The following is a 71,779-nucleotide window of genomic DNA, read 5'->3' as shown; positions in this document are numbered from 1 at the left end:
AAAACTTATAAAATTAATAAATTACCTCAATTTGAAGAAGATTATGGAGCAAAAGTTGAGAAATCCTTGTGATAGGATTAGCAGAAGAAGAAGAAGAAAAGAATCAAGAACGGAAGAAGAGAAAGAATGGAGGTAGAGGAAGAACGGAAAATGGAGTAGGAAGAATGGAGAATGGAGGTAGTCCGATTATTTATAAATTGGATGAATGCAATTGTAAGAAAATGTTAGCTCTTTCAACTGTCAAGACCAAGGAATCCGTGTAAAAAAATTGGGATTTGACTTGCCCATGCTAAAAAAATTGTCCCTGCATTTCGCAAAGTATGCAACGAAATATAAAAGATATATAACAGTGTACAATAAACCTACTAAATAGCTTCCTTTTTAGCTTCTTCTGAAGGATGCAATAATGCTTGGACATAATTCTTAAAGTGTACAATAAACCTACTAAATAGCTTCCTTTTTAGCTTCTTCTGAAGGATGCAATAATGCTTGGAGATCATTCTTAAAGTGTTCAATAAACCTACTAAATAGCTTCCTTTTTAGCTTCTTCTGAAAGGATGCAATAATGCTTGGAGATAATTCTTAAAGTGTACAATAAACCTACTAAATAGCTTCCTTTTTAGCTTCTTCTGAAGGATGCAATAGTGCTTGGAGAAAATTGTTAAAGTGTATAATGCTTCTGCCAAGATTCTTAAAATGAATTGAAACCTACTAAATAGCTTCCTTTTTAGCTTCTTCTGAACGGATGCAATAATGCTTGAAGAAAATTATATATAACAACAATGTGTTATGTTTTTTAGTTTTCAATTATAATGTAATTTTATGTTCATTCAATAAAGTGTTGTGTAAGTTCTATCCAACAATAACTGTTAAATTAAAGACAAAATTAAACTCTACAATACGAACCGTTTATATTTTAAAGTAAGGACGACAACATATTATTGAAGGACGACAACATATTATTGAAGATTACATAAGATAACAAAGATTACATAAAATAACAATAACATAGAACTCATGAAAAAACTTAACAGTAAACAAGCAACAACAACTACTGAGTACGATTGGGGCAACGATTTTTGTTATGACCGGTTTGCCTGCAAGTTCCACACCTCCTAGCCATGCGAGCAGGAGCAATATCCATTTCATTCCTCCTTCTAGTTATTCTCTGGGCTCCAGAAGTTCGCTCGTATGCAATGTTTGCAATTAAACAGAAGGGACTTGCAGGCCAATATGCCTCATCACCCAAGGGAGAAAACTTTCCACTGTATGTTTGCTTGTAATACCTACAACTGTAGTACTTGCTAACATAGTCCTTAGGCTGAATTTTACGGATCCGACAGAATTTAATTGCATGGGAACATGGCATGTGGTAGTTTTTCCATTTCCCACACGAACATTTTTTTCCATTGCCAGAGACTTTATGAACATTTCCACCCTTACCTTCGTGTGCAAATGTCAGAATCTCGAAGACCCCAGTCACAATGTTATAGTTCATCATATTAGTGTGCATAGCGGCCCTATCCCAATATTCATGGAACTTTTTATCAACACCGGGCGGCCAAGTCTTCTTATTTACCATTAGCAGAGCAGCAAGGGCCCTTCTTTTAACAAAATGATCAACAAGATTTTTAAAGGTCAAGCGAACCATGGCAGTAACAGGCAATCCACGGGCTTTCTTCAATAAACCGTTGTAAGACTCAGACACATTTGTCGTCATAGCCCCCCACCTATAACCACCGTCCTTATACAATGTCCATTTTTCCTTCGGAAGCTCGCTTAACCACATATGCGCTGCAGGTGACAAAGTTTTGATTTGTTGCATCCTCATTTGGTATTTCTTCTTCTGGTGCTCTGTAGCAGCCAACCACATTAGCTTCTCAAGATCAGAGTTAAGAAACTTTTTGTTAAAGTTGCTTTTTAAATGTCGAACACAAAATCTATGATGTGTGGTGGGTGGCTGTAACCATTCATGTGTCATTACACATTGCAAGATCCCTTGGTGACGGTCAGAAATTAGTCCAATGCCTTTTCTGTGACAAACAACATGTCTCCATAATAAACTGAGAAACCAAGTCCATGACTCATAGCTCTCACGTGCTACTATAGCATATGCAAGTGGAAAAATATTTTCGTTCGCATCAATGCCAACAGCAATCAACAATTTCATCTCATACTTACCATAGACATGGGTGCCATCTATTGAGATGACCGGCCTGCAACTTTTGAATCCATCGATACTTGGTTTAAAGGCCCAAAAAAGATACTTGAAGATGTGTTCACCTTGCATTGTAGTTGACTCGTGTGTCCACTCAACAATAGTGCCCGGATTGAAATGTTCTAGGGCAGCCATGTATCGAGGCAATGCCCTAAAAGAACCTTCGAAATCACCTGGTTTATCCGCCATCGTTATCACAAATTGAATATCCTGTTAATGTGCCAGCCCTAGCCCGTCTTGCTCTTCCACGGCCTTTCATTCCCTTGTTTCGTCGTGCGGTGCTGAGTGGTGTCCTCCCCTCCCTAATACCTAAACAGAGTTCCATCTATGGAGCCTAAAGCTTAAACCATGGCAGTAGGAATTCCTCAGGGCGTATTACGGTTTTTCACCGAGAGGGTGGATCTCAAAAGCTTTCTTACGCCTTTTTTGCGCTTTTCTATAACTAGGAGTATAGTGATGGATGCCTTTTATAGTTTCCTGAACAAACTTAATACTGATTTGTGCATTGATCATAACATATGGTATCAACGAAGTAGCAATCATGTTGCTATTCAAATTGAAATGATCCTCTGTATAATCATCTGTATCACAATTATGTGGCTCAATCATTTTTCCTGCTTTTCACATACCACTTCCGATCAACGAAAAACGGATCATCCAACTACAACCTTCCTCATGCCGCTTGCAAATAACCTTCCAAAATGTACCTTTGGCTTGATCTGTTTTATATTCTTTTTTGTGAGCTATATTATAGAGCCTCACTGCACCTTTCATTTGCTTCTTGCTGTGAAATAACATACCTATTTGCATGTCCAAGAAAAAATATCAACTCCTAATTACACCAATTAAAATCACAAAATTCAAAAATAATATATTATTACAAAAATTAGTCGCACGAAACTAACCTGATTTGATAACTTTAGGATTACTAGAATTCCAAAGTGCAGCCCGAACAGAACCGTTATCTCTCATGTATGCAAAATCTTCCGTTTCTACTTATTCTGTATTATCCAAATATGGGATCACATTTGAATGATAATTATCACTAACATTACTGGGGGCCGCAACATCTTCATCAGAATCGTCACCGTCAGCAGACGATTGATCATCATCCGTCCCGTCATGATCTAATGGACTATCGCTATCCGACTCATTTATTATATCATTAGCTAAATCGTTATTGCTCACAATTTGTGTGAGTTGAGTCAACGTGGGGTTATCTTCAAAATCGTTATGCCTATAAATAAGAAAAAATCATAGAATTTACGAGTCAAATACAATTATACAATCCATGAATAAAGTGAATAAAATATGATTATATTTTCCTATCACTGTCCAATTCACTTGGACCAGGATGTGAAGGGTGTCGTACATTACAATTCAAATTATGCAACTGCGTAGTAGCATTATTTGGTCCACCCGTCTCACGATTCTGTCCACTCCAATCAAAGTTATGATCATGCGTTGAAGCCATACCATCATACTGTGTACCATAATTAGTTGTATCATTTGACTGACTACCAAATCCTACAATTGTTTGTTGTTGAACTACACCCCTTGAAAAACCAATATTCAAACTTGGGAGATAGGTAGTACCTCCAAAATCAAACTCATTGTCGGTCAGTACTTCGACCTGGGTAGAGCGTTGAACTGTAGCATACATGTCAAGCGCCGCTATGCATATGTGATTTTTAAAAATCTCAGGACAACGAAGAAATGATGATAAAGATTCATCGTCCGTAATTGGCATCTCACCATAAATTGGTGAACCATCGGCTGTAAATGAACTTGGACATCGTCCGGTTATAACCACCGATAGTTCAGGATCATTTACGAACATTTTACTCCTTAAGACGCGTTGCAGACGATCATATTTTAGGGAAATTGGAAACCTTTGCCCTATTTCAGGACCACGGTTGTATCTAACCGAGCCAGCTTCATACACAACTTCACCACCCCAAAATAAATACACTTTAACATGAGTTTCCGTCATCTTTTATGAAATATATGAGAGAAAAAATAAAAGTTGAAGGATATGAAACAGATAAGAGAAAACAATAGATGAAAGATATGAGATGGATAAAAGAAAATTGAAAGACTAAGGATATACCATAAGTAAAGATAGGACAATATTTATAAATGAAGAAAAGTAAAAAAAATTTAAGTCACGAATGTAAAAGATATTATTTTGACAAGTATTCAATGCTCGTCTGAAACTGATTGAACCAACAGAAAATGAACAAAAAAATAAAATTAAAACCATAGAGATATGGAGAGCAGAAAAACGGTAAAAAAAGGGGGGGGGGGGGGGAGGTTTCGTTATATACCTGCGAAATGGAACAAAACATTTCGTTGGTATATAAACGAAAAAAAAAATTATTTTCCTATTTCGTTTTTATATAAATGAAATACAAATATATATATATATATATATATATATATTCATCTTATTTCATTGGTATATGAATGAAATAAATAAAAAAAATATATATATATATAATTTCCTATTTCGTTTTTTAATTCACGAAATACAAAAAAAAAACAATTTCTTTCATTAGATTACGAAATGCAAAAAAAAAAAAAAAAAAAAATCAGTTTCCTTCATTAATACATGAAATACAAAAAAATAATTAAAAAAATAAACCTATTTCGTTCATTAATACACGAAATGCAAAATATATATATATTTTCTAATTTCCTTTTTATATGAACGAAATAAAAAAAATTATCCTATTTCGTTTTTTAATACACGAAATGCAAAAAAAAAATTATAATTTCCTATTTCTTTTTTTATTCAAGAAATACAAAAACAAAAAAAAACACCCATTTCGTTGACTATTTCACGAAATGCTAAAAAATAAAAAAAATAAAAACAGGTAAGTTAATTAATATTCACGAAATTAAAAAAAAAGGCTATTTCGTGAATTGTGTCACGAAATGCAAAAAAAAAAAAAGGCAATTTCGTGAATTGGGCAACGAAATGAAAAAAAAAACAGTTTCTTTCTTTAATTTCAAGAATTGCAAAAAAAAAAAAAACCTATTTCGTGATTTGTGTCACGAAATGCAAAAAAAATAAAAATACAAATCACTTTTTTTTTATTCAGGAAATAAAAAAAAAAGGTATTCCGTGAATTTATTCACGAAATACAAAAAAAAAAAAAAACACTTTCTTTCGTTAGATTACGAAATGCAAAAAAAAAAAAAAAACAGTTTCCTTCATTAATACACGAAATACAAAAAACAAAAAAAATTAAAAAAAAAAAACCTATTTCGTTCATTAATACACGAAATGCAAAAAAAAAAAAAAAATATATATATATTTTCATGAAATAAAAAAAAATTATCCTATTTCGTTTTTTAATATACGAAATGCAAAAAAAAAATTATAATTTCCTATTTTTTTTAATTCAAGAAATACAAAAAATAAAAAAACACCCATTTCGTTGACTATTTCACGAAATGCTAAAAAATAAAAAATAAAAACCAGTTAAGTTAATTAATATTCACGAAATTAAAAACAAAAAAAAGGCTATTTCGTGAATTGGGCAACAAAATGCAAAAAAAATAAATAACAGTTTTGTTTCTTTAATTCAAGAATTGCAAAAAAAAAAAAAAAAAAGAAGGCTATTTCGTGAATCATGCAACGAAATGCCAAAAAAAAAATGTTTCTTCCATTTATTTCACGAATTGCAAAAAAAAAAAAAAAAAAAAAAACAGAAAAACCTATTTCGTGATTTGTGTCACGAAATGCAAAAAATAAATAAATACAAATCACTTTCTTTTTTATTCAGGAAATAAAAAATAAGAAAGAAGAAGGTATTTCGTGAATTGATTCACGAAATGCAAGAAAAAAAATAATAAATTAATTTCTTCATTTAATTCATGAAATAAAAATAAAAAAAACCTATTTCGTTGCATTGATCACGAACTGCCCACTTTGATCTATAAAAAAAAAAGCATAGCAATTTTGTACAATGTATGCAAAAAAAAACCCATTTTGACTCCGGGCTCCTGTTTTCTCAAACACTAATGAGTATTTGTTCTATTTGATGTGTCTTAATTGATTGGGGACAGATATCAACAAAGAATTGAAACTCATCATAAAAATTGATTGACAATTTATAGAACTTTAGCTTTAACTCCAAATATAATGACAAATGAAAGATTGAACTTGTGATGTAGTAGTTGCAACTACACTCTACTCCTAAATGATACAAGTTCCAACGTTTTACCATCTCCTCTTCTATTCTTGTTAGAATGATAAATGAAGCTTTTCCCCTTAAAGGTGAATATTACAATGACTAGTTCTAAAAAAACAATTCCTTTTCTTAATTCAGAAGCAATTTAACTTATATTTTTTATTTGATTATTAATGACAAGTTTTTATACTTAGATAAATGTTATAACATATTTAAAACTACAAGTGTTAAATATCTTACAATCATACATATATTCACATTTAAGACCACAAGTTTCAAAAGTATACTTTTCTTTGACTTTGTGTCTAGTCTAATTAACATAAAAGAGTTTTTTTTTTTTACATAAAGTATTCTCTCCGTCCCACTTTGTTTGACAATATTTTCTTATTAGTCCGTTTAAAAAAAAATGAAACGTTTTTTATACTTCTTTAATGAATAGTTTTATATAGCACAAATGCTATGACATATTTAAGACAGTTTCATAAGTCTTATAACTACACAATTGCTAGACATATTAGAATCATATAAATTTCAAGAATCTTCTTTTCCATCTAAGTCAAATTATATCAAACATATTGGAATAGAACAAGTACTTAAAAGACACATTCCAATTCGTCATTTCATATTTCAACTTAGAAAAAGTAGACTAACAGAACCTATGCATATTAGTGATTGATTGATTAACTAACCACATAAACATAGGGATCTTTTTGACCTCCTGCCCCTGTTCTTCACTTCTTCTAGCCTTAACAATCTGAAATATAACCAGACATACAAAAAAATCACAAAGTCAGAGTATCACAAACATCATGCAGTTGTATCCTGCGCATTCATGATTGTACACACTATATCTATGCTCTGTGTGTGTGAGAGAGATACATTCTCAAAGCTTTGCCGAAATATACCCAGAGATGCAACGAAATTCACAAAACTAGAATATCACAAGCATCATGCAGTTGTACACTTCGCACTCATCATTGTACACTATATATGAGTTGTATGTGTGTGTGTGTGTGAGAGAGAGAGAGAGAGAGAGATTGACAATCTCAAAAACTGAAATATAACCAAAGACAAAAAAGTCACAAAATTAGAATATCACAAACATCATGCAGTTGTACACTGGGCGTTCATGATTCTACACACTATTTATATGCTCTGTTCACTTCAAGCCTCAAACAATTTCAACTCGAAATAAACCAGAGGCACAAAAAAATTCACAGAATTAGAGTATCACAAACATCATGCAGTTGTACACTGCGCAGTCATGATTGTACACTATGGGGTCGGTTGGTTGGTGGGATAAGGATAATAATCTTGGGATATCCCATGAAATTATTTTATCCTGCGTTTGGTAATGAATATTATTTAGTCCTAAAATTATTTTATCCCACCAACCCATGGGATATTCTTATCTATCCCATCCCACCAACCAAACGAACCCTATGTATGAGCTCTATATGTGTGTGTGTGTGAGAGAGAGAGAGAGTCACACTGACATTCTCAAATAGGAGTATGAAATATAACCAGAGAGAACACTTCAAAAATTAGAATATCACAAACAGCAGGCAGTTGTACCGTGAGCATTCATGATTTTAGCACCCTATATATGTTCTGTGCTGTGTGTGTGTGTGATTGAGAGATAGAGATTAACATTCTCAAGGCCTTGCTGGTATCAGGGCTATCACCAAGCAACTGTCGAATCCTCACTTCAGAAGCACAACCATGACTCGATAACACCTTCAATATAGCTTCTGCTCGTCGCCTCATATGAGGTGAGCAAATCACCTTCATCTTCCTCGGTACACTCGGGAATACCTACAATAATACCTGTATTTAATCAGATACAATTTGAAGGATTTTGTAGCTTCATTGATCAAGATTAGATCGGTTTTCTGGCATTTTATTTTCCAAAAATGGAAAAAACCAACCTCATAAGGTCGGTAATCTGCAGAAAAAAAAAATACATAAGAACATTGCGACCTCATGAGGTCGGTTTTACTTTAGTAAATATTCATTGCAATGTGCGATCTCATGAGCTTGGTTTTAGCATTACTATTTTCTAGAAATTGAGAAAACCGACGTCATGAGGTCGGTAAATCTGCAAAATTTAAAAATTAATAACCACATTGCAACCTTTCATGAGGTCACTTTTATACTATAAATATAAAATTTTAAAAATTATATTCATATCATGGAAGAACTTAGCAAATCACCTTCATCTTCCTCGTAACACACTCTGCTCTCTCCTTTACTACTCCTTTACTAGCAGCCTCACGACTTGAGATGTTGCTGAGGGTAGAATAGTCAATTGACACGCACGATGAAGCCGACGTGCTAGATGTAGTCAGAGAAGTGGCGTTTTTCGCCTTGCCTGAGTTCATTTTCCGGCAATTGCTCTTAGATCGTTTCCTTTGCACCGCCTACAAATTTTGTGTGTTGAAAATAAATCAAAACAGTTAAATTGAAGAATATTGAATCAATTATCCAAATTTTCAAATCTGAACACTATAACAGAGTAGCGGAATTTTGGAGATTCAAAGGAACGAAATTCAAAAACTCAAGTGCTAGAAACAGTTCAAAAAACATCTACATTTTTGCGCATGTTCAGAAAATGATCAATCAGAAACAGTTAAAAACAGAGAATGTTTAATCGATTATCAAGTGTAAAATTTCAAATTGAATCACTGAGGATACAGAGTAACGGAATGTTGGAGATTTAAACGAAATTCAAAAGTTCAAGTGCCTGAAACAGTATAATGAGCCACAATTTTGTGGATATTAGGAAATTCAATTAAAAAAAAAAAACAGAGGATATTCAATCAATTAGTAGATATCAAGCGACAAATTTCAATTTGAATTACTGAGAAAACAGAGTAGCGAAAATTCAAAAAATTATAAGTGTTCGAAACTGTGTAATAAGCCACAACACGAAGCACTGAAGTCAGAGGCGGATCTACTTGGGGGTCAGGGTGTTCACCCGAACACCCTCGGCAAAAAATTACATTATATATAGGGTAAATTTTCTGTATGTATGTGACTATATTAACTTTTGCCTCGGTAAAAAATTACAGCGTATATTTAACTATTTTTTTTCCGAGCATCCTGAATGAAAATCCTGAATTCGCCACACTGAAGTGGCTGAATAGACTGATCATTGATCACTGGATATTGCAATTAAAACTCATCGAATTACAAAAATGAACTAACAAGTAAAAGCTCATGATCGCGTTTATCTTCGCGCAATTCAAGTTGAAATGTTCACAAATAAGAAAAATAGAGAGATCGAACAATAAGAAGCTGCAAAGATGTATTTTATTGAATTACAGCATCTGAATTTGAAAAGACTGATTCGTTTTAAATTATCAATTTCGGCAACTCATAACACTTAAAAAACAGAGCAGTGTAACTATGAATATTCAGAGGAACGATAATTCAAAAAACTCAAATGCTCAAAGCAATTACAATACCAACTGAAGCAGCTTTATAACAGATCACAGATTCAAATAGACTGATATTGCAATAAAATCAAACTAGAATAACAAATCAAAAACTCTTAGATCACGTTCATCTTCACACATTACTTCAAATTTTCAAGCTTAGCTTTTACAATTCAACCGTAAAACTAACAGAATACACTGATTATTCACTCGAAATTGCAGTAAAACTCATCGAATTACAAATTAAACATAAAAATACCCGTGATCACGTTTATCTTAACCGACTTCACGCAATACACGTTCAATTTTTCACGCAGAGAGATCGAACAATAAGAAGTTGCAAATATGCATTTTATTGAATTGAAAAAACTCAATCAATAATAGAAAATCATCAAAAAAAAATTTTCAATTCATAACACGGAAAACAGAGCAGTGTAACTATGAAAATTCAAACAAACTCAGAGCCCGTTTGGATTGGCTTATAAGTTGCTTATAAGCTGTTTTCAGCTTTTTTTGAGTGTTTGACTGATCAGCTTAAAGTCATTTTGTGCTTAAAATAAGCTCAAAAAAATAATTGAGCTCATTTGACTTAGCTTATCTAAAACAGCTTATAAGCTGAAGATAGCTTATAAGTCAAAAAAATAAGTTAGATTATCCCAACTTATTTTTTTTTAGCTTATAAGCTGTTTGTAAGCATAAGCCCATCCAAACAGGCTCTCAATCAAAAGTAGAAAAAAAAAAGCGATTCGTTCTAAAACATCAATCATAACACTGAGAAAACAGAGCAATTTAACTATGAAGATTCAGAGGAATTGAAAAAAAAAAACAAAAAACTCAATACGAAACACTGAAGAAGCAGTTTTGTAACAAATCACAGAGTAGAATCTACAAATAATTCAATAAAATCAAACTATAATAACGCAATAGTTCAAATTTTGACGGTGAGCTTGTATAATTCAACTTTAATACTACTATTAAAAACTGATCGCCTTTAGTTTATTGATAATACGAATCATTCTAATCATTTTCTTCCTTCGAGCATGTGATTTAGCCTCATCAAATGTTACAGTTGACGAATCACGCGATTTCGATTTCGAGCATGAAACTGGAGTTGTATAACTCAATTCATCTATCAGTGAAATTTCAGATATGCTCTTCATTCTGCCAAAAAACACACACATACAAAAAAAAAAAAAAACTCATAAAAGCAACAAAGTAAAGAAAATTTGAGAGAAATTTGGAATTTCGTTATACATAGAAGATGAAGAATTAGTTGATTTGAACTTCGAATCTGAAATCAGCATTGTATAACTCAATGAATCTATCTGTGAAATCTCAGATATGCTCTTTATTATTCTGCAAAACAAGCACAAATACACACACAAAACAAAAACTCATAATAGCAACAATTTTGAGTAACACAAGTTTGAGAGAAACTTCAAATTTCGTTAATACTTTGGAGATGGAGAATATGAAATCTCACATATGCTCTTCATTCTGCAAAACAAGTACAAAAAAAAACACACAAAAAATATCATAATAGCAACAATTTCAGTAATTCGAATATATTTTCGTTAAAGTTTGGAGATGGAGAATGTACTGCAAAAAAAAAAAAAAAAACTCATAATAGCAACAATTTCATTAACGCAAATTCCAGAGAAATTCGAATTTCGTAAAAACACAAAAAAGGCTCATAATAGCAACAATTTTAGTAACGCAAATTTGAGAGAAATGACAATTTCATTAAAATGTACTGCAAAAAATAAACACACACAAAAAAAAAACAAAAAAAAAAACTCATAATAGCAGCAATTTCAATAACGCAAATTCGAGAGAAATTCGAATTATGAAGTGCAAAAAGGAACACAAAAAAACTCATAATAAACTCAATGCAACTATCTGTGAAATCTCAGATATGCTCTTAATTCTGCACAAAAAAAAAAAAAATGATAATAACAACAATTTCATTAACGCAATTTGGAATTTGAGTTATACTTAGGAGATGGATTTATTGAGAGAAGGAGAAGAGCAGAAGCAACGTGAAGTTCATCTTCATTTGGAAATGTTTCTTCTTCCATTGTTAATTAACTTCTTCAACCTTGTTTTTCTTTCTCTATGGTATTTGAAAATGGCGCGTTAAAGTTAAAATCTTTGGGTTATTTGAATTATGTTACTAATTACTTGCTGATTACTGACTCTGTAATGGGCTCACAATTGTTCTTCAAAGGCACTGGTCTTTAATTTTTGGTCTTCGCCTAGTACTCCGAGGTTCTGGATTCAAATTCCGGCTCAATAAAATAAAATAAAAAATCGTCAAGGCAGAGTTTCATAGCAAAATTAGGCCTATTCGGGCAAAAGTTAGACTTTAAGGCAGAGTTTTGTAAAATTTCAACTGAATAAAAAAAATTATCTTAAAGCAAACCTCTACTTAAGGGAGATTTTTCCCTTGAGGTATAAGGCAACTCTACCTTAAGGCAAAGTTTTGTCATGCCTCGTGGCAAGACTTTGCCTTAAGGTAGCAAAACTCTGCCTGATCAGGTAGAGTTTGAGGCAAAACTCTACCTTGCGAATTCAAACTCTATCTTGCAATTTTTTTAAAAAAATTTCACTAAGTGGGAGTTTGAATCCGAAACTAAGAAATTTTTAGCGAAAAACAAACATCAATTTGAGGGCGAAAAATTAAAGACCAACGCCTTTGAAGAATATTCCGCACAAAAAAAAAAAATGAATCCAGTATACTTCCGTGGTTCGGCCCAAGGTTCTAAGATTGACATGGGACCCATTGAACATGAACTAGTCAAAATTGGGGGTTGTCAGCCCATTGGACCTATAATAGTATCCAAATTTGACCCTGATTTTGGGGCGAAGTGGACAAATATGCCGATCCCTATTTAAAGAATAGCCAGAAGTTAAATTATTTTTAAGTTTAGCTACCTCGTAATCCAATTCAGACCTGCAAAACTAAAGTTGATCAAATTCACAGGTCTGAAGTTGAAATTGCCTAAGCCTAACTTCATGCCTCAGTATGAATGCCAATTTTTTTTTGGGCAATTTGCACCATTGTTTTTATTCGGGGGTGGTCTTTCATTTTTGGCCCTCCAATTGCTGGTCTTTAATTGCTGTCTTTCACCTAAAATACATCAAGGTTCTAGGTTCGAACTCCAGCTCAGTAAAAAAAAAATCGCAAAGCAGAATTTCGTAGCAAAATTAGGCCTATCCGGGGCCTAACTTTTGTAGAATTCCAGCTGAGTAAAAAAAAAAAAATTGCCTTGCTACTTTATAAGATAGAATTTTCCCGAAGCCTTAACTTGCAATTTTTTTTTTTACTGAGCGAGGGTTCGAATCAGAATCTCAGGGTATTTTCGACCAATTTTTTAAGTGAAGGACAAAAATTAAAAACCAGCAATTTGAGGGCCAAAAATTAAAGACCAGTGCCTTTGAAGGACAATCCCTGCAAAAAAAAAAAAAATGATTTTACTTTAGATATTTGGGTATGAGATTGGCATATAGTTGATTACTCAAATTGTAGAGTACTTCAGTCGAGCTTGAACCTGCACAACCTGAAACAAGACGGAACCAAATGAAAGCTCTCTAATAGCACTATGCGCCATTGTCCAGTCTACTTTTTTCTCTACTAATTCGGCTGATATACACCTTAATCGAACACTGTCCACATCCTACGCAAAACAGTCAGTTCGTAGGGAATAGCACTCGGGATATTAATTAATGAGTGAATTTTTCTCATAAATCGTTACAAGAGCAGTTATTTAGTATATTACGTTTGTTGAGTTCACTAAAGAAGAAGTTACAATAACGAGCGGTCTGAAGTTGTTTAAAGTTGGCTAAACTCTAAATAGTGCTTGATAACTTGATATATTTTAAATCGGGGTTCTCAAAGCGGATATCTAGTGCAATTCTTATTTGATTTTGGGGGTTGAAGTGCACAGATGGCTCCTTTTGAGGTTGTTGTTTATATTTTGTCCATATATTATTAAAAGTCCTGCTACATAACCGAAAGAATGAGACCAACTCTAGAACAATTGATCTAAAGTTTGATCATAATTTTTTTCGCCAGTAGTTCAGTTTGTTCTTTCAACTTAGGTCATCAGGTATAAAATTTCTCGTGAACTTGTGAGTGAAATTCTCCAGACAACTTCTTTTTGAGTTCCAAATTTATTATTTTACCTTGTTGAACCACTCAATAACATGAGAATATAGATAATTCTTTACTTCCCAACCAATTTTTAACCTTATTTTTCATGGTTCATAACTTCAACAAATAACTTACACCTAAAGTTTTGTTCTCGTTTGCCTTTCTTTTTCTCAAACTTTTATGACTTCATCCAATTGAGTTGTTTTCTTCTTTCTTTTCAAAAATCTTGAGTTAGTTGATTTGTCCTATTCTTGGGTTATTGGCCACCCAATCTCCAGATCATCAACATAAATAAACTAACAAACAAAAACTCAAAAAAAAAACAAAAAAAATAAAATAAAGAAAACAAAAATGGTAGAGTCTAACAAGTGAACATCTCACCAAACTGCCCCAACTGATGTTAGCCTTCAAGATAAAGCAACCCCACCCCCCCAAACAACCCAACCCCACACCACCCCACCCCACGCCCCCTTCATACCCTGTCGGCAAACACAAAAAACACAGACTTAAAGATTCAATTTTTTCTCCCAAGTCAATATTACTTACTAGACTTCAAGAACTCAAAATAAAGAACACATTTTTATCTTTCTTTGTGAAAATTAAGGTTGTGGGGTTTCAATGTTAATCCAAGATCGTGATGATGGTAGTCCTAAATCATCAAAAGGATCAAAACCCATTAAGGAAAGATCACAAATTCCATTATCAATATCATCAAGAACCAAGAATCTTGATTTTTCCACATGGTTTTCTGATAATCTTTACAAAATTATCACTTTTTCCCTCTTAATTTCAACCATAGCCATTTTTTTCTACCTTAAAAGTGTTACTAATGATACCACTACTCTTCTTTGTTTACAAACAACTCAAACTCACTCAATTAAACCTGAGTTTCCAAAGATTAAATGGAATAATATACCAAGTATACAAGATAAGTATACACCTTATGCAAATTTTCGATCTGAGAAATGGGTTGTTGTTTCTGTATCAGATTATCCATCAGATTCACTTAAAAAGCTTGTGAGGACTAAAGGGTGGCAAGTTCTTGCAATTGGGAATTCAAAAACACCTAAAGATTGGAACTTGAAAGGTACAATTTACTTGTCTTTGGAAATGCAAGCTAAGTTAGGATTTAGAGTTGTTGATTACTTGCCTTATGATTCTTATGTTAGAAAAACTGTTGGTTATTTGTTTGCTATACAACATGGTGCTAAAAAGATATTAGATGTCGATGATCGTGGCGATGTGATTGATGGCGATATTGGTAAGCATTTTGATGTTGAATTGATTGGTGAGAGTGCTAGGCAAGAAGTGATTTTACAGTATAGTCATGATAATCCTAATAGGACTGTGGTTAACCCGTATGTGCATTTCGGGCAACGGTCTGTTTGGCCTAGAGGTTTGCCATTGGAAAATGTAGGTGAGATTGGACATGAGGAGTTTTACACTGAGACTTTTGGTGGAAGACAGTTTATTCAGCAAGGGATCTCGAATGGTTTACCGGATGTGGATTCAGTGTTTTATTTTACTAGGAAGTCGGGGCTTGAAGCATTTGATATTAGATTTGATGAGCGTGCCCCTAAGGTGGCATTGCCCCAGGGTATGATGGTGCCGGTTAATTCTTTTAATACGCTTTTTCATACGTCTGCATTTTGGGGTTTGATGCTTCCGGTTTCTGTTAGTACAATGGCTTCTGATGTTTTAAGAGGATATTGGGCACAGAGGATATTATGGGAGATTGGTGGATATGTTGTGGTGTATCCTCCTACTATTCATCGATATGATAGAATAGAGGGATACCCTTTTTCAGAAGAGAAAGATCTACATGTGAATGTCGGCCGTTTAACCAAGTTTTTGGTAGCGTGGAGATCGGGTAAACACAGGTTGTTTGAAAAGATTTTGGAGTTAAGCTATGCGATGGCTGAAGAAGGCTTTTGGACAGAGCAAGATGTCAAGTTTACTGCTGCATGGCTTCAAGATTTGCTTGCTGTTGGGTACATGCAGCCTCGAGTAATGTCTTTAGACTTGGATCGGCCAAGGGCAAGTATAGGCCATGGCGACAGGAAGGAATTTGTACCTCAGAAGTTGCCATCTGTTCATCTTGGGGTAGAAGAGATTGGTACTGTGAATTATGAAATCGCCAATTTGATTAAGTGGAGGAAGAATTTTGGCAACGTTGTGCTCATAATCTTTTGTAGCGGGCCTGTTGAACGTACTGCCTTGGAGTGGAGATTGCTTTATGGCAGGATATTTAAGACAGTTATCATATTGTCAGACAAGAAGGACGTAGATCTTGCCGTTGAAAAAGGAAATGTGGATTATATATACAGGTTAGTCATCAACATCATTTTTCTTCACTTTTTAGTTGTTGATAATAAGTTTACAGTTTCTGTTATCTTGGGTGGCAAAGTGTAAATGTGAAGTGCTGAGTTTTACTTGAAGATTTGCTGCAAATGATGTTGAAGAGTGACCTGAAACTATTAAATTTTAATTGCTTGAAAGCCATCAATTACTTTTCCTTAATATAAAAGTACATGACTCTTATAAAAGTGAAATGGGTCAGTAAAACTTAGTACGCCATACATGGAATATGTAGTAACATCTAACATATTAGTGTGTCCCCATTCTACGTACTTGTGAGCAGAAATATTTGTGTTCCGAGACTGTGGCACTATGTGTTGGTTTAGGAGGTTGTCTTTTTTTTTTTTTTTTTCCTTTTTTCTGGGTCACGTGAGTCATTATGAAATAGTTCGGGACGAAGAGGAGTAGTTGAGGAGAATAGGGAAAAAGAGGTGTCTCAGGCGAAGTTTCGAAATAATGTTCGTAGTTCGTACATAAGTGATCTAGATTTTTAGGCCTGGCCGTAAATCTGGTGATACTTATGCTAAACAGGACCTGCTGCTTTAATGATGCTTGCCGGAGAATTTACTTTTAACTTATAACTCCACTCTTTGATTGTTGATAAGCTCATAAAATGAAAGGGTGGAGACTTTTTCTTAAACATCTAATCGCTTTGCTTCATATTCTAGTTCATTTTCGGATAGAACTTTGGTATAGCGCTTGTTGCAATCTGCGACTCTTGTTATACCAACCAGTAAATCAGTGCGAGCAGTAATGGAAGATACGCCTACCATGAATGGTACCATATGCAAAAATAACATTAATGGAGTGTGTGACCATTTCGTCTAAAAGTTTAAGCTGCTAGAAAGAGCACACTTCTATTTACTTAATTATATCTTCAAGATGTCCTTCACATGCGGGCTTGATTATTTTTGATGGGTCAAGCACGTGCATATTCTTTTTGATAATGGGTGGTAGTGTAGGGGTGCTTAGTGCACCAGGTTGTCCTTTTTAATGGGTGGCAGTGAGACTCGAATTGAGGACCGCTGCCTGCTCGCTTATCAGATTAAAGTGCGTGACCATCTCATCTAAAAGCTTAAGCTACTAGAGAGTTTATTTACTTATTCTTTTACATTCAACAACCATGAAAAGAATTGCGTCAGTACAATAAAATTAATTACTTCAAGAAAATCGAAAAAAGAGATTATATGCCTGTGTGAGTGTTTTCCATGAAAGGTCCTCCATTTGAAAGACCAGCGGTCAATAAGAAATACCTCGTGGAGCCAATTTTAACTGGATAACGATTTAATTTATTTTGAAATATCATGACTTTCTAGTTATTCTTTATTTGAAAACTGTTTCAATCATGTTAGTCTAATTTTTCGGCCTTGCTACATTCCGATGTTCTTAATTAAATACAATGTTGGAAAATTCTTTTTCAGGTATGCGCCAAAAATATTTGATAGATACACTAGTGCAGAAGGCTTTCTATTTCTTCAAGACGATACTATCCTTAATTACTGGAACTTACTTCAAGCAGACAAGTCTAAACTCTGGATAGCAAACAAGGTAAGTGCATATATGAAGTCCCTTTTTTTGCGTATCAATTTCTTGTTAGTGGGAGGTTTCTACTATTTGTTACTCCTTTTGTTTCAATTTGTTTGTCTTATTTTCCTTTTTAGTCTGTTTATAAAAGACTAAGGCTGTGCACAATAGGCCCTTGTGGTCCGGCCCTTCCCCGTTGATACGCTCAAATTGCACCTTTTAATAGCGTAAAGCGGACGATGTCAAATATAGTAACCCAACAAGGTTGGGGTCGAATCCCACAGAGAATATGGTGTGAAAAGTTTACTAAATAAGTATTATACTAATCTTGCGGTCCTGGTGTATTCCAGAAAAAGGGGTTTTATAGTTGTTTTGGTTTGTGGACTAATTTAGATTGACTAGTAATTTAAAGTTGTAAAGTTATGGGTAAAAAAGAACCAAGGTTGTGTCCCCGTCGGATAAAGTGTATGATCATGGGTATCGATCTTGATATACTTCTAATAGATCGTTGTATGAATGCACTTAACCTCTATGTGAATCTAGACTATTTCTCAATAAGAGAAGATTATTTCTTTCTATGCTTTTCTCAAAGATAAGAAAGTATGCATGAAGAACGGTTAATTATGCCAAGTAAATTCCTCTTATTCCTAAGTGAATTTATTAAACAAGGTTTAAAGCCTTGAGTTCTTGTTATTTGTTCTTACCAAGCCCTAGTTATTTTCCCAAATAAATCAAAGTTTATGGCGTTAGCTAATGTTTGCAACCACTAACTATATGATGAAAACGAAGAATAAATAAACCCTAACAATTCATTATGCGTATATCATTCACAATCCCCAATCACACAACACTCATCCTTGGGTTCACAACCTTAGTAAAGGTGTTTAGCTACTCAGGGCAACAAGAAAACAATAAAAGATTGAAGATTGCATAATTGAATTTGTATTGAGACTTACGAATAAAATTGAAAGTAAACGAATGTAATTGTCTGGAAAATCTTCAAAAGTAATAAGAACCCAAAAGTAATTACTACAAGTCTAAAACTCCAGATGTTTGAAAAATAAAACCTAAACAGGTATTTATACAAGTTAAACTCGGAATAAGTAATCCCAATCCAGTTCTAGGTCGGCTTGCAACTCGACGGGTCGTCTTTGTGCTTTGACAGTCATCGACATGTTAACGGTGCATGACGACGATCTGATGACAGAATTTGATGTATGTTGACGAGGCAACTCGACGGACTGTCGAACATGTTGACGGCCGTCAATCTTCCAGCTCTGCATATCGTCGATCTTCCTTAGCTGCAGGAACTCTCCATGCATTTATAACACCAAAACGACGGACTGTCGTCATGTCGACGGTCCGTACTTAGTGCACGCTAGTACAGAACACCTAGATTTCTTGTTTTCACTTGCCGAGCATTCCAACTTCGAAATACCTGCACAACACACAAAACACATCAAACTAACACAAACTTACTCGAAAACAAGTAAAACTTAGTTAAAAAGCATTAGATGTGCCATAATTTCATGGCACATCATCCGTCCGTGCATAGCGGCAGCATAGTAGACCGGGCTGCCCTTTTTTTAAGTCTGTGTAAAAAGGAATGTCACTTTCTATATTTAGTAACTTTTTACACCAAACATCTTACATGGCATATTTAAGATTCAAAGGGCTTTTTGGTACACTACACACATCTTTAGTTTAAGACCACAAGATCAAAAGTCTTCTTTATTTTTTTAAACTCTGTTTCAAGTCAAACTAAGACAAACAAATGAAAAGGAGGGAGCAATTCCTACTTTTTATGGTTTAATTGAAGGAATTTACTGTTCTCTGGTTTCTTCTGTTACTTGTACTACTTGTTACTCAAAGGGAATTAAGAAGGAAATACACATATCTGTATGTAGAACAATCTATGTAATGCTCTTTATTTCGTTGTTCATCTCGGAGAGGAGATATTTATCTAGACATAAGACATCTAAGTCAATCATCGTGAGGGAAGAAATTTCATCCTATGATGTCTTTGGACATTGGCCATTGTGATACATACTTTATGGATCTGTAGCTTGAGGTTTTTACTTGTGGCTAAAGCTCATTTGCTTGATCATCCAACTGCTTCCAGTAGAGAGGGGGAAGAGGGAAACTTTTTGAGTTCGTCGTTTGGTTGTTGGTTAGAGTTATGCAGGTATAGGTATTAGTAATGCAGGGATTAGTTATGCAGGGTTTTAGAATTTTAGTTATTCATGTATTAGTTATGTGGGATTGTAAACTAGTAACTAAACGCCGTACTTGGTGTGCTGAATTTAATACATAACAACTGAAACGCTACCACACCTGCTGCTAGTTATGTTGGTTTTAATACATGAATAACTCACTTCCTATCCAGCAACCAAATGACCCCTTACTTCTTAATTTATAGTCGCAAGTGATTAGTGTTCAAACCTTGCCTACCCAAATACACAAGTAATAGTCGTCTGATTATTTCTTATGCATATAGGTATCCAAGTCATGGCACGAGGTTCCAGTAGCTGGCAAATCAGACTGGTTCGTGAAGCAAGCAGACGTTGTTAAGAAAGTGGTAGCAACAATGCCGGTACATTTGCAAGTCAACTACAAAGAGTCAATGAAAAGCGACGACACCTTAACGATATGCAGTTCGGAGATATTCTACGTCCCTCGGCGTTTTGTATCCGACTTTGTTGACCTCGTGAATCTAGTTGGGAATCTAGACATGCATCATAAGGTTGCAGTGCCGATGTTTTTTACGGCTATGGATTCTCCACAGAATTTCGATTCAGTGTTGAATTCAATGATTTACAAGAAGAAGCCTTCCGGTAATCTAACGACAATTTATTCAGCCGAGGCACCTGCAATTCACCCGTGGAAAGTGTCGAGCGAGCAAGAGTTCATAAAACTGATCAGAGTTATGGCAGCGGGCGACCCCCTGTTAATGGAGTTGGTATAGTGTAATGATAGGTTCACTCACAGGGAAAATGTAAAACATGTAAAGTTTTATGTGCAGCTGAATTCTGCTATTCTTTTGTACCATTCATTAGTAGGAGGGATGGGGTGAAAGAAAGGTTTTGTGCTTTTGTAGATTTATGTTGTACTACTGTTTTTAACTCTCAAAAAAGTTTTGTGCCAAGAGAAATTGAAGGAGAAAACAGTGCTAGCTTTCCTCTGATTTTCATTTTGCTTCTGAATATGATACTCCCTTCATCCCAATTTATGTGAAGTTACTGGCCACAAAGTTTAAGAATAAAAGGAAAACTTTTGAAACTTTGTGGTTTAAAATAAGCCATAAGTATTTGTGTGATTATATATCATTTCATTAAGAGTAAAATGGGAAGTTTATAGTTATATTATTACTAGATAAGTTTCTATAAGCATGCTTTGTACATCTTTAGTCTTTTACATGTATACAGATGAGAAATCAAGATTGCTTTTCATCTTGATGCGTCCAACAATTGACTACATGTCCTAAAGCTGTGGTTATCACGCTGATCACGCTGTTGTGAAGCGAGTGACCATCTCATTTAAAAGTTTAAACTGATAACGAGAACACACTTTTATTTACTTAATCAGTCTTCTACGCACGCATGATTAGACCATCCTCAGAGCATTATTGAAATATATCCGTGTAGACGAGCGAGTCTCCTTTGTAAAAAACCATATCTTTTTGTAAGTTTCTTATTTTTTGGTATAACATGGTCGTTTGCTTTGGCCAAAAAATAATTTAATACTTCAAAAGAGAATCCATTCTGTAAAGCAATGGATGGATTCCTGCTGCAGAGAAAATATATTGAGTTCTAAGAAAAACTTGAAGAATAAGAATGAAGGCAATTGCAACTTTCAAGTTCAAATTTGAATATATGGAAGCAGTATTTTCTCATACAAGTAGAAAGACATCCCCAAAAAATGAACAAAAATTACACTGGGGACTATCAAAGGAATTCACATCAGAAATTGTTAGGAAGCAGATTATCCTGAAACAGAATCAGGCAGTAATCAGAGATAATTTATTTTGCTATACATTTATCGGTCTATTCCTTCAATCTTGTCTTCAACTTCTGAGTACAATTGCTTGAGTTTCTCAATGTTCTCTTCAGAAGTCTCCCAGTATCCACGTCCATTAGCCTCCAAGAATGTCTGAAGCAACTTCCTGAAAGAATTCGGGTTTGTGTTCATGAGCCTGTTCAACATCTCCTCATCTTTGATGAAGGTTGTGTTTGCTTCTTCATACACCCAATTGTCAACTTGGCCTGAAGTTGCACTCCACCCCACTGTGTTAGTTAATCGTTTCTCAATCTCACGAACTCCCTCGTAGCCAGTGGATAGCATGCCTTCATACCACTTGGGGTTCAACAACTTTGTCCTTGCATCAAGTCTCACAGTCTCAGACAACGTACGTACCTGAATCATCACAGAGAGAGGCATTAGACATAAAGTAAAACGACTTCTGTCAACTTAATGAGTTACATCTTTCAAGTTATCTATCAAGTGATAACACTCACCTGCGCATTAGCAGTAGTGGTGTCAGCAATGTATGCACTAGGCTTCTTTCCGTCCTTCCTGAGGTTTTGCACAAGGTTGGTTGGATCTGAATCGAAGTAGTGACTAACATCTGTGAGCGAAATTTCGGATGAGTCGAGGTTCTGGAACGTGGCATCAGCCGTGCTAAGAGCCATCTCGAAAACTTGTCTCTTCTCCATCATGCCAGCACCAGGAGCATCAGAGTCGAATGCAAATGACTTTCGGCTCAAGTACATGTCTTGAAGTTGCTTCTCGTCGTTCCATGATGAGTTCTCAACAGCAAGGTTGATGTTGGAGGAGTAAGATCCTGAAGCATTTGAGAAGACCCTAGTAGCTGCTTCACGAACATCAACTCCGAGTGTTTTTGCCTGTTCTAGTGCATGTTTCCTGACAAAGTTCTGGTCTTCTGGCTCGTCAAGCTCAGCAACCATCTTGACTGCCCGGTCAAGGAGATTCATCTGTGTACAAAACAAAACAAAAAATAAGTAAATACAACAGCTTGACATTGCACTAATGCAACAACCCAGTGTAGAATCATTAGAAACGGAAGATAGACCAGTACCTGATTGATGAAGAGATCTCTGAATACCCCAGAGCAGTTGACAACAACATCAACTCTAGGCCTTCCAAGCTCTTCAAGACTAACTGGTTCCACCTTGTTAACCCGTCCAAGTCCGTCTGCAACTGGCCTTACACCAATCATCCACATAACCTGTGCCAATGACTCTCCATAAGTCTTGATGTTATCGGTTCCCCAAAGCACCAGAGCAACAGTCTCTGGGTACTTGCCGCCGTTGTCAGCCTTTTGCCTCTCCAACAATCTTTCAACCACTATTTTAGCACTCTGAAGTGCTGCTACTGTAGGAATAGCTTGTGGGTCCAAAGCATGGATGTTTTTCCCAGTGGGCAAAACTTTTGGGTTTCTGATTGGATCCCCTCCAGGACCTGGTTCAACATATTTCCCTTCTAGAGCCTGTTTCAAGCTTCCCACCTCGTTATTAGCCACAATTAGCTTCAAACACTCTCCCAAGAACCCGAATAGAACTCTGAGTTTTTCCCTGTCAGCTCTGTAGAATTGAGTGTTTGACAAATATTGGATCCATGGTTCATTAAGACCAAAACCAAGAAGCGAGGTCAGCTTATCAGAAGTGTCCACGACTTGACCCTTGTTATTAGTTGAACGGTCAACAAATGCTGATATTGCTCCACGTGATGCCTCAGTAATTTGACGAAGGAGCTCCACATCTTTTAAGATTCCCTTGTCATTTCCTCTGTAGATATCCTCGATGTTTCTTCCGACTGTGGCAGCCAATATAGATGGAAGGGCAGAAATATCATCTTCAGGACGGTCCAATGCAGCAATGTTGACAAGAGTAGCAACTGCCTCCATGGCGGTTGGAGGTTCACCGATGATGTGAAGTCCACATGGCAAAAGACGAGACTCAATCTCCATAATCTTTGAGTATACTTTGCCTACTACATTATCACGCTCTTTGGCATCGATTTCTTGTCCTTCTTCTGGAAGATCAACGTCCTTGTCAAGATTGCACTGTCTAGCTGTACTGATGATAGAGTTCACAATCTGTTGGCCACGGCCTGAGTCTTTCAGAGATTGGTACGAGGCAATGAGCTCGCTGAGCTGCTTGAGTCCCTTGTAAAGTCCAGCATTCTCAGCCGGGGGAGTCAAGTAGCTAATGGTATTAGCATAACTCCTTCGTTTGGCAATGGTTGCTTCGGATGGATTGTTTGCTGCATAGTAATAGACATTTGGAATGTTTCCAATGAGACTATCAGGGAAACAAGCGTCGCTCATTCCCACTTGTTTCCCGGGCATGAACTCAAGAGAACCATGAGTACCAAAGTGGAGAACTGCATCAGCTTTGAAAATTTTCTCCACAAAAGAATAGTATGCAGCAAAACCGTGGTGCGGGCTAGCTGATTTGGAGAAGAGAAGTCTCATTGGGTCACCTACACCATTTAGAATAGAGCTTTAAACATCCATTTGAAAAAGGCTTGAAGTCTTTAAAGCTGCAAACACTAAATAGGCGTTTGGACATGCAATTTGGAGCTCAAATTAGACGTTTTGATTTGAAATGTTTGTTTATAACATTTGAACAAACTTCAACTTCAAGTTGAATCGGGAAAGTTTTGATAGTTTTCACAAATTGTGCCGTTTTCATGTTTATGAGAAAACGTTTAACTTTTGAGATCCAAATTGCATGTCCAAACAAATTTCAACTTCAAATCAGCCTGATTTTAATCATGATTTGAAATCATGGCCAAACAGGACCTAAGAGAATTGAAATAGATTCTAACCTTCGTATCCAAATGTGGGCTGGACACCGATAAAGACATTTCCGTACTGTTTTCCATATACCAAGAGGTTTTCTCCATCAGAGTTCAGATTACCAGGTGCTTTTCCCCAGTTTTCTTCAAGAGCAGTTGCATAGGGAGTTAGCTTCATGTATTCTCGGACGTTCATCTTGTAAGCTACATTAAGATTTGGACTGCTGAACTGAGCTTCTTTATCATGAATTACTTCTTCAATCAGTTCTGCAGAAGTCTCGGGCAGCCCCTCGACGTTGTAGCCATCTTTCTTGAGATCTTTGAGCACAGAGTATATGGAGGCAAAGACATTCAAGTATGCAGCAGTTCCGACATTGCCTTTGTCTGGAGGAAAGCTGAAAACAGTGATTGCCAACTTCTTCTCAGCCTGCACAATGTTTAGTTACACATTGAGCATCAGTAGCAGAAAACAATTTGACAATTGTTATAATGCAACATAATTAGATTAATTAATCCACTAAACAATTCTTACTAAGCTGATCATAATATACATTTAGGGAGCTTTACTGAAAATGGAACCACAGGTTTCCAAGTTTCAATATTGTTGTCCCTTTGGTCTATGACTATCGTATGCAGAAATTGTCTAGGTTGCTCGGACTATTCAAGAATGCTTCCAGGTGCGTGTCGTATCCTCCATAAATAGTGCATTTTTGGAGGATCCCAACAAGGGTGCGACAACATTTTTGGAGAATTTGAGCAACACAAGAAACTGTAAAACTCTGAACCCTAAACAGGAAATGGGAAAGTTCTGGTTTCGTACGAATATTTCATCCTAATTTGCAACTTGTGATCATGATAAATACAACTAAACATTCATTTCAGAGTTCATGGCACTTGTTGAAGTCCTAATGAAAGTGGTCAAAGTTTAAATATAGATGAAGGGAACTCCTAAACTTGTCAACTTAGTATTTTCAAGTAACAGATAAGAGAGTTTTACTAATGGTCAAAAACTAATTCCAGTTACTCAAAGAAATTTGGTCCATGTTAATCAGTATTTGCAGGTAATTGACCATGTTAATTACACTTTCTCAGATCAAATCAATTGTCATAGGAATAAATAAGTTAGATAATATCATTGGTCTAAGTACTTTTGTGAAATATTTCTAATTAGCCAGAACATTACCTTAAAGCCACTAAATAAATCATATCTTTTAATCTAAACCAATATGAAAAGAACCAAATATTTCAGCACACATACCTTTGTTTTTCTCTTTAATTCTCCCCATTTGATTGCCCTGGTGCAGAGTTGCTCCACTCTTTTGTGAAGAGCATGTGATTTCCCTGCATATTTCAAGTAATGTAAGGCAAAAATCAGTAAAAGTTTAGAAATGTTGAGCAAAATCTAATCAAACTAAACATAGTATTTACATTTCATGTACAGTCAGACCTTTCTATAATAGTCGTCCTCTATAACAACATTTCATTATAACATCCACAATTTATGTGGAACGGATCTTTCATATTATGTTATATTATATGTTCTCTATCACAACATTTCACTATAGCAGCCAAATATACTGGAACAAACGAAGTTGTTATAGAGGGGTTTGACTGTACAATAAAAACTGACATCAAAATGACTAAGGGAAATAACAATGAAGCAAAAAACCACTTGCCTGTTCTTGGATCGCGGCCGGCGAATACGATTGGCTCCATGCCTCCATCCAGCTCAGGTAGAGCAACTTGTAGAGCCACCTGAATTGGGTGCAACCCCAAAGTGCTGTTCAACCATTCCTCTGTTGTTTGGAAAACCAAAGGCAATGCCACAATATAAGGCACATCAAGCTTCATCAAAGCCTCAATAGCCCTTGGATGGTCTTGCCTTGCTGGCCCTCCAACAAGAGCAAAACCAGTAAGTGATATTACTGAATTCACAAAAGGCTTTTTGGTAATAGGATCAATGAAATATCTCTCAACCGGACCCGAAAAATCTAACCCCCCGGCGAAAATTGGGATAACTTTAGCCCCTCTTGCTTCCAATTCCATGATCACAGCCACATAGTGACTCTCATCACCAGTAACAATATGACTCCTTTGCAAAACTAGCCCAATAACAGGAGCATTATTACTCTTAAGTTTCTCATTAGCATCCCTCCTTGTTGCATACCAATTCAAATACTCCTTCACATCATCATACATACAAGGAGCTAAAGGATGCCAAATTCCACTATCCAAGTACAAAACAGGGTCCGAATACTCGATTTTCGCTCCTTTTAAAGCAGGAACATAAGAACCAGATATCATTTTCAAGAAATTCACCAAGTTATCAGGTGAACCTCCAAGCCAAAACTGCAAACTCAATATGTACAACCTAGCATCTTGAGCTTTATCACTTGGCAAGTACTTCAAAACCTTAGGTAAAGTCCTAACAAGCTTCAACATTTGATCAGAAAAACCAGCATTAGATGATTTCTTCTTCTTGAAAAGTTGAAAAAATGGACTTTTAGATTGTCCCAATTGAGACATACTAAAAGATCCTAACTTATTCAACCTCATAACTTCAGGCATAGATGGAAACACCAAAACTGCATCAAGCCTATCCCTTTCTTTTTCAACAGCAGACTTAACTTTCAAAGCTAATTCTTCCACAAAGATCAATGACCCAATAAATACATTTGCATCCTCAAGATCTTTACAAAAAGTTTTATAAGTTTCAACATCTCTAAGTTCCTCAACTAAGTACCCCACAACCTCAAAAGAAGCAAAGTTTCCATTTTTGTTTAGTGTTTGAACAGCAGCAGTAAGAGCTGATTGATACTGAGCTTCTAACACAACATAAACAATCTTAACAGTAGCAAGATTTTCAAGATTTTCAGGTTTAATTCTCCTTACTTCTTGAGTTGTTTGTGTAAACAAACCATTACCAATAGCATTACATTGGAACTTTTTTGGTGATTTTAAGAATGTGGGGTTGTTTTTTTTGGGAAGAAATGAGTGAAGAAAGTAATGTTTTTGTGATATAGATGAAAGATGTTCTACTTTTGAGTTTGGTAATGTAAATGGTGAAGAAACCAAAGAAGCCATAGTTCAAAAACTACAAAAAGTTTCAAACTTTAACTCTTTGGTTTCTTGATTATACACAAAATATACACAAAAACAATATAAAAACACAAAACCAAGAAGAAGAGAAAAAACAAAATCTTGGGTGTTGAAGTTATAAAGATTGAATTTTTAAGTGAAAAATTCTTGCTTTTCTTGAGCTTATGGAAGTGAAGGAGGATGATAGTGGCTGTTATGGAAGTTGGAAATGTTTTGAGTGTAAAATATAGATGTTTTCTGAATTCTTTTTAGTGGTGAAATAATGGGACACGTGGCAAGAAGGTTGTGTGTTAGCAAGAAAATGAGTTGTTTGTACTTTTTTTTGTTGTATTTTCTATCTTGCTTGGGGTCATCTATGATGATGATTCTTGTGTTCCTATTGGTCAGTTTAGATTTCATAATATAAAGGTATGGGTAAAGAGAGCAGTGAGTGTGGAGTTTGGATAGGCAAGATTTTTTATTTTTTTATTTTTAATTTTGTTGTGAGTTCATTTAGTGCCTGTTTTTTGTTGCAAAGATTCTGATTTTTTTGAGTTTGTGACTCTCAGTGAAAAGGAACTGATATTTTATGTGTGTTGCTTAATGGGTCCAGGTATCTTACTTTTCTGCCAGGTAAACTACCAAACAAGTTTAAAAAAAAAAAAAAAAAGGAAAGCTAAATGGAGTTGGAACTTGTATGAAAATTAAAAGTTTTAAATTGCATTTGTACAATTTCCCATTTGGAATTATGTATTGAGACAAGTATTCCACTGGTTCACATTTTTTTCCTCCTTTTTGAGAGCAGGGTGGAAGTAGTTTTTATTTTTTATTTTTTATTATAAGTTCAAGTTATTATAAAGTGATTAGGAGGAAATTTTTAATAGGCATTATTTGACAACTTTGTAAGATTGATGTTGTAAAATATATTAATACGATTGGGTCACTTTCTTATAAGATAATTATAGATAAATCTTAAATCTCTATAATAAACATTAATTGACAACCTGTTAAAATGCTACTAATTATTAACATGTTAAAATACAATAATAATATAACATGATCTTTATAATATCAGCATATAAAACATAAATCCCTGGTAAAAGTAGTAACTATCCAATATGATTAAGTATACTTATAGCGTCACAGATCATTTACACTCATATATAACTCAAATTCTTGTACATAGAAATTTTTAGATGACTTATACTCTTTAATATCTAGAAAATGACATGTTTTTCTCCCATCACAGTACAATCAATAAGATTAATTAAAGTGCAATAGATTCTGCAGTAGTGCAATAAATAGGTACTATAAACTTAGAAAGCATTTTTTTAAATGAATAGTTACTTGTCTTCATACTTTACTAAGGGCCTGTTTGGAAAGCCACCTGGTAATTGAAATTGGTGTAATTACTAGGGTAGTAATTACACAGCCTAGTAATTACACAGTAGTGTAATTACAACGACCTGTTTGTTTGTCATAACGTAATTACAGTGTAATTACAAGTGTGCTGTTTGGTTGCACAAGTGTAATTACACAGTCAGTTTAATTTAAAAATAAAATTTAATTATAAAAAATTTAAAATTAATATTTAAAAAATATTGCCTTTATAAATAATATTAAATTAGTTATTTAATAACACATTGTTTCTTGAAAATATATTAATTAATAATCATATATTTGTAACTAATATTGTAACAAAAATAATTGATATATATTTTTCAAATTAATATTTAATTATAAAACTTAAAAGAAGACTTTTTTTGTGAGAACGTCATGGATTGGATGTTTGACAAAAAAATAATATTAATAAATATAATGTCATAACATCATTCAGATGTTTGACACAAAAAATCCATCAAATGTAAGTGAAAAATAAACAACATGCAATGTGAAAGCAAATAACTTAAAATTGAAAATATAACCTAAATTCAAAATCCAAAAGAAAAAGTTCAACATAATACTCTTATGTCAAATTCCAACATTACATAAGTAAGTTCCAATGTAGCTTAAGTAAATAATTCAAAAGAAAGGAAAAATATAAGTCTATAACCCCATTCACAATGAAATTATACTTTAATAACGTCACCTGTTATATGTCAAGTTTGTTAATAACTCATTCTTTCCAATATTAAGAGGTGTAGTTTCAAATATTAGAATAATAACACGGTTATGCTAAATGAATAAAATAAAATAAAAAATACGAGCAATTACATGGAATCACAAGAAGTAAAGGTTGGAAATGAAAAGAAAGAAAATGAAAAATAAATAATATAAAAAGAAAAATACATTTTAAAAAATAAAAATAATAAAAAAGTAAAAATAAAAAAGAAATTAAAATAATAGAAATAAAAAAATATTTAAAATCAAAAAAATTAAAATAATAGAAATAAAATAAATTAAAAATAAAAATGAATTAAAGTAAAAAAATAAACAGACTAAAAAGTAACCCTGTAATTACAGGGTGTAATTACACCCAATTCTCAGCCCCCCTTGAGAATTGGAGAGTGTAATTACACCCTGTCAATTACACCCAATTCCCACCTAACTGTGTAATTACCTGGTCAAACAAACAGGCCAAACTGTGTAATTACACCCAATTACACCCAATTCCAATTACCTGGGTGGCTTTCCAAACAGGCCCTAAGAATACAATTAATAAAAAAATAGTCTCCATAATTACATAAAATAAATTATTAGTTCAAGTGCCCAACACATGATGAAAAAGAAACAAAATACAGCATTGATAGATGGGAGGTTCATTGAGTGATAGTGGCACTTAGGTGCAATAGAGACCTTTGAATCAATTATTACCGCTTATCTCACAATGAATTTCCCACAATTCATAGGAGCCATTAGTTTGGCCCATAGTTTTTTTGGGCTGTATTTATATCTGCTTTTAGCCTCGATTAATTCCGGTTTGCGCTGAAAAGTTTCACTTTAAGAAGTAAACCACTTCCTAATAATATCGACTCCATTCTCAAGCTCGAATCCGAGATGTCAGAATAAAGATGGATGAATACTTACCACCTTACCACAAGATCTAGTGCTAATAATTTGGCTACAAAATTCAAGAAAATTAACCACTTATGGCCGGTGGAAACAATAGTACTGATTATGAACTCCACTAGCTAAGAAATTGTGGAAACATTGAAGACCGGCGTTCAATCGTAGAGATAAAAATTCCTAGATGATTTCTTCTCATTGATAGAGTTACACAATACCCTGTACTACTTGGAGATATCAAGTATCCAGTGGAATAATCGAGATGCTGGCCCAACACTACCGTTATAAAACTCTAAAAAAAAAAAAATATATATATATATATATATATATATAGCTAAGAAACTGCTACTTTTTGTTTTGATGAAATGAGAGTACCTCAGAAACTGCTAATTTTCTTTTGATGAAGAGTATTTTGAAGAAATCACCGTACTGTATAATGTGCCCTCCTTCAACCATGTTCACCAACACAAGAAAATGTCTGTACAACTTCTACAAAATAAAATCACTCCAAAAAACTTGACAAAACAAGAATTCTTCCACACCACCCCTCTATTTGCAACACTCTCACAAATCACTTTCTTTTTTACTTGTAAAAATCCAAGACCATGATTTCAACTTTCAGCTAGTACATTTTTCAACTCTCATCAGGAAATCAAAGAGAAAAATCCCAACAAATCATTTTCACCAACTATGACGCCAAGCTTTTCGGAGAAAACAACATTGATGGTATCTGCTTCCACATTTTTCACTACATCGTCTGGAGAGACTGTAATGTACTCGTTCAGGTTGTGTACGGCTCCATCTGTACAAGCAAAAGGCAGAATGAAATAGTAATTATAACTCAAACAAACAAGAGGTCACCTGTTTTCTCACTAAATGCACCAGATGACCCTATATAGGTACCTATCAGAAATCTTTAGGTAATGTAAGCGTGTTCTTCCCTGTGTTAATGATGAATCCGAAGCTCACATGATACTGGCCCTTGTATGTTCTATTCCATAAGTTAACTATGAAAAGTGATACTATTTAAGATGGGATTAAATATAAATTACAATAATACACGTCTTTCCCATCCAATTTAACATCTCATTAACTTGGTTTGTCCGGTCGATTTTTGCCGTGTTTTTTTGTAGTCACCGCTAGTTTTTAAGCCCATTCTATTAGTTGGACCAAAGGTGCTCCACTTTAGCAAACTTAAGGCACTAAAGATGCTCAACGTTATATTTGAAGGATCAAAATAGACCTACTCCAATAGATAAGGGACAATTTTGGCCAAAAACTTGTAAATCTACCATGGTTGTGGTTGACTTTTTATACCTTACTGAGACAAAACATGCAGGCTATAAAACTATAATAAGTCCCTACTTAAGAACAACAATAATTAATGTCCTTCCATGCACTAAACTGAAGTTACCTGCTTGCAACATGTACCAAGTACCAATAAGTGCAAAAAAGGCATAATTTTGCGAACTTTTATTTCCGGCATTTACCTTCAGCAACAATAGCTTCATGCGATGGCGGTTCAGCAATCCAGTTTCCAGCAGAATCCTTCATATGTCTTCTATCTGACGCAAAGTGTCGGAGAAATATAGGGCCATGCACAACTCGAAAAAACCTGAAATGGCCAAAAGTTGGTTCTTCATGAGATTGAAGTTAGTGTATCACTCCATTCACGATGTCGGCACCTTTGCTTAGCACCAGAAGAAAAACATACTCTAGTTTCTTCTTCAGAGGAAGGTCAGTGAAAAAACATTTCTTTAATGAGACCACCACCTATAGGGTGGACTAGTAAAATTAATTTTTTAAAATAAACACAAAATGCACCCAAGGGTGTGGCCTAGTGGTTAATCAAGTGGATTAAGAACCATGAGGTCTCAGGTTCAAATTGCACCGGAGACAAAAACAATAGGTGATCTCTTCCCATCTATCCTAGCTTTAGTGGACATATCACCCCGTAACTGTTGCTGGTGAGAGGTGACACGTATCCCGTGTAATTAGTCGAGGTGCGTGCAAATTGGCCCAGACACCATGGTTATAAAAAATAAAAGATAAAAGAAGGATAAACAGAAAATGAGATTCACTTAGTAGAGCGTATATTTTCAACATGCAGCGTGACGAAAAGTTAGAAACATTTTAAGGTTGGGTTGACTTCATGTTGGAATGGAGAAAAGCACCAAATAGAAAGGCGATAGAACCACTTTTGCATCACTAGTTTAAGAATCTTAATTTGAGCTAATATGAAATATCTGTCCCCTACAAAAGAGAATGAAATGACATTCCTTCTTCCTCTGTTAAGAACAGTTATTACCTTTTGAATTCTGAAAATATCTGAATTGATGGACGAATGCTTTCAGAGACATAGGTGCCAAGAGGTGATGGAAACGGAAGGCTTGAATCTAAATCCCACACTAAGGATAAAGAGTTTTCATTACTCTTTTTCTGCAGGCATTGCAAACAGATTTTCTTAAGGACATGAAATCCCAAATAGCTATACCGGAGAAAAATAAAATCCATATGTTTAACCCTTTCAGTTTATACTAGAATAAAGTACATTAATCTAACCTGTACACAGATGACGTGATAGTCCCACAGAATAACTCCCTCGGCTCGCTGACTAGCCTTCTGATGCCACAGAGGAATCTGAATGCATATCATTAAATTACTTAATATCCCCAAAAACAGCCTGCTAGGTACAACTTAACTGTCATTTATTCCATGTCTCTCCTTTATAGAACAACTAAGTCGGACCGCAACAATATACTAGACAACAAACTCATAGACTCATAGGATGATATGGAGGACAACATTTTCCAGAAAATATTTTATAATTTTCCATAACGGTTGGCTAAAAATTTTGGAAAACATTTTCTCTAGAAAAATAAGTTGTTAAAAAATGAGGAAAATGACTTCCCTGATGGAAGTAGAGAAAACAAGTTCCAGTGGCACTCCACATTGATTGGCTCCTCCGCACCCACCAACACACGCCACCCCATAGCCCCCATCCCCACTACACCCACACCCCCTACGGGGCCTCATCCCCTATAGTGTCTGTCTAAGACGATATACAAATTCCTTTGTAGACAATATTTTCTACTTACCAACCACAAGAAGATAAGTAAGAAAATCACTTATTTCCAAGAAAACATTTTCATTCATACCAAACACACCCAATAGTATTGTGTTGATTTGGTTTTGAAGAAAGTTTTAGTCATATTTATCTTTAACTCATTTGAATGACCAGGAATATTGTGAGATCCATTTATACATGAAATCTCCTTCATCCATTTATTTTATTGAAAATTATGGACATTTCTCCCTCTGTCTCAATTTATGTGAAGGTGTTTGACTGCGCACAGGTTTAAGAATGAAACGAAGACTTTTGAAACTTGTGGTACAAAATAAGTTATAAAAGGTTTGCAGTCAACATCGTTTTGTTACCCAATAAAAAATTTCCTAGTTCCACGGAATAAATTACCATTACTATTAGCAAAACAGATCTTATACGACTAACATTTTCACTGAGATGAAGTATCAATGAAGCGCATGAATTTCTTAAGACAGTAATGAGTAACCAAAGGAAGAGTAAAGAGTAGTTGCCTGCTTCTTCTCATTGGAAATGAATATAATAAACAGATCAGAACCATCAGCATTTGCCAGCCCATCATCACATAGCTTTTTGCATAGCAGGTAGATGTTTTCCTCACTGTAGTAAAACATAAACACAAAAAGCAGGCAAAAAAATACTTCTTGTTAGTGCTAGATAATCTTAACTAATCAATCAACTATGCCTCAATTCCAAATTAGCTTCCGGTCAATTTTATGAACCCTCTATATCCTTGGTCAGTAAGCTTAATGTGAGTGCAAATAAGAAATGGACATGTCAAATCTGAGAAGAAAAATACTTAGGTTGAATAAATCTAAATAAAGAGATTCTAAGGAATCTCAAAAGTTCCCTTCTTGTTATGAACGTATATTTTTTAGGAAGAGAGAAGAATTTCTTAATAAAGCACTTCCTTTTTTTTCTTATCGAGACACAAGGTAAATTAATTCAGCCAACTCAAAGTGTACAAAAGTCCATACTCAAGCAAACTAAGGCTAAATCCTTTAGATTAATTCACATTACCAAGAAAATTTCAGCTCTTTCTTTATTCAACTACAAATTCCACAAACCACTTCTGTATAACAATGGTGTCCGTACCAGCTTTCATGCACCTAAATCCCTATATAATTTTGTACCACATAATAAAAGGGTAAAAAGAAAAGGGGAGGTTCTTAAACTGGTCAGCTGTAGAATTCACATAAATTAGATATTTAAGCGAAAAGGGTATCATCAATTATACATCAGATTTCATAAACAAACATCAATCATCAACTATATATGTATTTCAAGAATGTTTAGATACACATACACATACCCCCCACCCCCACCCCCCACCCCCCCAAAAAAAAAAAGAAAGAAAAAAAGAGAGTACCAATTCACTTAATTTGGTCTTCAAATGAAAAGGGTATTGTCAATTATGCATCAGATTTCATAAACAAACAGTAATAACTACCTATGTATGTATTTCAAGAATGCATATATATATATATATATATATATATATATATATATATATATATATATTTATATAACACCCCCACCCCAACAACCAAAAACAATGGAAGGGCATAGTCATTTATGTATCAGATTTCATAAACAAACAAGCAATCATCAGCTATATCTGTATTTCAAGAATGCCTACACACACATACCCCCCCCCCCCCCCCCACCCCAACCAACACCCAAAAAAAGAAGAAACACACAGAGAATACTCACTTAATTAGGTCTTCAAACGAAAAGGGTATCCTCAAATATGCATTAGATTTCATAAACAAACAGTAATCACCTAATTAGGTCTGTATTTCAAGAATGCATATACACACATAACCCCCACCCCCAAACAAAAACAAAAAAAACAGAAAGTGAGAGAATGTGTATGTACCAATAATAAGGGGTATGATGAAAGTTTGGAACTTGCAAAGGAGCTGTAGATGATGATGATTTCACTTCCAAATTTGAACTTGTCATTTCTCTTTAAGTTTATTTGCAGTTCTTGATTACTGCCTTTTAGTATTAGTAAAAGAGAGGTCATTAGAGAAATCTTATAACTACCTTACGACGTCGTGCCATCCACTTCTTTATTTTTATTTTTTTCCAAAAAGGTCCATATTAACCCCTTGTACTATACAACATTGCTCAATTTTTGCCATTCGTTATACTTTTGGTTTATTCATACTCTTATAGTTAGTAGATTTAGGGGTGGGCATAAATATCGAAAATCGAAAAATCGAACCGAACCGAATGAATTCGGTTTTTCGATTTTCGGTGTTTCGGTTCGGTTCCGGTTTTTTTAAATAGAAAATTCGGTGTTCGGTTCGGTGTTCGGTTTCGAATTTCCGGTTTTTTAATTTTTCGGTTTTATCGAAAATTTAATATATTATTTTTTTATACCAATATATAATATATATCAATATCATAATTAATTTAGTCCAGATTTCCCTACTACCCTATGTATGTTAGTGTATCAGTTGTTCTGAGCTAGCAATAACTTTGTCATTATTGAAAACTATAATGAACGAATCTTATAGCTTCGATCTGTTATTCCTTCTTTTTGCATCATGATGGTAATGAAAGACAGAAAGAGGAGGGGCTGCTATTGTTGCTTGGAGTAATACACCACTCATTGATTGAAGGACAAAGACATCAATGACATTTGCGTCATGCTTATGCTATATAGGTAATGTGTTTCTGTTGAGAAATTGGGGTGGCAGACTGGCAGAGGTTCAGCTTAATGCTTATGTGTTCATTGCTTTGAAAAACTGTTGTGGAAAACATGGAGCTATCAGCATAAGTTAAAAAGGTCGTGGACATGTCATTTTCTCTGCTAATAGCTGGCTGCAGTTGCGGGCAGCTGCTGCTGCTGGTGGCTGCTGCGGCTGTGGCTGCTGGCTGCTGCTGCTGCTGCGGCTGCGGCTGTTGATACTTGATCATGAATCATTTAGTAACGGGTGACTATTGCATAACCAATGCCAAAAAACCGAATTAGAAAATCGAAACCGAACCGAACCGAACTTCAAAACACCGTACCGAACCGAACTAATTCGGTGCGGTGTTCGGTTTCCACTTTAAAAAAACCGAAACCGAAACACCGAACCGAACTTTGAAAAAACCGAACCGAACAACCGAACGCCCACCTCTAAGTAGATTGTCTCATGTTGGCTTTATCATTTACGATGCTCTTACCTGAAATGGGTAGACTCCTCATTTTTAAATTCTTCGAGAGAATTTTTTTACTATGGTTAAAAGTACTCTCATGTTGGAGATTCGTTAGGGGTTGAGAGAAAAAAAATCTCATTTTTTTTTTGGAAGATATGATCAATATTAGATTAAGCGGTCGTTTGGTTGGAGGATTAAGTGACTCTTGTATAAAATTTAGGATGAAATATGTTATGTGTTTGATTGATGATATTACGTAAAATTTAAATCTGTTATGTGTTTGGTTGATGATATTACGTAAAATCGAAATAATGTTTTTACCGCAATCATAAAATTATCTATTCTGTATAAATTGTGGGACAGATAATCCCCAAAATAACCTGATTTTGAACACCAAACGACCTCTAAAAGTTTAATGAAGAGTAAAGTTACTAAATTTCAAACAATATAAGAGCAAATTTGACAACCCTTTTCCCTTCTTTTTTTCTTCCCCGCAATTCAAGTTCAAAAGGAAGTTTAATGAAGGGCAAAGCACAGATATGCATTATTATATAATATAATACAACACAATGCAGAATATAGCACTTTAGCATACTTGGTACTTTGTACATAGTGGGCTTGAGCAGCCACTATATGTTGTGAGAAGTCATTTTAGTTGTACTAGTTGGCATATTAATTGTGTACGCCGGCAAAACGATTTCCTAGTTTGCGAGTAGTTGATTCATTAATATCAGTTGCCACATTTTGTATGGCGCCAAAATGATTCTCTAGTTTGCGAGTAGTTGATTCATTTGTACCAGTTGGCACATTGTGTATGCCGGCAAAATGGTTCCCTAATATGCGAGTAGTTGATTCATTTGTATCAGTTGGCACATTGTGTACGCCGGCAAAACGATTCCCTAGTATGCGAGTTGATTCATTTGTATTAGTTGACACATTGTATATGCCGCCAAAACGATTCCCTAGTCTGCGAATAGCTGATTCATTTTTATCAATTGGCACATTGTATACTGTGTCAAAACGATTCCCTATTTTGCGAGTAGTTGATTTATTTGTATCAATTGACAGGCTTGTAATGGCGGCCATTCGAATTAGTCTGCGAGTAGTTGATTCATTTGTATCAGTTGGCACATTATAGACGGAGCCAAAACGATTCCCTAGACTATGAGTAGTTGATTCATTTGTCTCAGCTAATAAGCTTGCAACGGCACCATAACGATTCCCTGGTTTGTGAGTAGTTGATTTATTTGTATCAATTGACAAGCTTGTAATGGCACCCATTTGACTTAGTGTGCGAGTAGTTGATTCATTTGTATCAGTTGGCACATTGTAGACGGAGCCAAAACGATTCCCTAGACTATGAGTAGTTGATTCATTTGTCTCAGCTGACAAGTTGTTGATTCATTTGTCTCAGCTGACAAGCTTGTAACGGCACCATAACGATTCCCTAGTTTGCGAGTAGTTGATTTATTTGTATCAATTGACAAGCTTGTAATACCGCCAATTCGACTTAGTGTGCGAGTAGTTGATGCTTTTGTAACAGTCGACAAGCTTGTAACGGCGCCATAACAATTCCCTAGTTTGCAAGGAGTTCTTGCATTTGCTTGAGTTGGGGAGTTAGAATTAACAGGGGAATAACGTTGCACTGATTCACCAGAAGTTGCTTCATTTGTATTTGGAAAGGTTGTGATTGTGTTATGACGTGCCCTTAATTTGCGAGGAGTTACTGCATTTGTGTGAGTTGGCGAGCTTAAAAGCGTAAATATGCTAACAAGTGCAACGACAGAAAGTAGGACGATTTTAGCCATTGCTTAATTCAAGCTTGATGAACAATTGAGAAATGACTAAATCTTGATATGGCAATGCCTTATAAAGGTGTTATATAGGGAAAGTGTAATTTAATAAAAGATTATCCCCAATATAATCACTCTATGTAAATAATTTGAAAGTGACAAATTCTCTCAAATATGTATAATGAATTAGATGCCCATTTCGGCAAATTAAGGTTTGGTGCTTTTTATATACAATTAATTTCTGATCCTTGATTAAATTTATGACTACATTTCATCATCTAAGTTTATATATATCTTTTGTCATTGTTTTTCGACCATCTTGATAGATTTATTTTGTTTGCTTGTGAGCAGTAATTGGAATTTATTGTTCTATGCAATATTCCTTTTTCAGATGCAGTTTTATACTTTAATAAAAACGAATATAGCAATTGTTACTAAACGATAAAGTTGACATTGAATGTAGAAATTGACGAATTAATATAGCTATTTGCGATCAGAGGCGGATATAAAATTTGAACTTTATGGTTCGGATATGGAATTCTATCATAGCTCGTCTAATTTACTGGATTCAAAATCTATTAATTATACTTGCTTAGCATATTTTTTAATACACATACAAAATCTACGCCAAAAATTTTGAATTCAAATAAAGCCGTAACCCCCTCACTAGATCTGCCCCGGACTACAATATGGTTTTCCAGATCACGTGCTATGGTTTTATAAGTGTAACAATTTTCAAATGGAAGTATAAGAAAAAAAAGTTTGATTCACACAAGTAAAAAAGAGAGGTAATATTATGAGCCTAGACTTTTGGTATAAATTTGAATGTAATGACAACAACTACTATTGCTCGTCAATCATACTATCATAGCTAAGGTAATTGGGGTCACTCAACTCTCCACTCCCCAATTCGCTCTATTCGAGACCATTTCATTCCAATTTTAATTAATTTAAGTTTTTTGACACCATAGCTTTTTCTATATTTTCTATTGACATGCAAATCTTTTAACTCTATTTAAGAGACTTCTAGCAAACAATTAATGAGTAATGTAAGTTTATCAACATAACTAAGCCTCAATACCAAGTCCTTAATTGATATCGCCTGTATATATGGATTTTTTTTATTGTGTTCTATTCTTTGTTAAAGTTTCATGGACTTCAATAATGGTAGTTTGGTAGAGTCGGGATTTTCAATAAGCGGATTCAAAATATAAAGAAGCGAACACACGAAAAATTCAAGGAAATTCAACATCTACTATATATACGTAAAAATAATTTTTAACATCGTATACAGTTAAACCCCCTTCACCCCGTGGTTCCGCCCCTAGATTCCAAGAGCCTGTAGGTCTGCAGAGCCCACTAACTTTCTATTCAAACTTTATGTATATATTCACTACAAAAAAAAAATGTAAATTAGCGGTGGTTTTTTTTTGCTGCGGTTCTAACAAGCTACTCCCTCCGTCTCAATTTATGTGTCATCTTTCGGATTTCGAGAGTCAAATGAGTTTTTTTTTTACCCCAACTTTCTCATATTCTATGTCCAAGTTCATTGTCAAAATTAAGAAATTTGACGCTCGAAATCTGAACTGTGCCACATAAACTAGGACAGAGGGAGTAAAATATAATATCGTGGCGGTTCCTTCGGCAGTTGAACTAGTTGCCACTAATGAAATAAATTTAGCGGTGGGGTTGGAGTGGTTTTGTGACTGAATTTAGCGGCAGTACTAATATATACGTAGAGATGGAAAGTAATAGTAGTAAAGATGAAAAAGAAAAGCAATCTACTGGAATCAAAATATAGTAATAGTAGAATGGAAGATGATAGCAAAAACACACAGTATATTATTAGATAGTATTAGATAACATACAACAATTACTTCAAACTGTACTGGTTGGGGGAAATTAAGTGATTCCCTAGTCTTCGAGTAGTGTTTCAATTGTATCAGTTGATAATTGAATAACTGTGTCCCGGTTGATCTGGTTCGCGAGGAAATGCAAAATTCGTTTGAGTTGGCGACCTTGAAATGGGGAAAGAATGGTACCCTGATTCACGAGAACTAATTGCTTCGTTTGTATTTGGTGAGCTTGTAACTATGATTGGGTTATGGCGTGTCCTGATTTTGCGAGCAATTGCTTCATTTGTGAATATAACTAGGTCCTGAGGACCAGTTATTGCATTTGCGTGAGCTGACGAGCTTGAAATGGAAGAATACTGGTATTCTAATCCACCATTAGTTTCTTCGTTTGTATTTGACAAACTTGTAACTGCCTTATGTTGAGCCCTTAGTATCCTAGGAGTTCTTGTATGTGCATGAGCTGGCGAGCTTGAAATAGACGAATATTGGTGTTTTGATCCACCATAAGTTGCTTCATTTGTATTTCGTAAGCTTGTAACTGCGTTATGGCGAGCCCCTAGTATGTGAGGAGTGACTGCATTTGTATGAGAAGGTGGCCCTACTTTGCGAGAAGTTGTTGTATGTGTGTGAGCGGACGAGCTTGAAATGGGAGAATACAGGTGTCTTGATTCACCTGAAGTTGCACAATTTGTATTTGGCAAGCTTGCAATTCCAAATTGGCCTCCCCCTAGTTTGCAAGGAGTTATTGTATGTGTGTGAGCTGACGAGCTTGAAGTAGGAGAAGACTGGCGTCTTGATCCACCATAAGTTGCTAATTCATTTGCTTTTGGCAAGCTTGTAATTCCGAATTGGCGTGCCCCTAGTTTGCGAGGAGTCACTGCATTTGACTGATCTGTCGACCTTGAACCACTGAAATGTCCTTCATTTTTTATTCGCAAGCTTGTAACCGCATTATAACGTGCCGCTAGTTTGCGGGGAATTGCTTCATTCATACCAGCTGCTACGGTTGATGCATATATCATGATGAGAAGTGCAACTACATGAAATAGGGCGATTTTAGCCATAGCTTAAATTGAATTTGATGTATATTTGAGAAATGACCAAATCTTGATATGACAATGCCTCATAGATGTGTTATTTATTTAGGGAAATCTTAGTAATAGCCTCCATATCAATCAATAGAAAATTCATAAAACTTTACGCCGCTTAATTTAACAAAAGGTTATCACTATTTTTGCGTCTCTTCTTTGAAAATAATTTGAAAGTGACCTGCACAATATATAGTATTAAGGTAGTTTTTTCAAATGTGTAGAGTTTATAGATGCCCTTTCGGCAAATTAAGCACTCGTACTTTCTATATACAGTCATATTTCATTAGCTAAGTCCATATTTTCCTTGTTGTTTTGAACATTTTGATAGATTTGTTCTGTTTGCTTGTGAGCAGTTGCAATATACTTTATACTAACAAAAAAAAACGAATATGGCAATAGTTACTAATCGATAAAGTTGACATCGAAAGTAGAAATTGACCGATATATTAATTTATCCGGTACCAATATAACTATATACTTTGACGTTCATATAATATGAAGTAATAAAGAAAGGTAATATTATGAGCCTAGATTCCCTTTTTTTTTTTTTTTTTTTTATTTTATAAAATTTGAATACAGCGATAAGAAGGACCAAATGTAAACTTACAAACATGACTAAGCATTAATGCACTTATTTGGTATATCGCCTATATGTATTTTTTTCCCCTTTCATTGTATCCTAATCTTTTTTGTGAAGTTAACAAGGATTCCAAAATATTGTAGGTCTTCATGACAATTTATTTTCATGTGATATCAGGTTTATTTTGTATTATACTTTCAATTCTTCACGGCTACATACTTACTGACCAGTAAGGTTGAGACATGAACAAACCATTTCCAGTGATCTTCTCCCATTTTGTATATCCTCGATTGTGTGTATTTCAGTAATAGAAACAGAGATTTTTCTCACCAACATTCAGTGAAAAATTTGTGTTATAAAATGCATGATTTTCCCACCTCATTCCCACCGAACCAGCTCATTGGTAAAACGCATGGTGGAAACAGGCTGCCATTGAAATGCTGGAAAACTTCCTAATTTTTCCATGGGAAAACACTACTATTTAAGTTGTTCCCACCAACGTTGAGTGGGAAAATAGTACTCCATTTTTTAGTAGTGAATTTGTACTTTTTGTCAAATGTGATCTTTTTGAATTCTGTCTGTACATCTATTTTAGCATTTGCGTCTTTTACGACACTCATTTTTTTATATGTTGGACCTTAGAGGTAGAAATACAATATATACATGTATCACTACAGTGGAAAATTGTGAAGAAGAAACATTTGTTCCAATAGCTCTGCATTTTCCAGTGTTATGTTTTTATATTGCTGGCAATACAAAAGCAAATAGAAAATCTCATTGTTGTTGCCTCAAAACAGATTTAGGCGAAACATAACGGCTTAGCCAGAGATCTCGGGTTGAGCTGGAGAAACCTTTGGTAGGGAACGTTGCCCCCTTTAAAGGATCTTGCACGGCGTGAATCTACTGGGAAGAAATACAGTAGTAATATGAAAAAGAAAAGCAATCTACTGGAATCAAAATATAGCAGTACTAGAATTGGAGATAACAGAAAACACAGTGCGTTATTCGATAGTATTACAACACAGTAAATAAGACATATATAAGATAACCATGATCTCTCAGGGAGCATCTACTTAGTACATACTGGGCTGAACGTTGCAGCCATTAGTTATTAGAAATTACTTCAAAATGTGCTTGGAAGGCACACTTATGATGAGAGGAAAACGATTCCCTAGTCTTCGAGCAGTCGTTTCATTTGTATCAGTTGATAATTGATGAAACGTGTCCTATCTCATCTGAGTCGCGAGGAAATTCTCTATTTGTTTGAGTTGCCGAGCTTGAGATGGGGAAAGAATGGAACCCTGATTCACGAGAATTAGTTTCTCCATTTGTACTTGATAAGCTTGTAATTATAATTGGGTTCTGTTGTGCCCCAAACTCGCGAGCATTTCCTTCATTTGCATTTGGCAAGCTTGTAATTGCGTTATGACGTGCCCCCAGTACGCGAGGAGTTGTTGCATGTGTATGAGCTGACGAGCTTGAAATAGACAAATGATGCATCATATGGAGTCCTGATCCACGTGCAATTGCTTTACTTGTATTTGGAAAGCTTGTAACCGCGTTATGGCGTGCACCTAGTTTGCGAGGAGTTACCTCAAACTGTACCGGTTTCCACATTTGTGATGAGGAAAAACGATTCTTTATTTTGCGAGTAGTTGTTTCATCTTTATCAGCTGGCAATTGATGGAAATGAGTTGCTACATCTTTTTGAGTTGACGAACTTGAAATGGGGAAAGAATGAATACTTGATTGACGAGAACTAATTGCTTCATTTGTATTTGGTAAGCTTGTAATTATAATTGGATTCTGACGTTTCCCAAGCTTCGAAGAAGTTGCTTCATTTGTAACTACTACATTTACGTGAGCTAATGAGCTTGGAATGTGAGAATCCTCGTGCTTTGATCCACCAAAAATTGCTTCATTAGGCAAGTTTGTAATTGCATTATGACGTGTCGCTAGTTTGCGAGGAGTTGTTGCATTTCCATGGTTCCAAAAGAGTGAAAATATAATGAGAAGTGCATAAACAAGAAAAAGGGTTATTTTTGCCATGACTTAAACTTGAATGTATATTATTTGAGAAATGACCAAATATTGATATGGCAATACCTCATAAAAGAGTTATATATATAGGGAAATAATCCTAGTAATAACCTCCATGTTATATAATAAAACATTATCACCAACATAATCACTCTATGTGAATAAGTTTAAAACCTGTTTTCTCAAGTGTAATATATATATTATATATATAGATGCCCATTTCGGCAAATTAAGTTTATGATTGCATTTCATCAACTAAGCTTATAGTATACATCTTTTTTCCTTGTTATTATTTCGAATATTTTGATGGAAAGTTTATCGTTTTCATGCAATTTTTCCTCTCTTTGTAGATGCTGTTTCAAAGTCAATATTTTGAACATCATTCTAGATATATACAACAACATACCCAATATAATTTCACAGGTGGAGTTTAGGAAGGGTAGGATAAATGCAGACTTTACCCCTACCTTTGTGGTGTAGAGAGAGGTTGTTTCCAATAGACCCTCGGCTCAAAAGAAAATTTCTCGAAGCAGGGTTGCAAGAAAATATATAACAGCAAAATAGCAATGAACAAAGCAAATAAAGCAACAAATAGTAATACATATCGAAACTTCACCCATAATAAAATGTCTTAGACATTTTAAAAAAAAAAACATTCAGCCCAAATTCACAAAAAAAAAAAAAAGTGATAGACATAACGGTGTCTAGACGTCGTCGTATAATTGCCTAAACACCATCATTGATACAAGGGTAATATACAGTCAAACCTCTCTGTAATGGCAGCGCTTGTCCGAAAATTTGATGATTGCTATAGTGAGGTGCTGTTATGTGTGTATACTGACATTTGAAGTTTAAATCTCATTTAGCTGTTATAAACAAAAGTGCAGAAACAATTATTTTTCTGTACTTTTTATGTTACATATAAACTAAAACAATATACTTGTTAATTTTAAAATCTCAATTGTTTTCATATCTCATTTATTAAAAATTGAAAAGACTAATAAATTAATAAATCCACAACTAGTTGTACTATACCGATAAAGGAAATCTAACGAACGTATGCATTTAAAATTAATTGAGAATTTAAATATTTCAAGTCTGATGTAAGAATTTTACAATTGTAGGTTGTTTTGTAAATACTAGTCTCTTAGTGATAATATAACACTTGAATTGATGAAGAATTTTGTCTAAACTTTCAGCAAAACGGAATTCAATATATTTCTCTTGAAGGCTGTCTAAAAGCTTAACAATTGACTCTTCGATCTCATCCCAAGTAATAGTTGACTCTTAACGGTAGTTTTTTATTTTTATAAATAGTATATTTCTTACAAAATATTATTACACAATATTAGAGTATGACTGTTATAGAGAGGTAATTTTATACATAGTGTACCGCTATAATGAATGTCACTGTTGTTATAGAGAAATAAAATATAACATGAAAAATTAGTTCCGGAGAAAATCAGACCATTATAATGAAATGATGTTATGGCGAACGACAATTATACAGAGGTTTGACTGTATATCAATTAAGTAGATTATCATCGCATATAGTCAGTAATAGTACATCGGACTAAAGGCATCAAATTAGAGATCAATTTGTGTGCGGCTATCATTTCAAATAAGACACAGTGAAAGAGTTATAGGGTTGTCAACAGTTGGCCTCGGACGATTATCTTAAAAAATTAGGATCATACTAATTTTCTTGGTTTATCTATAACTTATAACCAAAACAATCATTTTTCTAACTATCCTATAATTGTCTGATTTTCGTTCGATATCGGTTCGATTCGATTAATTTCTGATAAGACAACAAAATTGCAAGTATATATCAATGATTTTGGTATGCCTTAAATATTTGTTGTAGTATATACAAATCTTCACTAAATAAAGCAAGTAAGAAGCGATATTAATGTAAATGGATAATTTCAGAGACCTCCCTTGAGGTTTCTCTTTGTCACATTAATCTCCCTTATGGTTTACGATATTACATTTACCTTTCTTATCTTGAAATTTCTGTAACAATTCTTTTATTTTATATATCATACAGTAAAACGTTAAAACTTGACTTCGATATACCCTTACTAGTATAAATCATTTTTTGTTTAACAAATTTATAATCATCAATTTTTTTTATTCTGTCAATACTCAAATTAAAAAAAAAAAAAAAGTGTAGGCTTGTTCAAGAAATCTTTTACTTCATCTACTTCACTTACAATCACCCACAATCCCCCTAACTTTGTCTCCTTCTTCCTTACACATACATACTCTCTTTGTAATCGTCACCAAATTCAACTTTCAAAGGCCTTCCTTTCTTTCATTGTGATTTGTTCTTTACTAAACCTACTTAATTAGTTTGGAATAGCTTGTAGGATTTTCTGAACAGGATGCAACTTAATTAGTTATATTCTCTTTTAAACAAACTAAATAGGAAAGTAAAACATGTAAATTAAAATAAAGGAAGCAGTAGAATGAAGATAACAAAACACAAAATGCATAGATAGTATTAATACAACACAGTGCATTTATAGCATCTACTTATTGAGCAGTTAGCCATTAGTTATTAGAAATTGTACTATAGTCGGCACAGTACTTGTGATGGGGAAAAAGGATTCACTAGTCTTTGAGCAGTTGTTTTATTTGTATCAGTTGACAATTTATGAATCGTGACCTGTCCCTGGTTCGCGAGGAAGAACTACATTTGCTTGAATTGGCGAGCTTGTAATTATAATAGGATTCTGGCATGTCCCATGCTTGCGATCAGTTGCTTCATTTGGATTTATAAGTGGACCTTTAGGAATTACATTTGTGTGAGCTAATGAACTTGAAACGGATAAATCCTGGTGTCCTGATCCACTAAAAGTTGCTTCATTTGCATTTGACATGCTTGTGACTGCATTTTGACGTGATCCTAATATGTGAGGAGTTGTTGCATCTGCTTGAGCTAACGATTCACTAAAAGTCGCTTCGTTTGCATTTGATGAGCTTGTAACTGCATTATGACGTGACCCTAATTTGCGAGGAGTTGTTGCATTAATTCCATGGTTCCAAAAGAGTGGAAATATCATGAAAAGTGCACATATAAGAACACGAGTGATTTTGGCCATGGCTTAAACTTTGCTATGTATTTAAGAAATGACCAAATCTTGATATGGCAATGCCTCATGAAGGTGTTATATATAGAGAGAGAATTAATCTTAGTATATAATAAAAGATTATCACAAATAGTCTAATTTATAGATGCCTATTTCGGCAAATTCAGCTAAGTTTATAGTATATATTTTTTTTTCCTTGTCATTGTTTCGAACATTTAGATAAATTTGTTAGTATGTTTGCTTAGCACTTGGTAAGTAATTAGTTTATCGTTTTCATGCAATTTTTTTCTCTTTATTTAGATACTGCAGTTACAATTTTAAATCATTTATCATTCCAATATTTTAATTAAGTTCTTTAAATTAAAACTTCCACCATAAAATAATCTGTAGACGTCTTATAATTGCCTAAACACCGTAGTAAAGTAGACATCAAAATTTTACTAAATTTAGGATGAGCCTCTATAAGATGAGCACAATCCAATAACAGGTGGTACACATCTCATTGAAGAGGCATCTCTAAAATTTCATAAACTCATGGAATATTCATAAAAAGATCAAGACATAATATTCTTTTTCTCAAAACCAAAGTAATCAAAAGACGGTACTACCCGAAGCGATCAAATATATCACAAGAAGATGTGCACCATGATCATATCATCACATATAATCAGTATATATAATACGTGGGATAAAGACGTCGAATTAGAGATCAGTTGTTTGAGAATGGCTATCGTTTCAAATAATACATGTGGAAAGAGCTATTAGAGTGTCAATATAGTGGTTCAGTTCGACCGATTATTTAAAAAATAAATTGTATACTAATTTTTTGGGTTAATCTATCACGTATAACCAAAAGGTCATCTTTCAAACTATCCAATTGTCTCAGGTTTTTCGTTGGTATTGGTTCGGTTAATTCGCGATATTTTTAAAATTGCAAGCATATAACAATGACTTTCGTATGTCCTATTTGTTATAGTATAAGATAATAATTCTAATATATCACTGGTCCACACCCATAATATATAGTAGTAGCCCATCAAGGAAGAACGATGAAGACAAAAGCACTCCTTAATGACTTAAAATTAGGGAATCATATAATTTAACTAATTTGTTGCTTCAGAAGACGCAAATGTTACTAACGATTATGTAACATAAATATGTAATATTACATATAACAACTATGTAACATATGCAATAGTTATGCATATTGTGTTTTATATATTGGTTCAACTCAGTATTGTTCGGTTAATTTTTATATTTAAAATTTTGTCAAAGCTTAAGTAGATGTGTTTGATCTCGAAGTTCAAGCTATATATGTTCTCAATAAAATGTTAAGGTTATTGGTTTGCTCGACGAGAACTAGGTCATCCGGTCCCAATTTTGGTGCGTGCCAAATCTAATAATGCTTACTTTATACTGCAAGTAAATTAAAAATCACCCTTTAAAGGGAAAAAAATGCTAAAAAAACAAAAAATTTACGGAGGTTGAAAGTTGCAATTTGCGGGGTTTTTAGCCTCCTCAATCAATTAGTGGAGACTAAAACCCCCGGGAATTGTAATTTTCAACCTCCGCAAATTAATCTTTTTTTGTAGTGAAAAGATTCTACACAAAAGGGTTTAAAATTTTTAGTCTCTTAATTACACAATTATTCAAGTACTTGTAACTGATGGTTTATAGACTATTCATCTATGTACCGTCATATTTATTTTTAACAGGACAGCAAGATCACATAGGAAAATACAAATTAAAAAAAAGGAAAAAAGAAACACGTGGAAGTTAGAAGAAGCCTATGCTCTCTACGTTTAATTAATATCCACCGACAGTGTAAATAAGTTAATTTTCAAGCTATCATATCACCCAAAAGATATCTGCACGTAATCACTCTTCATAAAAAGTCGGATTTGTAATCTTGAAAACAAGACACGTTAAGACAACCTACTAGTACTACAGACAAGTATAAGGGTGGCCTTTTTCTTTTGTTGATCAAAAGGAAACTTTTATTATACTACGAAGGGTTATTACATAGATCGACTTGTCTAGGATACATATAGTGCCTAAACAATCACGTTCATTCGAAATAAAACAAAAATAGGGGTACATGAAATAGCATTAGGGACTTTAATTTCAGAGTTAAACTAATATTCGTCAATAGCGTAAATAACTTTTCACACTATCCGGTCATCAGAAAGATATCAGCACATGTAACCACCCTTCATAAAAAAGTGGTCGGATCTGTAATCTGAAAATAATGCAGGTTACGACAACCTGCCAAAAACAAATACGAGCGACCTGATAATGTGAAAATTATTTACATTGTCAACGTATATAAGTTGAATCCCGGCTTTATTATGTATATATAGAGCCAATTTTAAGAAGTAGGGCATGGACATGTGTAACAACAAGGTGCACAAGAGCAGTAATCCACTTTTCTCCGTTGAAGCTCAGCAAAAAGCCCTTTGAAACTGGAGTAAAGTAATTGCCAATAGTTGCAAATTTATCACTTAAACAATTTCCATCATCATCAGAAGAAGAAGAGTTGCAACTGAAGAAAAATAGGGAAAAAACTATGAAAATTGCAAGCATGGACCCTACAGTGTTTTTGTTTGCCATGGTTCAAAAGTTTAAGTGGCTATAATGATGAATAATCTCAGCCTTTATTCAATGGTTTACATGGTATATGTGATGGAGTATATCTGTAGTATAAAGTCAAACTTTGTGTCATTTACAAGAGATACATCTTTGAAATTAGCAGAATAGTATAACTTTAAATCTAAATTTACAAAGTGATTTTGTCTTTATGAGAATTTTAAAGGATCTTTAAGGCTGCGGAATAATCCAAGAAATGAAAACGACAGAGGCATGGATATTCTTGTTGAAATTTATCTTAGAAGTGATTCAAAATTTAAACACACTTTTGAAAAACATAATATATTGTGAAAAGGTGTTATCCGTTCTTTAAAGGATACACTTATTCATTGTGAAATGGTGTCATCCAATCTTAAGTGGTACATTCTTTCTTTGAAAAGGTGTGCTAGTTATTTTCTACACCTTATAAATAATAGGTCTATTGTAGATTTCCAACACTTGGAAAAATTTCAGTAAAACAAAATTCCAGCAAAAAAAAAAAAAAATCCTGCAACATAAAATTCTACATTCTTACCTTTTCCGTTTTACTAAAGCAGTCGAGAGATCAAAAGGGTTCTCAGAACTTATATTTGAGTGCACGTTAGAAAAATTCCTGAGTGGTTCATTATATCTTGAGAGTGGAACGTCATTTTGCTATTAGCAACGGGGTAGCGACGAAAATCTACTCTGAGAGCAGCGCCATCTATAGCATGCCTTGAACCGGGTTTCTAATGTTAACTCTGTCTTATCTTTATTATTACTATATTTTATTTCTCTCTTATTTGTTCTTCTTATATGTGATCATCTCTAATATTTTTCCAACAATTCTTGCAGTCCCTGCATGATGTAGAACAAAAAAGTTATTGTATTATTCCTTATACAGTAATTAATTGTTGTCATTAGGGGCGTACCTACGTGGTATCAATAGCGCCGACTTAAAAAAGGTGACTTCATTTTGAGATAGCGAATAAAAATGAAAAGAAGTAGAGTATTGAGCAAATCTCGCTTGTTGTGTGTGTATGTAGGTGTGTATATATATATATATATTGTTAGCTATCATCGTGTCTATTTGAACCCACTTTTCCAAAATCATGAATCCGCCATTATTTGTTATCGGTCATCTTTATCGTGATAGTGTAAAATGAAATATCAAGGTGTCCTTTGTGATAGTGTAAAAAGAATTGTAACATCTATTTTATCTTTTTCCACGACAAAGATAGAACTTCGTAAACTAATCTTTTTCAAAAGAAGGTAAAGGAAGGCTTAGATGCGAGGGTTAAGACATGACACGCCACGTCGACAAAAACTTAATAGGATGGATTAAAAGATGTGGCAGCCACGTCGCAGATAATATCCATGATGCTTAATGATCTCCTCTTTACATTATCTAATTAATAATCTCTTCGAGACTCCTTCATTAATGTCTGTATGGGTTAACTATGCGTTTTTATGATTTGCAGTTTAATTATGCCACCTTTGTTGGTACTTAATTTACCTTATGAGCACCTCATGTTCTTTTTTTACTAAATGTATGCTTATGTTTGAGTTTACGATTAATTAATCGAATGATATCGAGGAGTTGATGCATCTCAAATTTCGAGTTATATATGTTCTCAATGAAATGTTAAGGTTAATAAGTAATGCTTTAATGCATCCTCTAAAGGAACAAAAAGATCCTACACAAAAGTGTTTAAGCTTTTTATTCTCTTAATTATACAATTCAAACACTAGGAACTTATGGTTTAAAGACTATTCATCAATGTACCATCTAATTTAACAGGACATCACCATCACATAGGAAAATACCCAAAAAAAAAAAAAAAAAAAAAAAAAGGAAGAATCGATGAAGTTGGAAGTAGCTAGCCTGTAGTCTCTCTGAGTTTAACTGATTTCCACCGATAGTGTAAATAACTTTTACGTTATCAAATTACCCCAAAGATATATGCACCTCCATAAAAGATCGAACCTACAATCTTTAAATCAAGGCAGGTTACAACATCCTGCTACAAGCATGTAGTAGAGTGACCTTCTGTTTTTTGTTGATCAAAAGGAAACTTTTATTCATACTACATACGAAAGGTTATTACATAGATTGACTTGTCTAGGACACATTGTACCTAAACAGTCATGTTCATACGAATATAAAGCAAAAACAGGGGTGCATATATATTGTAGTACTTTTTACCGTGTCGGCGTATATAAGTTGAACTCCGGCTTCATTATATGGCCAGTTTTAAGAAGTGGGACATGGGCATATGTAACAACAAGGTGTACAAGAGCAAATTTCCATTTTTCTACGTTGAAGCTCAGCAAAAAAGCCCTTTGTCACTGGAGTAAAATAATTATCAATAGTTGCAAATTTATCACTTAAATAATTGTCATTAGCAGAAGAAGAGTTGCAAATGTAGAAAAGTAGGGAAAAGCTCATGAAAAGTGCAAAAATGGACACAGTGTTTTTGTTTGCCATGGTTCAAAAGTTTAAGTGGCTATAATGATGAATACTCTTAGTCTTTATTCAATGGTTTATATAGTATATGTGATGGAGTCTATCTATAGCACAAGGTCTAATTTTATGTCATTTCCAAGAGATATATCTTTGATATTAGCAGTATAGTATAACAATGTATCTAAATTTACAATGTGATTTTGTCTTTATGAGAATTTTAAAGAATCTTTGAGGCTGCAGAATCAAGACATGAAAAAGACAAGAGGCTTGGATATTCTTGCAGTCCCTACATGATTTAGAACCAAAAAACTACTGTATTATTCCTTACACAGTAATTAATTGTTGTCATCAGGGGCGGATCTACATGGTATTAAGAGCACCGACTTAAAAAAAGGTGACTTCATTTTGAGGTAACAAATAAAAAAGATGAAAAAGTAGAGTAGTGAGCAAATCTCGCTCACTATGCCATGTCTATCTGAACCCGCTTATACAAAATTCTGAATCTGTAATAGTTATTATCAGTGGCGGACCTACATGATATCAAGAGCATAGACTTACAAAGGGTGACTTCATTTTGAGGCAGCGAATAGAGTAGCGAGCAAATCTCACTCACTATGCCTGATGTTGATTTTATTGCCGGCTATCGTCGTGTCTATCTAAACCCGCTTATACAAATCCCGAATCCACCACTTATACAAAAAATTATAAACATTATAAATTGTCTACATCTTGCAGTCTTTGCAGGATGTAGATAACAAAATTAATGTATTATTATTATACGGTAATTAATTGTTATTATCAGGGGCGGACCTACATGATATCAAGAGCGCGACTTAAAAAGGTGATTTCATTTTGAAGTAGCGAATAAAAAAGAAGAAAAAGTAAAGTAGTGAGCAAATCTCGCTTCCTATACCTAATGTGGCCTTTATTGTCGACTTTCGTCGTGTTTATCTGAAACCGCTTATACAAAATCCTGAATCCACCGCTTATACAAAAAATTATAAGCATTAAATTTATCTTTTTCCACAACAAAAATAGAACTTCGTAAACTAACTTTAAAATAAAAAAAAAAAAAAAAAAAAGGGATAGCTCAGATGCGCAGCTCATCGTTCTGTGTATCAAACTATTGCAGAGACCCTTTTATCACTGCATTGAGCGCAATAATCACTACAGCTAATGCAAAAAAAAAAAAAAAAAAAAAAAAAAAACTATGACCATTTCGGGTAAATACTTTACCCAAAATGTCATAGAGTATTATTTTCCCAAAAAAGAAAGCTCGTATGCGCAACTCATCGTCGTATAATTCGGACAATTGCAGAGACCCTAATCACTGCATTGAGCGCAATAATCATCACAACTTAAAATTAAAAAAAAAAAAAAAGGTGGGGGGGATAGCTCATATGCGCAGCTCATCATCCTGTGTATCAGACTATTGCAGAGACCCTTTTATCACTGCATTGAGCGCAATAATCACCACAGCTAATGCAAAAAAAAAAAAAAAAAAAAAAACTATGGCCTTTTCGGGTAAATACTTTACCCAAAATGTCATGGAGTGTTATTTTCCCAAAAAAGAAAGCTCAGATGCAGAGATCCTAATCACTGCATTGAGCGCAATAATCATCACAGCCTAAAAAAATGCACCAGCCAGGAATCGAACCCGGGTCTGTACTGTGGCAGGGTACTATTCTACCACTAGACCACCGGTGCTTCTTCCTCTTCACCCTAACTCATTACAAATACGTTACTACATCTCCCTTTTGGTTAATTGAATACTAACTCTTTCAAGTTGCTTTAATGGTAAAAGAGTATAGTTTTGTAATATCTTAGTATTTGCAGGACTCGTTTAGCCATAAGGTTCTGCAAACATTGATGGTGAACTTATTAAGAGCGTTTCAAAATTTAATGTATCTTTTCATAGAATACAACTCTTTGTGAAAAGGATGCATTCAAAATATTTTTGAAGGATCGAATATTTCAGAATGGAGCACTATCATAAAATTCTTGAGGCTCATACATTATTAAAAAGTAAAAAAGGTTCAAATTTATCCCTGTACTTTACGAAAAGGTTTAGAATTACTCTGCTTTAGAAGTTGGATCCATTTGAGTTCTTGTCATTAATCTTTTGAGCTAAAAATGTCTTTATTTGTTAACGAGCAAGGACTCAAACAAACTCAACTCTTAACCGAGGATAAGTCTAGACCTCCTCCACAAAGTATATAGTAACAAATCGAAACTTTTTCTTATAAGAACTACCTATCTTAATTCTGCGTACACTCTATTTTTTTCAGACTCCACTTATGAAATTACACGGGATATGTTGTTATTATATTCAAAATTCTCTATAATTTTTTTCACAATGTGCATGAGTGAGAAATGCTGAGCTATTTATAGCGGCAGCGTAGAATGACATTGCTGATATCATCCACGACATCAGCAGTAAACACAAAATTCAAAGCTAGCTTGTGAATTCATTTATTACTTACATTGTATTCTTCTCACAAGTTGACAATTTATTTTCAAAGGGGCTGGAAGTCTTCGCTACAACCAAGTTGCTTATAGACCTGGCCCTGCATTTATCCATAAGCATTATTTAAATATTTTGGTTTAAAGATCTAAATCACATATTCCTATCGTTTCAATTTATGTGTCGGAGTTTGACTGGTCAAACGGCATTTAAAAGATAGAAACTTAAAAATTACGATGTTAAATACGCCATGAGTTGTAGCTATAAAAGTACCATTAGACATAAAATAAGAAGTTTAAAATCAAATTATTTTCGAATATAGAAATGAGTCATTTTTTCTGGAACGGACTAGTAAGAAATAGTGTCACATAAATGGAACAGAAGGGGAGCCTTAGCGCAACTGTTCAAGTTGCGAAAAAAGTCTCTTGTAGAAATACAAGTTAAGACTAATTGTAAATATATGATGAAATAATGTAGTCCGATCTTTTGTTGGATCCCGTACATAGCAGGAGCTTAGTGGCTGATTTGACCTTCTGGTTTGCAATGCTTCTATTTCCACATGATGAGCTCTATATAAAGGAGGAGCAAAGAGTTCAATTTGCACTCCATAACTGTATTGAATATCGCATACTATCTAGTGCAATGGCAAGAACCACAATAGCAATTTTTGCTCTTTTCATAGTTTTATCATCACTTTGCTTCAACCAAATTAGTAGCTCGCGTGATATTATTATTGATAATCCAATTACACAAAGAGCCCTCTTATCCCAGAAGACAAGTGATATTAGTCTTGATGCCATTGCCAATTGTCAAGTTTGTGTCTCTCAATGCGGTTCCTGTACTTGCTGTATTGCAAAATTGAAGCATCGGTTATGACCCGCTTTTAAGCTGATTTCAGCCCAAGTGACCTGCCCATTTATTAACTCAACCCATTTTGACCCGTGTAAATTAAACCCGACCAGCCCATTTGACAAGCCTAATAATTCATTGAACCCCTAGTAAGCTAATGGTGTTATACTAGGTCCCCTCTGTAGAATTACACAGCTGTGGAGATGAGAGAAGGTTGAGTATTATTGATGAATAGATCATGTACGATTAGCTCTATTTATACACATAGTAATTGTAGAGTCCTAAGTAGTAAACAACTAGGAAATACAGAAATACACTCCTAATATGTATACAACTGCATGTACACTTAAGCTAGGAAAACCTATTGTAAGTCAACTAGGTTATCTCATAGATGGAAGACTTCATATCCATGCATGAGTCTTTTATCTCACAACACTTCCCCTCAAGCTTGTGAGGTGGTGGTATGCACACTCCTAGCTTGCTTCTGAATCTTGTGAACTCCTGCTTTGTCAATGCCTTAGTGTGAATATCTGCAGTTGATCTTTAGTTCTCACAAAGTGTGTCACAAGCTATCCTCTAGCTACCTTCTCCCTTACAAAGTGATAATCCATTTCCACATGTTTAGTTCTAGCATGTAAAACTGGATTTACTGTCATGTATAATGCACTGATGTTGTCACAAAATAGTGTTGGTGCTGATTTCAAGTACACTCTTATATCATTAAGAATGTATATTATCCAAGTCATTTCAGCTGCTGTTGAGGCCAGTGCTCTATATTCTGCTTCAGCACTGGACCTTGACACTGTATGCTGCTTTCTAAAGGCCCAAGAGATGCAATTTGCACCTAGATATATTGAGTAACCTGTAGTTGACCTCCTATTTATTGCACAACCTCCCCAATCTGCATATGAGAATCCATACAATGTAAGTGGTGATCTAGCTAGCAACCTCAGACCATAGTTTGATGTCCCTCTCACATATCTAAGAATCCTCTTTACAGCCTGAAAATGTTCAGTGTTTGGAGCCTGCATAAACTGGCTAACTAGATTAACTGCATGTGATATATCAGGCCTAGTTAGATACAGATATTGGAGACTTCCTACAACACTCCTATACAATGGTGCATCAGTTGTGTTTCCTGTTGCTAGTTGTAGACCATGTTTTTGTGCCAAAGGTGTGCCAACTGGTTTTGCAAGTGCCATATTAGTCTTCTTCAGCAATTCTGCAGCATACTTCCCTTGACTTAGATGGATCCCTCCTTTGAAATAATGTACTTCAATTCCTAAGAAGAAGTGTAATGGTCCAAGATCTTTCATAGCAAATTCTTTTGCAAGGCCAGAAATTATATCACTAATGAACTCATCTGAGCTTCCAATGATAATAATGTCATCCACATATAGAAGAAGTAAGATAATACCTCTTCTATTCTTAACGACAAACAATGATTAGTCTGCTTTGCTGCATTGAAAACCAAGGTGTAGTAAGTAAATACTAAACCTGTCAAACCAGGCTCTAGGTGCTTGTTTGAGCCCATACAATGCCTTCTTGAGGAGACATACATGATCTGGATATCTTGGATCAATGAACCCAGGTGGCTGACTCATATACACTTCTTCTTGAAAAAATCCATGTAAAAAAGCATTCTTAACATCCAATTGCATTATAGACCAGTACAAGCTTATAGCAACAGACATAACCACCCTTATAGTTGTAGCTTTGACTATTGGACTAAATGTTTCTTCAAAATCAATGCCTTCAAGTTGTGAGTATCCCTTGGCAACCAACCTGGCTTTGTATCTATCAATAGTGCCATCAGACTTCAACTTAGTCTTGAACACCCATCTTGAGCCAACAATATTCATGTCTGCAGTTCTGGAAACAAGAATCCAAGTCTGATTCTTGTTTAGTGCATCAATTTCCTCTTGCATAGCTGCATACCAGTGGGGACTAGCAAGTGCTTGTTTCACACTTTTTGGCTCCACATCTATCTTTTCAGCAGTCAATGAAGTGTGAGTCATGGGCATTTTCTTTGCCTTGTGTCTAGTCATCATGTGATGTCCTTCTGCTGCTTCTAATTCACCTGTTTGAGCAGCTTCACTTGGATCTGAGGGGACTTGTATAGGTATATTGTCACTATCTCCAGTGACATTAAACCATTTTGACAGGTCAACTTCCAATTATATGCCTTGTGGATCCTGTACTGCAACACTGTTAGGACCTTGAGTTCCTCCATTTTCTTGTGTATGAGCATTATCACCACCTGTATGAACATCACCTGCATGAACATTATCATCACTTGCATGAACATTATCATCACTTGTGACACTGTTTGTGTCATCTTCACCGTTGTTAGGATTATCATCTTGTGTCACATTTCCTTCCACATCATTGGCAGCAGCTTAAGCAAGCTCATGCACAAACTCAGTGTTTGTGTTAGTCGTCTGCAGTTCTTCCACAAGGCTCACATCATCTCTTGTCTCAGCATTGTTATTAGATTCTAACAACACTTCCCCTGAGATGTTACTGTGACCTGAAAGCTCAGCCTGTTCCTGCATATTAGGAAAGAACTCATGGAAAGTAGTTGGGTGAGGTGAGGACACTGTGGCACTTGGTTGATCTGTTTGAACATAGGGTAGAGTAAGCTCATCAAAAATAACATGTCTAGACACATAGACTTTCCTAGTCTGTGGATGATAGCATCTATATCCCTTGTGTAGACTGCTATAGCCAATGAACACACAAGGGTATATTTTAGGTGAAAAATTGTTTTGTCCCTTTATATAAGGATAACACCTACAACCAAAGACTTTCAGGTTGTTATAGTCTGGTTCAACACCATGCAACTTCACAAAAGGAACTTCATTCTTTAGAACTGAAAATGGCATCCTATTTATCAAAAACACAGCTATCAAAAAAGCTTCAACCCACAGAAACTGAGGCAATCTAGCATGAAACAAAAGTGTCAATCCAGTCTCTACTATATGTCTGTGTTTTCTTTCAGATATGCCATTTTGTTCTGGGGTGTCTGGATAAGATATATGCCTGATAATACCACAGTTTTCCAAGTGCTTGACAAAATCAGTCTGAATGAATTCACCACCTCCATCACATTGGAATATCTTAATAGTGTTAGAAAACTGTTTTTCAACCATCTTTTGGAATTTAAGAAACACTTCATAAAACTCAGATTTCTTTCTTAAGGGATAAAGCCATGTATATCTTGTATGATCATCCACAAAAACCACATAGTACTTCATATGTTAAGAGGACACAACTGGTGCTGGACCCCAGAGATCACAATGTATCTTATGTAAAGGAAACTTCTCAATTTTATTTCTTGAATCAAAAGGAAGTTTAAAACGTTTCCATAACTGACAGCTAGTACAGACAGTAGGCACTTTATTCCAAATTCTAACATCAATATTCTTGCTACTACTCAATAATTTTAAAGACTTCAAACTAAGATGACCTAATCTAGAGTGTCAAATACTCTCTGACTTCTTCCAATCCTGTGTTGCTGCTAAGGCATAGAGGTTGTTATCTTCCAGTTGATATAGTCCTTTTGTATTAGGTCCCTTGGCCAGTAGTGTCCCTGACTTCTTGTCCTTAACAGAAAAACCAAACTCATCAAACTCAAGTTTTGCACAATTATCCTTTGCAATTTTACTAACTGACAAAAGCCTTTTTGCAATGTTAGGAACTACAAGTATATCCTTAATATGCAATCCTAATTTCTTTGTATTGCCAACGTGTGTAATATCTAACTGTGCACCATTCCCAACAATTATTTTATCAGTTCCTTTATAAGTGTGGAGATCAAACAGATTACCTGTTGTATTTGTTATGTGTGTAGTGGCACCTGAGTCCATATACATGGCTTCATCCTCACCTGTAGGATTCTGCAAGTTGATAGCAGCTAAGGCCTGAGGAAGATCTTCTTCAGCCTGATACGAGTAGTCCCATCTGTAAAAACACTTCAAGGCTGAATGATTGTTTCTTCCACAAATTTGACAGGCCTCAGTACTAGTTTTTCCTTTTCCATTATTTGAACCCTGCATGCCTTGGTTATTCTGAGTGTTTTGGTTTGTGGTAGCCTGTCCTGCAGGTCTGAAACCCCTTCCTCTTGAATTGTAGTTGGAGTTTCCTCTTCTCTGATTATAGTTTCCACTTCCCCTACCTCTTTGTGTAGTGAAAACCATATTGTAGTTCGGTTGTGGCATCTCCTCCTTTTCTTCCCTCATGTCAAAACCTCTAAGAGAGTTGACAAATTCATTCAGTGTGGGATATGGAGCTTTGCCCAACATGACAGTCCTAAAGGTCTTATACTTTGAACCTAGACCTCTGGCAAAGTTAATGACTTTGCTATCTTCATCGACTGGCTTGTGTATAGCAGCAAGGCCATCACATATGCCCTTGAATTCTTTAAAATACTCATCAAGTTTCTTTGTCCCTAACTTAATGTTTTGCAGTTGTTGCTTAAGTTGGAACTCTTTATCCTTTGTTGCTTGAAGGTAGGCTTCCTCCAAGCACTCCCACATCTTTTTGGCAGTGTTGCATCCAACAATGAGGTACATACTTTCCTCAGTCATTGTTCCTGATATCCAAGTCCTCACAAGAACATCTTGTTCATCCCAACTGCTCTCAGAGAACTTCTCCTTCTCTTTTTCATCAGCAGCCTTTCCAGTATCATCTTTGTCCTCAGATGAACCTGTCTCAGGCTTGTTTTCATGGACTATTTTTGTTACTTTCATGACTTGCATCAACTGCATGATTTGATTTCTCCAAATAAGGTAGTTTGTAGGCTTTAGCTTGATAGGGCAAGCAGCCATAAGGTGATGCAGTGAGGAAGCAGAGAGGGACAAGGAAGAGGAGGCAGAGTTTGAGGCCATTGTTGTGTTTACCGATAACAGGTTTTTGCAGCGTAGATGTGTGTTTAATGCTCTGATACCATGTAGAATTACACAGCCGTGGAGATGAGAGAAGGTTGAGTATTATTGATGAATTGATCATGTACGATTAGCTCTATTTATACACATAGTAATTGTAGAGTCCTAAGTAGTAAACAACTAGGAAATACAGAAATACACTCCTAATATGTATACAACTGCATGTACACTTAAGCTAGGAAAACCTATTGTAAGTCAACTAGGTTATCTCATAGATGGAAGACTTCATATCCATGCATGAGTCTTTTATCTCACAACACCCTCTACTAAAATAGGCAAAAACTTATCCGTAACAAGTGTTTATATCTAGCATATGGATGTATGACATGTAGTTGTATTATAGACATTTATCAATTAACCATGGTTAATGAACATGCATTCTCACCTCACTAAAACACCTAACTATGGTAAATTTATATGATTTGGTGTAAACATCCAGTACGGATAAGTATGTCCCCTTAATACAAGATGGCATGCATGTATGCCTAACACTAGTATGCAAATAAGTCTCATATGATAAGTTGATGACGAAAGAAAGTTACATATAATTAATGACAACAAAGATTCAAACTAGTAACAAAACGTCTTGAATAATCGACTCATTGTCCAAGTAAGAGATTGATTAAATAAAACCATTTCTTATTTATTTTTGCTGTGCGGCCTAAAAGATTCTCTTGAAAACTCCACCAATTTCTTTTCCTTTCAAAATTTACCACACATGTATGAATTTATTGCTTTATTGCCGGACTCAAAATACTCACAAGAATCTTGAAAACATAACAAGATTTTTTTTCCAATAGCGCCTATATAAACTATTTACATGAAGGAAATTAATATCAATAATCATTAGCACACAAGTAAACTTGATATATCGACCATGGCAAGGAAAAATGCACTGCCAATACATATATTATTCATGGTTTTATTAATGACCCTTTTCCTCCTCTGCAACTCTTCATCTAATTATGGCAATTTAATTGCTACTATTGGAGGTAATGAAGCAATTACATCATCTAAAATTGTTGAAAATCACAATAATATTACTCTTCCATCAAAAGAAGTTTCTGGCGAATTGCGACGACGAAGAATGGAGCGTTGCCCTTGCTATCCTTGTTGTGCATTTCCATGCCCATGTTCTTCTTAAAATAAAATGGACATGCTAAAATGGATATAAAAGAGAATGGTTATGTAAGTTTCATGATCTTATGTATCTTTGGTAATATCCTATGTTTAGAATAAGACTTGGTGTTTTATGAATAAGAAGAAAAAATGATGTCATTGGTGGATACTATATACTAAAAGAACTTATGTGGTGTAAACCTTCTTGAAAAGAGCTCATTTTGCAATATATTGGTTATTTTCTTCTTGTATAAGTGTTTATTTGACATTATTTGCATCTTACTTTTTATCTTTGTCTGAGTTTAACTTCATTACACTGATAATTATAAAAAGTTTATACTATTAGATCTCATAAAAGATAATTGCATCTTAAGTGCAAGTCGTCTTGCAAAGAAAACAAAAAAGCTTCAATATTTGTGATAAGATAGCGTGATCAGGATCTCTTTTTGGCACAAATTTGCACTTCAAGGTGGATTAATGAAACACATGTAACAATGTTGGTAGCTCTATAGACACTGTCCATGCTGAGAATACCTCTATAAGGCGACAAAGAAAGAAAGAAAAAAAAATCACGCACTCAGGAAATTAAGAGGTTGTTTATGCATTTGGCTGAAAAAAATTAGTGTTCAATTAACCAAAAGGAGACTCAATTGCTAATTCAGGATTTGTGAGGGGCTGGTGGTAGAATAGTACCCTGCCACGGTACAGACCCGGGTTCGATTCCCGGCTAGTGCATATTAAGCTATGATGATTTGCGCTCAATGCAGTGATATAGGGTCTCTGCAACTGTCTGAATTATATGCCGATGAGTTGCGCATCTGAGCTTTTTTTTTTCCCCTTAATTTTTCGATATAATACTACACGGAACTCACTTCGAGGAATGAGTGGTATTCAAAAAGGAGAGTCGTGTGTTTTTTCCTTTCCTTGTAGAAAAGGTCTCGCTTTTGTTTTTACCCTTATTCTTTTTAGAAACAGTATTTAGACATATATAAGCTAAATGACTATGAAATAAATATCAATTTGTGACAAAAAGTAAACTCTTAAAATCGATATAATCCTACATTTTTACAAGTCGGGTTATAACAGTAGATCAATAGTGCTTGCATAAAATAATGTCTATGCTACTGTTTTGAATGTAATAAAAAATAGTAAAATCACTAAATCTCGCGAAAAATAACTCACTTCGAGGAAAGTGAGTGGTATTCAAAAACGAAAGTCGTGTGTTCTTTCTTTCCTTGTAGAAAAGGTCTTGTTTTTGTTTTTTCCCTTATGATTTTTAGAAACGGTATTTAGCATATATAGGCCCAATGAATATGAAATAAATATCAATTTGCGACAAAAGGCAAACTCTTAAAATCGATATAATCCTAAATTCTTACAAGCCGAGTTGTAACAGTAGATCAATAGTATTTGCATAAAAAAATGTGTATGCTACTGTTTGAATATAAGAAAAAACAGTAAAATCACTAAATCTAGCGGAAAAGAATCACTTTGAGGAAAGAGAGGGGTTTAATTCAACAACGAAATGTGTGTTCTTTCTTTCCTTGTAAAAAAGGTCTTGTTTTTGTTTTGGTAGCGAGTTTGCATCCATATACCCTTATTACCCTACCCTCAAGTTTCAGCTATATTAACAAAAATCATTTTAAACTAAATTTACATATTCTGCAAAGAAACATAAAGTGGATAATATTATACACGCAAACCTTTGTGTATTGCTTGAATGAATATGGTTGTGAATTGTGATTGATTAAAACAATTCAAGGCTGGAGTTGTACTTTTTTTTATTGAAATTGATGGTTGTATTGTACTTGTCAGCTTAGTGTGGTGGGGGACTACCGGGTATGGTAGGGCAAAGGAGGCAAACTCATATTTCTTCACTCTTAAAATGGTTCTGATGAATTCTAATAATACTATAAAAGTAGTGAATATTTTTTCATGCACGTTTCCGTTAGAATGTCTTATGCTTGCTATCTTCTTGTTGTTATTGTTTATGTTTCCATAATTGTTGTGTTCATGCTTTCCTTGAGCTACGACGCTATCGGAAATGGTCTCTCTACGTGCACAAGGTAGGGATAAGATCTGCTTACACCCACACTTGTGGAATTACACTGGATATGTTATTGTTATATCCCGTTAGAATGTCATTAGAAAGTCTGTCGGAAATGTTTCTACTCAGTCAATTTCCGACAGAAATGTTTTGTCGCATGGGCATGAAAAAAGATCTTAGTACGTAAGGAGTTCTTCCTCTTCAATGAGCCTTACACAATGCAAATTCGCATTAATCAAGAACATAATAGTGTAATACAAATACCGAATACGAGATGATAAACTAAAAAATAGGCAAAGGATGCGGAGTAGGAGGGGGGGGGGGGGGGGTCCTCAGTTGCTTTATTGTCTTTTATTACTGCCTTTTTGGGACAATAAGAAGCATGCACCGTAAAGCCTCTTGTGGCTGCCAATACTGAATTCTCCTAAAGTCCATATTTTGTTCCCTTATTGCGCCAATAAGTCATGTCTTTGCAGTTTGCACCAGCCTTTTTGAAAAAAGAAAAGAAAAAAAAAGTTATATATATAAGTATTTTCTCGTATTAAACAAAAATCTTTTTCCAAAGTTTAGAGAAAAAAAGTTCTTTTTCTTTTAAAAAATGTGGGGATTTTTTGAGCAATTTTTAACCAACGCGTTGGAAATGTTATGAAAGGATAAGCGTTTATATAATTAAAATATTCTTTTCCTGAAGGTCTCGTTCCTTTTATTATAATGTGCGTCCATGGATATACTTTTTGATAATACACGATAGTGAGACTTGTTCTAAGGACTCGTGTCTGCTCAATTATCATGTTGAAATATGTGACCGTATCATTTACAAATTTAGATTATTACTCTGTTAAAAGTTCACAGGTGTCGCTGCTTAATGCTCCTTGAAATGTCATATTCAAAACTAGAGTACCCAGAGGCCAGAAGAATGTCTGAATGTTTTTATCGACAATTTTAATCCAATCTTGTTGTACTAATAAGTTACACTTGGAGGCTAAGTTTTATATTCCTTTAATTAATTAATTTTTTTAATTTTGAAATGTCATTTTCATTCATCTGTGGTCTGCAACCGGCCAAGCCGTCCACTTCATTTTGGGTTTTATATTATTTAAATGGCTAATCATAGGAAAGGTATGTGACAATTATATGAAGTTTATAATTAAAGTTTAAAATATTAGTAGTAAGATAATTGTCTATACTTATTGACTTACTAGTTATGTGAGACCCGTGCTAAGTTCGGGCCCAAACTTGAGACATAAAAATAGATATTTTAATTAAATAAATATAATTTGTGTTAGTACAACTGTACAACAACAACAATCATATACCTATTGTAGTCCCACAAGTGGGTACTTACGTTAGTAATAATTAAATTTCATATAAATATATTTTCAATATATGAAAGCAAAACTTTAATTGCACTTCTTTAATATTTTAACTTCCATTTTGATGAAATTATTTACTTCAAATCAAATGCGGAGTCAGAATTTGACATTTATAAGTTATGTATCCTAATTTTTGTAAAGTTATTTAGCTCTAAATAAATAATCTATACATAGTTAATGAACTTTTAAGACAAATACATAATTTAACTTGTACAGCGAATGAAGCTGCTTCTCCCTTAATTAAGGATCAGGGGTTCGAACATGGATATGGAAAAAATCTTTGGAGGGAGCGCTTCCCCCGAATGGGGGCTATACAATGCGAATTATCTGGATTAATTGGGCTCAAATGCGGATATCGAGCACCAAATAGAAAACCAAAGAACATGGAAAATGAGGTAGGAGGTTCGATAGCTTTTGAACAGTAGACTTTAAAAAAAAAAAATTTGACTTAAATAAATAAGATTAGGACCTAAAAGTAATTAATTAAAAAGTTTTAAAAAAAATTGAAAATTCTTGTGAGGACTACAAAAGTCTCTAAGTTTTCCCTTATATATAGTAGTAATGTATGGCGTAAAGATGTTAGTGTTGTCTTTTCAAATCCTAGGATAATAGTACCATTTTGTATGCACTAAGTATCTAAAATTTACTAGCTCCGCAACTAGAATTTGAGTCAAAATAGGGAATGTGACGTTCCCTAGTCAAAATAGTACCAGCTCATTGGGAAAACGCATGGTGGGAAACAGGTTGCCATTTAAATGCTGGAAAACTTCCTAATTTTTCCATGTGAAAACACTACTATTTAGGTTGTTCCCACCAACATTCATTGGGAAAATAGTACTCCATTTTTTAGTAGTGAATTTGTACTTTTTGTCAAATGTGCTCTTTTTGAATCTGTCTGCACATCTATTTTAGCATTTGCATCTTTTGCGACACTCATTTTTTTATATGTTGGACCTTAGAGGTAGAAATACAATATATACATGTATCACTATGATGGAAATTGTGAAGAAGAAATATTTGTTCCAATAGCTCTGCGTTTTCCAGTGTTCTGTTTTTATATTGCTGGCAATACAAAAACAAATAGAAATCTCATTGTTGTTGCCTCAAAATAGATTCATGTAGAAACTATACAATCTTGACTTATTCCATTCATTCACCAAGAGAGAATATATATAGGATACAATCTTGAACCCTAGTGAAACAAGGAAACTAAGATCCTAGTGAAACAAGGAAACTAACTAATATATGGTAATTAGTAAAACAAGGAAACTAACTAATATATGGTAATTAGTAAAACAAGGAAACTAACTAATATATGGTAATTATCTCCCTACAAATATGCTACCAAATAATATCAAATAATATAAAGATATTATATCGCAATACCCCCCTCAAGTTGGAGCATGGAATCAAAAATGCACAGCTTGGAAAGCAAGAAGTCAAACTGATTTTTGTCGAGAGCTTTGGTAAAAATGTCTGCCAATTGTGAAGATGTTGAAACGTGTGACGGAGAAATCAAACCTTCATTAATTGCATCACGAACAAAGTGACAATCTACCTCAATATGCTTTGTTCGTTCATGGAAAACCGGATTTTTTGCGATGTGCAAAGCGGACTGACTATCACAAAACAATTTGATCGCCTTGGGATGTTGTATACCTAAACTCAACAACAAACCTCTCAGCCACTTCAACTCACAAGTGACCGCAGCCATGGACCTATATTCAGCCTCTATAGAAGATCTAGAAACTGTGTGCTGCTTCTTTGTCTTCCAAGAGATGGGAGATTGACCTAGAAATACTAGCCAACCTGTCAACGAACGACGAGTAAGCGGACAAGCCGCCCAATCGGAATCACACCATCCCTGCAAAGTCAACTCATTGTCGGCACGTAACAAAATACCCTGTCCTGGTGTGCCTTTCAAATAACGGACCACTCGTAAGGCCGCTTCCCAATGTTCAATCCGGGGTTCTTGCATGAATTGAGACAAAATATGAAGAGAATATGCCAAGTCCGGTCGAGTGACCCCCAAATAAATCAAACGCCCGACCGTAGACCTCCGGATCCGACAACAAATCTCCATTTGCAAGGCCAAGTTTATGATTTTGCTCAATAGGGAACCCACTTGGCTTTGCACCTAACAATCCTGCTTCAGAGATAATATCAAGAGTATACTTGCGTTGACACAAAAACAACCCTGATGAACTACGAGCTACTTCAATACCCAAAAAATATTTGAGAGACCCAAGGTCTTTCATTTTGAAACAATCACTCAAATAGGCTTTGAAAGTTGCAAGTGCAGCGGAATCATTCCCAGAAATAATAAGATCATCAACATAAACCAAGATATTAATCTGAATATTCCCTCTAGTAAATGTAAAAAGAGAATAATCAGAATAAGATTGAAGGAAACCGTACCCTTTCAAAGCAGTCACCAATTTTGCAAACCAACATCTAGGGGCATGTTTCAACCCATACAGCGATTTGCGCAAACGACACACCAACGTAGGATCTGGACTTTCAAACCCGGGAGGGAGCTTCATATACACCTCCTCATCAAGGTCACCATGTAAAAAGGCATTATGAGCATCCATTTGGTGAAGTTCCCAATTTTTGGATGCTACAATGGCTAGGAAGGCTCGAACAGTAGTCATCTTGGCGACAGGAACAAAAGTTTCATTGTAGTCAATCCCCGCTTGTTGATGATTTCCCAACACAACCAAGCGCGATTTGAGTCGTTCCACATCTCCATTTGACAAAAATTTGGTCTTGTACACCCACTGATTACCAAGTGTTTTCTTACCCGGAGGAAGATTTTCCAAAGTCCATGTACCATTGTCTTCCAATGCACGTATCTCTTCTTTCATTGAATGTCTCCAACCTTCGTGTTTCATGGCTTCTTTGAAGGTCTTAGGATCCTTACCCGAAATAATAGCTGCAAGAAACTTAACAGAAAAATTGTCACAATTAATATAGTGTGCCAAAGGATAGGGAGTACCTGAGGATTGATTGTTAACAGGAGTTGTAGGGGACGGACTATTAGCAAAAACTGACTGTGTCACGTAATCACGAAGCACAACAGAGGAAAATTTCTCCCGAAAACCACGCCCCAAGCCACCTTCCACATTAGTGACTGGGGTATGGTGTTGCTGCCCCCCCCCCCCCCCCCCCGCCCGCTGCCAGCGGGCTGGACAGTGGTCGTTGGCTGCAGCTCGGCCTGGCTGCCAGCAGGCGCTGGTTGGGCAGTGGTTTGCGGCTGCTGGTCGGCAGCCTCCGAACTATCAACTTCGCCCCCTAATCCATCCCCGTACACCATAAAATCACGATCAATTTCAGCACCCTCATAAAAAAAACTAGACGAAATATTAACATCTTCCGGACAAGCAAAAGGAAACACATCCTCCACAAACTTTACATCACGAGAGACAAAAAATTCCTTCGTATCAAGATCAAACAACTGCCACCCCTTCTTACCAAATGGATATCCCACAAACAAACACTTTCTGCTCCGACTAGCAAATTTGTCACCCTGAGTTTTTTTATTATGAGCAAAGCACAAACACCCAAAAGTACGAATAGCATCAAAAGAAGGAGGTTTATTGAATAAAATTTCAAAAGGTGTTTTATTTTCCAATTTGGGTGTGGGGGTACGATTTATGAGATGAAATGCAGCAAGAACACATTCACCCCAGAAAAAAATAGGCAAATTGGCCTGAAATCTGAGAGCCCTTGCAACATTCAACACATGTTTATGCTTCCTCTCTACCCTCCCATTCTGTTGCGGAGTACCCACACAAGAGGTTTGAAACAAAATACCAGTGGCGGAAAAATAATCGATCAAACAATTAAATTCTGTACCATTATCACTTTGTACAACTTTAATTGTTTGATTAAATTGTCGATCAACCATAGCAACAAAAGCCATAAACATCGGAAACACTTCTGTTTTATCAACCAACAAGTAAATCCAAACAGCTCGGGAAAAATCATCAACAATTGTTAAAAAATAACGAGCTCCACACGACGAAACATGGCAATATGGGCCCCACAAATCACAATGTATTTTCTCAAATATTCTAGATGCATTATTATCACTTAAAGGAAATTTGTCTCTAGGATGCTTAGCACGTAAACACATTTCACAATTCTTTTCTAAACTACTCTTATCACTACTGACATGAGGAAGCAACTTAACTACTCTCTCGGAAGGATGCCCCAATCGTCGATGCCACAATTCCAATGCGGACGATGCCACAACAGTAGACACATGTTGCACCACGTCCGGTTTGCTAAAATAGTATAGGCCGTCCCTCCTAACTCCCGTTCCAATCAGCTCCTTCAGTGGGTCATGAAATAGCACACATATAAGAATTAAAAGAGACAATAGTATGTAAATTATCAGTAAGTTGGGGGACGGAGAGTAAGTTGCAATGTAAATAAGGCACATAAAGGACATGATGTAAGGTGATTTTAGCTGACAGTCGAACAGAACCTTCCAAAGAAGCAAGCACCTTTTCACCATTAGGCAAACCTATAGGACAATCAACAGTATGGACATCAAACAACCAAGATTTCTCACCGGTAACATGATGAGTAGCACTAGTGTCAATAATCCAAGAAAAAACATCAAACTTACCATTCAAGTAATTTTCGGGAATTGTAGCATTACCAAAAAATCCCGTAATAGCCTTCCATTGATCAGAAGTAAAGTGCTGACCGACGGCAGCGTTATTTGATGCGCCCTTGAAACGAGTAGGCATGATATAGTTCCCGGATCGGTCTTGAGGACCGAGAAAATAGGGAGAATTAGACTCAATTTTGGGTGGTGGTGGAGGAGGTACGGTGTCACCGGCCATGGAAATTTACGATGAAGAGAAGAAAAAAAACGTGTGCTCTGATACCATGTAGAAACTATACAATCTTGACTTATTCCATTCATTCACCAAGAGAGAATATATATAGGATACAATCTTGAACCCTAGTGAAACAAGGAAACTAAGATCCTAGTGAAACAAGGAAACTAACTAATATATGGTAATTAGTGAAACAAGGAAACTAACTAATATATGGTAATTATCTCCCTACAAATATGCTACCAAATAATATCAAATAATATAAAGATATTATATCGCAATAATTCAGGAGATACATAACGGCTTAGCCAGAGGTCTCGGGTTGAGCCGGAGAAACCCTTGGTAGGGAACGTTTCCCCCTTTAGAGGATCTTGCACGGCGTGAATCTACTGGAAAGTAATACAGTAGTAATATGAAAAAGAAAAGCAATCTACTGGAATCAAAATACAGCAGTACTAGAATTGGTAATAACAGAAAACACAGTGCGTTATTCGATAGTATTACAACACAGTAAATAACATATATATACAGCACCGTAGAATAGTTGTATATATAAGATAACCATGATCTCTCACGGAGCATCTACTTAGTACATATTGGGCTCAACTTTGCAGCCATTAGTTATTAGAAATTACTTCAAAATGTGCTTGGAAGGCACACTGAGAGGAAAACGATTCCCTAGTCTTTGAGCTGTCGTTTCATTTGTATCAGTTGATAATTGATGAAACGTGTCCTATCTCATCTGAATCGCGAGGAAATTCTCTATTTGTTTGCATTGGCGAGCTTGAGATGGGGAAAGAATGGAACCTTGATTCACGAGAATTAGTTGCTCCATTTGTACTTGGTAAGCTTGTAATTATAATTGGGTTCTGTCGTGCCCCAAGCTCACGAGCATTTCCTTCATTTGCATTTGGCAAACTTGTAAATGCGTTATGACGTGCCCCCAGTACGCGAGGAGTTGTTGCATGTGTGTGAGCTGACGAGCTTGAAATAGACAAATGATGCATCATATGATGTCCTGATTCATGTGATCCTGATCCACTTGCAGTTGCTTTACTTGTATTTGGAAAGCTTGTAACCGCGTTATGGCGTGCCCCTAGTTTGCGAGGAGTTACCTCAAACTGTACCGGCTTCCACATTTGTGATGAGGAAAAATGATTCTTTATTTTGCGAGTAGTTGTTTCATCTTTATCAGCTGGCAATTGATGGAAATGAGTTGCTACATCTTTTTGAGTTGATGAACTTGAAATGGGGAAAGAATTGATACTTGATTGACGAGAACTAATTGCTTCATTTGTATTTGGTAAGCTTGTAATTATAATTGGATTCTGACGTTTCCCAAGCTTGGAAGAAGTTGCTTCATTTGTAACTACAAGTGGGCCTTGAGGAACTACTACATTTTGCGTGAGCTAATGAGCTTGGAATGTGAGAATCCTCGTGCTTTGGTCCACCAAAAATTGCTTCATTAGGCAAGTTTGTAACTGCATTATGACGTGTCCCTAGTTTGCGAGGAGTTGTTGCATTTCCATGGTTCCAAAAGAGTGAAAATATAAT

The 71,779-nt window shown here is 35.0% G+C and overlaps 3 protein-coding genes and 1 non-coding gene across 5 annotated transcripts; 2 read left to right on the top strand and 2 right to left on the bottom strand.

Moving 5' to 3' along the window:
* The first annotated feature begins 14,476 nt into the window (after window positions 1-14,476).
* Window positions 14,477-21,073, top strand: LOC132612616 (probable glycosyltransferase STELLO1). The gene is made up of 3 exons (XM_060326712.1): window positions 14,477-16,334; window positions 17,787-17,913; window positions 20,387-21,073. Exons 1-3 carry the CDS (start codon window positions 14,626-14,628, stop codon window positions 20,852-20,854), a joined length of 2,304 nt encoding a protein of 767 aa, XP_060182695.1. The 5' UTR covers window positions 14,477-14,625; the 3' UTR covers window positions 20,855-21,073.
* Window positions 21,074-21,732: 659 nt separating this feature from the next.
* LOC132614032 (magnesium-chelatase subunit ChlH, chloroplastic) lies at window positions 21,733-28,013 on the bottom strand. The gene is made up of 6 exons (XM_060328376.1): window positions 26,385-28,013; window positions 25,967-26,049; window positions 24,739-25,135; window positions 22,985-24,390; window positions 22,404-22,880; window positions 21,733-22,302 (listed from the first exon to the last, which is right to left on the bottom strand). The coding sequence occupies exons 1-6, from the start codon at window positions 27,790-27,792 to the stop codon at window positions 21,925-21,927; spliced, it is 4,149 nt and encodes a 1,382-aa protein (XP_060184359.1). The 5' UTR covers window positions 27,793-28,013; the 3' UTR covers window positions 21,733-21,924.
* Window positions 28,014-31,171: 3,158 nt separating this feature from the next.
* On the bottom strand, window positions 31,172-35,934 carry LOC132615645 (protein N-terminal glutamine amidohydrolase). Of its 2 annotated transcripts, none has more exons than XM_060330262.1 (6): window positions 35,775-35,934; window positions 34,390-34,495; window positions 33,355-33,432; window positions 33,101-33,231; window positions 32,283-32,407; window positions 31,172-31,594 (listed from the first exon to the last, which is right to left on the bottom strand). In XM_060330262.1, the coding sequence occupies exons 1-6, from the start codon at window positions 35,858-35,860 to the stop codon at window positions 31,437-31,439; spliced, it is 684 nt and encodes a 227-aa protein (XP_060186245.1). In that variant the 5' UTR covers window positions 35,861-35,934; the 3' UTR covers window positions 31,172-31,436. The 2 variants fall into 2 exon arrangements, with proteins under 2 accessions (XP_060186245.1, XP_060186246.1); XM_060330263.1 differs by lacking the exon at window positions 35,775-35,934 and adding an exon at window positions 35,609-35,715.
* A 26,757-nt stretch (window positions 35,935-62,691) lies between these two features.
* On the top strand, window positions 62,692-62,778 carry LOC132616407 (small nucleolar RNA snoR114). Its single transcript, XR_009573188.1, has one exon. It is a non-coding gene; the product is annotated as a small nucleolar RNA snoR114 (small nucleolar RNA).
* Window positions 62,779-71,779: the final 9,001 nt, after the last annotated feature.

This window comes from Lycium barbarum, chromosome 10 (assembly GCF_019175385.1).
Source record: "Lycium barbarum isolate Lr01 chromosome 10, ASM1917538v2, whole genome shotgun sequence".
Classification (NCBI taxonomy): Eukaryota; Viridiplantae; Streptophyta; class Magnoliopsida; order Solanales; family Solanaceae; genus Lycium; species Lycium barbarum.
This window is presented reverse-complemented; position numbering and strand designations above follow the sequence as displayed.

Excerpts from the sequence above, each read along its gene's own strand:
- LOC132614032 (XM_060328376.1), bottom strand. The coding sequence starts at position 27,792 with ATGGCTTCTTTGGTTTCTTCACCATTTACATTACCAAACTCAAAAGTA. Across the intron at positions 26,050-26,384 it reads CGGCCGCGATCCAAGAACAG|GGAAATCACATGCTCTTCAC; the intron begins GCAAGTGGTTTT and ends TGAAATATGCAG. Across the intron at positions 25,136-25,966 it reads AATTAAAGAGAAAAACAAAG|GCTGAGAAGAAGTTGGCAAT; the intron begins GTATGTGTGCTG and ends AACATTGTGCAG.
- LOC132615645 (XM_060330262.1), bottom strand. The coding sequence starts at position 35,860 with ATGACAAGTTCAAATTTGGAAGTGAAATCATCATCATCTACAGCTCCT. Across the intron at positions 34,496-35,774 it reads CATCATACCCCTTATTATTG|TGAGGAAAACATCTACCTGC; the intron begins GTACATACACAT and ends GTTTTACTACAG. Across the intron at positions 33,433-34,389 it reads TTTCCAATGAGAAGAAGCAG|ATTCCTCTGTGGCATCAGAA; the intron begins GCAACTACTCTT and ends ATATGCATTCAG.
- LOC132612616 (XM_060326712.1), top strand. The coding sequence starts at position 14,626 with ATGTTAATCCAAGATCGTGATGATGGTAGTCCTAAATCATCAAAAGGA. Across the intron at positions 16,335-17,786 it reads AATGTGGATTATATATACAG|GTATGCGCCAAAAATATTTG; the intron begins GTTAGTCATCAA and ends ATTCTTTTTCAG. Across the intron at positions 17,914-20,386 it reads AACTCTGGATAGCAAACAAG|GTATCCAAGTCATGGCACGA; the intron begins GTAAGTGCATAT and ends TTATGCATATAG.